We start from the raw sequence: 72,089 nt of genomic DNA, 5'->3' as shown, positions 1-72,089 counted from the left end.
ATGCCGCGACAGTGTCGACGTGAACCGTATGTGCAGTTGACGGACTTTGAGCGAGGGCGTATAGTGGGCATGCGGGAGGCCGGATGGACGTACCGCCGAATTGCTCAACACGTGGGGCGTGAGGTCTCCACAGTACATCGATGTTGTCGCCAGTGGTCGGCGGAAGGTGCACGTGCCCGTCGACCTGGGACCGGACCGCAGCGACGCACGGATGCACGCCAAGACCGTAGGATCCTACGCAGTGCCGTAGGGGACCGCACCGCCACTTCCCAGCAAATTAGGGACACTGTTGCTCATGGGGTATCGACGAGGACCATTCGCAACCGTCTCCATGAAGCTGGGTTACGGTCCCGCACACTGTTAGGCCGTCTTCCGCTCACGCCCCAACATCGTGCAGCCCGCCTCCAGTGGTGTCGCGACAGGCGTGAATGGAGGGACGAATGGAGACGTGTCGTCTTCAGCGATGAGAGTCGCTTCTGCCTTGGTGCCAATGATGGTCGTATGCGTGTTTGGCGCCGTGCAGGTGAGCGCCACGATCAGGACTGCATACGACCGAGGCACACAGGGCCAACACCCGGCATCATGGTGTGGGGAGCGATCTCCTACACTGGCCGTACACCTCTGGTGATCGTCGAGGGGACACTGAATAGTGCACGGTACATCCAAACCGTCATCGAACCCATCGTTCTACTATTCCTAGATCGGCAAGGGAACTTGCTGTTCCACCAGGACAATGCACGTCCGCATGTATCCCGTGCCACCCAACGTGCTCTAGAAGGTGTAAGTCAACTACCATGGCCAGCAAGATCTCCGGATCTGTCCCCCATTGAGCATGTTTGGGACTGGATGAAGCGTCGTCTCACGCGGTCTGCAGGTCCAGCACGAACGCTGGTCCAACTGAGGCGCCAGGTGGAAATGGCATGGCAAGCCGTTCCACAGGACTACATCCAGCATCTCTACGATCGTCTCCATGGGAGAATAGCAGCCTGCATTGCTGCGAAAGGTGGATATACACTGTACTAGTGCCGACATTGTGCATGCTCTGTTGCCTGTGTCTATGTGCCTGTGGTTCTGTCAGTGTGATCATGTGATGTATCTGACCCCAGGAATGTGTCAATAAAGTTTCCCCTTCCTGGGACAATGAATTCACGGTGTTCTTATTTCAATTTACAGGAGTGTATATATCATAGGCAATCGAGACTTGAATAGGTGTCTGGGATCATATTTTTTCATTCGTGTAATTATAAGAAAGAGTCTGCTGAAGTAGGTCAGTAACTCCTGTATTTCTTCCAATACAATTTCATTATATTTTTAGGACTCAGTCCAGTTTTTTTTCTGGATTCCTACTTTTGTACGTTAGTGTATAAGTTAACTATATCAGAGGAAACAAACTCCCCTCTACTTGGATCTGTATATCTTTTTGCTATCATAGTGAATGTTTGTTGTCTGAAAGGTAGAAAGACACAGCGAAAAACATAGTTTCCTGCAAAAGTTACAGGTACGTCGACGACACCTAAGGTTTATTTAACGATACAACAGAAGAAAATAATGAGTTGCTACTTCATCTTAACAGCTTACACCCTAACATGAATTTCTCAGCGGGATTATAAAGAACAGAATTATTAATTTCACGTATCTGAACAACACAAACATCAGGAGCTTACATAGGTTTGACATCTACCGTAAACCAACGACGATTGATGCTGTTATCCGTGACGACTCGTGCTGTTCGTATTGGCATAGTAGCGGATTTTTTGAGGTGCTGATTGGTAGGATGATAAACTTCCATCTGGATACGGAGCACGTGAGTAAGGCGTTAGACGGCTTAAGTGAGGTGGGCTGCCGAAACGTTTATGATAAGGGAATTGTTTCAATAATGCACATTAAATAACTGAACATCTCTACAGAAAGTAATGTGGATTGTATTACACTAACAACGGGGCAGCCGGAAGAAAAAGTTAAACATGCTACGGTGCCACACTATGCATCTGTTTCTACAGAAGTAACTGGGGCATCCCTTAATACGAAAGTACATATAAACTCCCGAACGCAAAATCAGTTAGGCAGCTCTTTACGCCATAACACACATCAACTAGAAGTGACGAAATAATGTCACATCTAAAAATTAATTGTGAATATCAGTATTAGTAATAAATCTTCGGTTGGCAGTCACGTAATGCCGTTACACATACTGAAAATGGTCCTCATGCGTTACAAGCAGATTAATGAAGAGCCATGAAGAGATAAAAATTTGTGGCACTTAAGATAAACACAAAGAGTGCGTATAAAATGAATAAACGCATTTGAAAAACAAAAATTTCCTTTAGAAATTTTAAAAAGGTATGATGTTAAGTTTTGTATATTTCGTGTTCCCAGGTCTTCTAAAATTCATTCTTCCTGTACGTTTTGCTCCTTGCCTTGCAATTTCACTGGCATTCGATTTTGTTTTTCGCCATCATCTCTGTCCTCGGTGTTTTTGGATTTGCATTGAACGGACCGCTAAATTTTATAGTGTCTATTATGTCATGCTAACATAATAAACTTTTATGTCATGTATTGTATGGTATAACGAGTATTCCTTCCTACGCTTGTTACTGTTGGTGCTGTGTGTTTGTTGCCATGCTTTACGTTTAACATCGATTGATAGATGACAGACATTTGACGGAATTTTTTAGACGTACTTTAACCTTTTCGTTCCCACTGTCCACACATGTGGTCTTTATTCATTGTTTCTCTCATCCTTAAATAGACGTACCTTTCCGCTTATAGAAAATGGTCGGTGAGTGTGGGCATTCTAGTTCTTACATTCAAAAGAAGGGCGCAGGATCTTGCAAGGTACGATTCGTGTGTTAGTTAATAGCAGGTCGTAAACAGAAAGTGGTTAGTCCACAAATCTGAATGGTATGTAAATAATTATTATTCCTAAATATTAGACTGAGAATCTATGGTTTTTTTATGTAACGATTCTACATGTTGAGGATTAGTTCAGATTTTTATAAATTTTGTTCGTTGCTGTAACATAACCCATTTCCTGAAGGTTCTCGTAAGTGGACCTTCGGCCATAATGCATAAATACGAATTTTAATTTGATCTTCAATAATGAAATCCTGAAATAGCTGTTATTTGTACACTCAACAGCAATGCCTGAAATATTAACTTATGAGCAATTAGAAGCTATTTTTAATGACAGCAATGCGGAATTACTTCAGTTGGAAGATGATGAAATCTCATTTTTGGATTAAGATTCTCTTAGTGAGCATGAGGAAATTGACTGGTAAAGAATATGAATTTCAAGATGTCGTGCCAGTAACTAGGAGAAGAGGACGTCCTTGTGAATTCTTGTGACAGTGAAGATGCAGATCATGTAGAAAACCGAGAAGACTTTTTTGCAGCCAATTTCAGAAGTTACGTTTTACAATGTTGAACAACTATGAAAATTGTTGAGATAACGAATTCCTCAAAATGCATGAATCCTGTCTGCTATTCAAATGTAAGAGGCATGTGCATCAAATGTTGAAAGTGTTTATGTATTGCGAAAGATAATTGTTGAGAAGCTTATCATAAAAATTACAGTAAAGATTTATTGCCATAAGGTATTGTATAATTCTCATTATCTTGCATCTACCAAGTAATTTTACAGCATCAACAAAAACATATTTTGGAAATCATATATTTCGGAAATATTGACATTAAGAATCCTATTTCCTGTGCGCATTACCGTATAAAGTTTACCATTTCTTATAATATTTGAATTGCTGGATGTAATGTTTTTATTGAAGAAAGAGTAAATAAAATGCAATGCAGAGGCTGCTACGTTTTCACGATAAGTGAGACCTGAGGTTTACATGTGTGGACTGCCATTCATGCCTTAGTGAATCATGAAAAAATATTTCATTGAGGTTTGTGTCATGCTTATTTATTAGTTAGCTCGAGAACATGAAAATAAAATTTTCCTGCATTCTTTTTTTTTTTTTTTTTTTTTTTTTTTTTTTTTTTTTTTTTTTTTGACGATAGAAGAAATTAAAGAAATTTTTATCTTTTGGTTCCTGTTTTTTTTTTTTTTTACGATTGAAGAGATTAAAGAAATTTTTATCTTTTGGTTCCTGTGGTGTCGTCCGAAGAGCGAGGTTAAGAGGTGGCAGAAGCCCCCTCTCATATTTCTATCTTACTTTGAGAAATTCGATTTTCCTCTCCAATTGCATGCGATGACTAGTTGCTATTCCTTCACACGCGGACTTCCCAAGCAGCGTCTCTCGCTCATCATCCGGGTGGTCCGGTGACAGGCGGGCTCTACTGATCTCGAAAGGGTTAAGCCAACGGGTGTGAGGGAGTCGAGTGAATGCTTTCCAGACGCCGACATTGTCATAATAGCGGCCTGAAGGAGCGGCTGGGCTAGAGATTCCGTTATTTCGCAGAAACTTAGCGAAAACACTTTCTGGTGGGCTACCAGCAAGGCGTGGGAATGACTTGTGCTGCCAGGCAGGCTTGGCGGGAAAATTCCTGCGTTTTCTGCAAAATCGTAACTGCGATTGACTTGCTCAGGGCATAGCTCCGTGACATAGCAAAATCGGCACAGAAATTGGCGCCAAGAATCTCCATTGGTGAAATGGTAGTGCTTCGGCAATAGAGTGGAATTTTCCGCCGGTTTTCGAGTTGCTGATTGGAACTTTTAACCACGGCCACTGTCGTGGGGCGGGAATGTTCTGTGTTCGGCTTGTACGGGTGCTCTTGTGTGAGTCGGCTCTCGCCTTTCGGTCGGAGTAGGTTACAAGACTGAGCTCTCGCTGCTCTAGACAGCCTGCCTTCCGTTGGCTGTCTAATATACTTTTATTTGATTGTAACTGTTTAACGAAGATGCTGAAGTTTCGACTTCGACGTAACTTTCCGAGTACAGTTGGAAATTGAGCGTTCTGCGTACAAGCGACCTATGTTGTTGGGCAGTTTAGGTTAAAGTTGACAGTAGCGGAGTTACTGTGTGACTTCGCTTGTTAAAATCAATCACTGCACCGTCAGTGATTGTGTGGCGAGCCTTCTTCGTCTCCCTCAGAGGCGCATTTGTATTGATAGGAACAACCAGACCAGGACAATTTGTTTCGGGCTATACTCGCGACATTATCATCACCAAGACGGAAAGTCGAAGCAACCAGCCATCGCTTCCGGCACGCCAGATCGTGCCCTTGCAGTTAAGAAGACAGCTTGGTAATGCATGTCCGCAGCAACGGCAGACTAGGGAATTTACACAGTGATAATCAGAGCCCAGCAGAGCGTGTCTGTTCGTCTTTTCTCACTTTGTTCTGTCTTGGGTGTTCATTGTCTGAGTTATCACTACCGTAGCAGCAATTAATGTTGAGTTGGCTGGGTGTTTCTCTTAAGATCTGAGTTCCAAGGAATTGGCTCCACGTACCACTTCGTCAAAATGACACAATCTAATTTATGGACAACTTCACCTTCACAGCATTTATTTGAGTATCCAATTTGATGTATTGTAAATGTTGCATGTGTTTTGTTTATGATTATGAGTTTATTCATAATAAATAAAATTGGTATTTTGGACAGAACTTTCATTCTGTTAATCGGTAGAGCAACCCTTTCATTTCTCACTACGTCACTGAAACTTTCCTTTATTAAATAAATGTCTATAAAATAAAATTATTGCAGGTGCCAAACTCTTTTCTACTCCACTTGCAGGGTCGATTACAGTCAGTTCACGTTTCTTCTTAATCCATGTGCAACAGCTAAAGTAGGAGTTAGAAAAGGAGGGGGCTTAGAGCATCATTTCCATATGAAGATTCTAGAAGAATTTAGTGTTAAATACGCTGCTAGCCTCGGCACCTCGCAAGGTGTCAAGAGAAAGTAGTCGCTGCAAGCCGTATCGAAGAATCACTCGCATTCGGGAGGACGACGGTTCAATCCCGTCTCCAGCCATCCTGATTTAGATTTTCCGTGATTTCCCTAAACTGTTTAAGGCAAATGCCCGGACGGTTCCTTTGAAAGGGCACGGCCGATTTCCTTCCCAATCCTTCCCTAACCCGAGCTTGCGCCCCGTCTCTAATGACCTCGTTGTCGACGGGACGTTAAACACTACCCACCTCCTCCTCGAAGAATCAGCGGCGTTCCCGCAGCGGCTCTTCCACTTACGGTGGAGAACAGGACTTGCTAACGCCCCAGTCCGCCATAAACGACTAAAACGACAGCATTGTCTTCTAGGAGGAACACTGTTTTCTCTTCTTGTATACCACAGTGTATATTACATTCATCCTAATTCCTCACTCATCTGTGTTTGTTGTGTACCGTACTCACGATCCGTTTCCAAGCCTTTTATGACTACCCTTTCTGGGGATTAAGTGCAGTTATCAGAATGACAAATAGCCACAAGAATATCCTGTTTCTGTACCATGTTACTCTATATTGTAGCCTTATATTTTGTGCTGGGGTACAGACAGAAAAAAGACTGCACAGTTACCGACTTTCCACATTGCAAGATGTTCTAGTGCAGCAACAGGGTATACTTCGAGTATTTACCGCTTCGATAACTGACTAAGTGCCTCAAGATGAAGCAGAAAAAAGCAGAGTAAACAACAAACACGGTTGACTGTAAAATAGAATTTGTTCTCTACAGGAAAGTAGTTAACAGTTGAATTCTCCAGCATCCAGTGTCGTGGAAGCTACTATCCAATCTCTTTTCGTTTTGTTCTTAACACATCCAGCGAATTTAGAGACATATCACCATTTTCACTGCTAATGAAAATGTACTAAACTGTAGTAAAATCACTAACTTTCCCGATAATAATTTGGATACTTCATGGGTAATCGCTCTTCTGATTGGTTTAATTCCAGGTGCCAGGATTTCCTCTCTTGTTGTAGCGTCTTCATCTCTTTGTAATATCTGCACCAAACAACATCAATTATTCGTTCTAAGTATCCTAACCTCCGTCTCCTCATACAATCTTTGCCCTCTATAGCTCCCTAGTTACTATTTCCCATATCATTTTCCTTGTCGATTCTGGGGAACCCTTCCATTCATTAGTTTATGAGTCCGGTTAATCAGCATCTTTCTGTGACGCAACGCTTTGGTTACTTGTTATTTTAGTTATGAGTTCTTTCTACACAGGTTGTTACAAAAAGGTACGACCAAACTTTCAGGAAACATTCCTTACACACAAAGAAAGAAAATATGTTACGTGGACATGTGTCCGGAAACGCTTACTTTTCATGTTAGAGCTCATTTTATTACTTCTCTTCAAATCACATTAATCATGGAATGCAAACACACAGCAACAGAACGTACCAGCGTGACTTCAAACACTTTGTTACAGGAAATGTTCAAAATGTCCTTGCCGGCCGCGATGGTCTCGCGCTTCTAGGCGCGCAGTCAGGGACCGTGGGACTGCTACGGTCGCAGGTTCGAATCCTGCCTCGGGCATGGATGTGTGTGATGTCCCTAGTTGGTTAGGTTTAAGTAGTTCTAAGTTCTAGGGGACTGATGACCACAGCAGTTGAGTCCCATAGTGCTCAGAGCCATTTGAACCATCAAAATGTCCTTCGTTCGCGAGGATACATGCATCCACCCTCTACCGCATGAAATCCCTGACGCAGCCCTGGAGAATGGCCTATTGTATCACAGCCGTCCACAGTAGGAGCACGAAGAATCTCTACATTTGGACAGGAGTTGCGTAGACAAGAGCTTTCAAATTCCCCCATAAATGAAAGTCAAGAGGATTGAGGTCAGGAGAGTGTGGAGGCCATGGAATTGGTCCGCCTCTACCAGTCCATCGGTCACCGAATCTGTTGTTCAGAAGCGTGCGAACACTTCGACTGAAATGTGCAGGAGCTCCATCATGCATGAACCACATGTTGTGTCGTACTTGTAAAGGCACATGTTCTAGCAGCACAGGTAGAGTATCCCGTATGAAATCATGATAACGTGCTAAATTGAGCGTAGGTGGAAGAACATGGGCCTCAATCGAGACACTACCAACAATGCCTGCCCAAACGTTCACAGAAAATCTGTGTTGATGACGTGATTGCACAATTGCGTGCGGATTCTCGTCAGCCCACACATTTTGATTGTGAAAATTTACAATTTGATCACGTTGGAATGAAGCCTCATCCGTAAAGAGAACATTTGCACTGAAATAAGGATTGACACATTGTTAGCTGAACCATTCGCAAAAGTGTACCCGTGGACGCCATTCAGCTGCTGATAGTGCCTGCACACGCTGTACATGGTACGGAAACAACTGGTTCTCCCGTAGCACTCTCCATACAGTGATGTGGTCAACGTTACCTTGTACAGCAGCAACTTCTCTGACGCCGACATTAGGGTTATCGTCAACTGCACGAAGAATTGCCTCGTCCATTGCAGGTGTCCTCGTCGTTTTAGGTCTTCCCCATTCGCGAGTCATAGGCTGGAATGTTCCGAGCTCCCTAAGACGCCAATCAACTGCTTCGAACGTCTTCCTGTCGGGACACCTTCGTTCTGGAAATCTGTCTCGATACAAACGTAACGTGCCACGGCTATTGCCCCGTGGTAATCCATACATCAAATGGGCATCTAACAACTCCGCATTTGTAAACATTGCACTGACTGCAAAACCACGTTCGTGATGAACACTAACCTGTTGATGCTACGTACTGATGTGGCTGATGATAGTACTGTAGAGCAATGAGTCGCATGTCAACACAAGCACCGAAGTCAACTTTACCTTCCTTCAATTGGGCCAACTGGAGGTGAATCGAGGAAGTACGATACATACTAGCGACACATGTCCGCATAACATCTTTTCTTTATTTGTGTGTGAGGAATGTTTCCTGAAAGTTCCTTTTTGTAACATCCTTATACCATTAATTGCGACCTTACACTGTGATGTGGAACGGGTCAGTTTTCCGACTCTAACACACGTCTTCTGTGAACATTGTGGCAACTTGTTGACCATTTACATGACTTACTATTTACACATATGTTTCTGTTTCTCCCTCCTGCCCTTCTCTCCCTCCCCCCTCTCTCTCCCTCCCTCTCTCTGTCTCTCTCTCTCTCTCTCTCTCTCTCTCTCTCTCTCTCTCTCTCTCTCTCTCTCTATCCCTCTCTTACCCCCTCTCTCTAAAATACAGGACGGTCCAAAACTCCGGAAACACACTCATAAAATTCAAATGGAGTAGCAAATAAAGAAACAGAGTCCTTACACACGAGGAACGGGAAGGGGAAACTTTATAGGTTATGTCACCAACAAGGGGGCCATCTTGAAACAGATAGAGAATTTCACCAGAAAAACAATGCCATTGTTAATTTAAACACATGGGTGTGTGTGATGTCATTAAGTTAGTTAGGTTTAAGTAGTTCTAGGTTCTAGGGGACTGATGACCTCAGAAGTTAAGTCCTGTAGTGCTCAGAGCCATATGAATCATTTGTGTACAATAAAAATGTTTTTCTAACGACATTTGCTTAAGGGATTATGATACAGCTGTAAAACTAGAAGTCCTCTATGGGTTAGAAACACTTTTTTTAAATGGACGCAGAGTGCCTTTAGAAGATCTGGAAAAGAGAGGAAGAAGAACCTTGCGAAAGATATTAGGTATAGTAATAAACAAATACAGCAATTTGGTTTTGAGACCAAATAGGAAAATGGACAGACGGACAGAGAGACTGTGTGACAAACGACCAAAAATTTCGTGTGATATAATTACAAATTAACCATATTCGGATTTTTTCCTTTGGTTGCACTGTGAAACCTTGCTTCTTACCAAATTTGATGATTATAGGTCAACGGTAAGTACCCTAGAGATTTTGATGAGTGAGTCTGCGAAGATCAAAATATGTGTTATACACTCCTGGAAATTGAAATAAGAACACCGTGAATTCATTGTCCCAGGAAGGGGAAACTTTATTGACACATTCCTGCGGTCAGATATATCACATGATCACACTGACAGAACCACAGGCACATAGACACAAGCAACAGAGCATGCACAATGTCGGCACTAGTACAGTGTATATCCACCTTTCGCAGCAATGCAGGCTGCTATTCTCCCATGGAGACGATCGTAGAGATGCTGGATGTAGTCCTGTGGAACGGCTTGCCATGCCATTTCCACCTGGCGCCTCAGTTGGACCAGCGTTCGTGCTGGACCTGCAGACCGCGTGAGACGACGCTTCATCCAGTCCCAAACATGCTCAATGGGGGACAGATCCGGAGATCTTGCTGGCCAGGGTAGTTGACTTACACCTTCTAAAGCACGTTGGGTGGCACGGGATACATGCGGACGTGCATTGTCCTGTTGGAACAGCAAGTTCCCTTGCCGGTCTAGGAATGGTAGAACGATGGGTTCGATGACGGTTTGGATGTATCGTGCACTATTCAGTGTCCCCTCGACGATCACCAGAGGTGTACGGCCAGTGTAGGAGATCGCTCCCCACACCATGATGCCAGGTGTTGGCCCTGTGTGCCTCGGTCGTATGCAGTCCTGATTGTGGCTCTCACCTGCACGGCGCCAAACACGCATACGACCATCATTGGCACCAAGGCAGAAGCGACTCTCATCGCTGAAGACGACACGTCTCCATTCGTCCCTCCATTCACGCCTGTCGCGACACCACTGGAGGCGGGCTGCACGATGTTGGGGCGTGAGCGGAAGACGGCCTAACGGTGTGCGGGACCGTAGCCGAGCTTCATGGAGACGGTTGCGAATGGTCCTCGCCGATACCCCAGGAGCAACAGTGTCCCTAATTTGCTGGGAAGTGGCGGTGCGGTCCCCTACGGCACTGCGTAGGATCCTACGGTCTTGGCGTGCATCCGTGCGTCGCTGCGGTCCGGTCCCAGGTCGATGGGCACGTGCAGCTTCGACCGACCAGTGGCGACAACATCGATGTACTGTGGAGACCTCACGCCCCACGTGTTGAGCAATTCGGCGGTACGTCCACCCGGCCTTCCGCATGCCCACTATACGCCCTCGCTCAAAGTCCGTCAACTGCACATACGGTTCACGTCCACGCTGTCGCGGCATGCTACCAGTGTTAAAGACTGCGATGGAGCTCCGTATGCCACGGCAAACTGGCTGACACTGACGGCGGCGGTGCACAAATGCTGCGCAGCTAGCGCCATTCGACGGCCAACACCGCGGTTCCTGGTGTGTCTGCTGTGCCGTGCGTGTGATCATTGCTTGTACAGCCCTCTCGCAGTGTCCGGAGCAAGTATGGTGGGTCTGACACACCGGTGTCAATGTGTTCTTTTTTCCATTTCCAGGAGTGTATATGGCGGTATCTCTTGACAATATTTACTTAGAAGCTTCACTTTTTAGACCACCAAGGGACTTAACCTTAGTATGCGAAATAAGTACCAATTTTATATGTCTGCCTGTTCCTGAGAAAAAGGGTTTTGAACAGTCGGACAGACAGAAAGACAATAGACGGAAATCGGAGTGATCCTGTATTTCCGATGTGTTAGAAGAAGAAGCGAGAATCGATGTCGAAGAGATAGGAGATCCAGTGTAAGAATCAGAATTTAAAAGAGGTTTGGAGGACTAAAGGCCAAGTAAGGCAGTAGGGAGAGATAAAATTCCATCAGAAGATCTAAAATCATTGGGGGAAGTGGCAACAAAACGACTATTCACGTTGTTCTGTAGAATTAATGAGTCTGGGGACATACCATCTGACTTTCGGAAAAATATGATCCACACAATACCGAAGACTGCAAGAATTATCGCACAGTCAGTTTAACAGCTCTTGCATCCAAATTGCTGACAAGAATAATACGCAGAAGAATGGAAAGGGAAATCGAGGATGTTTTAGTGACGATCCGTTTGGCCTTAGCAAAGGTAAAGGCACCAGAGAGGCCTTTCTGAGGTTGCGGTTGATAATGGAGGCAAGACTAAAGAGAAATCAAGACACGTTCATATCATTTGTCAAACTGGAAAAAGTGTTCGACAGTGTAAAATGGTGCATGATGTTCGAAATTCCGAACAAAATAGCTGTAGGGAGAGGCGGGTAATGTAAGTTACAGTATGCACAAAAGCTATGATGCGTCCCCTTAGAAAAATTATAAATTACTATGCTTAAATGGATACACAATATCTTTAGCGCAACGCAATCTGACATTCAATAATCCTTACAAAAACTGGCCCTGACTAACAATAACCTTTACCTTTCATGAATCACTTACCTCACAAAAATCGTCGTTACTCGAACTATTGCAATACAGCGAGCGCCACTACTGCCAGGTAAATAAAAGATTCTAACTACTGAAGGCACTAACTACTGATAGGCATGTTCATGACATCCAGTATTACAAATTTACTCTTTCTGGCGGACACACGTCCAGGCGTCCGCTCTCAAACTTCTGCCATCTCTCTCCCCACATCCACCACTACTGGCGGCTCACCTCGAACTGAGCAACGCTATGCGCTGTTGACGTCCAACTGTCCACTACTACAATAGCAAATATTTCAACAATGCCAACCAGCCACAGACTGAACACAGCGCAGTCAGTGATTTTCATACAGAGCCCTACGTGGTGTTACCAACATAAAAACCTGAACAGCCTACTTATAAAACCAAGAGGGAATAGTAAGGAGTACACGACCAAGAACGAAGTGTTGGGGCTAAAAAGGGTGTAGAGATGCAGTCTTTCGCCGCTACTGTGAGATCTGTACATCGGAGAAGCTGTGATGGAAATAAAAGAAAGGTTCAGTAGTGGGATTAAAATTCAAGGGTAAAGGATACAACGATACGATTCGCTGATGACCTCCCTATCCTGAGTGAAATTGATAAAGAATTACATGATCTGCTGATTGAAATGAACAGAGTACAGAATATGGATTGAGTGTAAATCGAAGAATGACGAAGATAATGAGAAGTAGCAGAAATGAGAACAGCGAGAAACTTAACATCAGGATTGATGGTCACTAAGTAGATGAAGTTAAGGAATTCTACTTCCTGGGCAGTAAAATAAGCAATGACGGATGGAACAAGGAGGACATCAAAAGCAAACTAGCACTGGCGAATAGGGCATTACTGGCCAAGAGAAGTCTACTAGCATCAAACATACGACTTAATTTGAGGAAGAAATTTCTGAGAACATACATTTGGAGCACAGCATTTTATGGTAGTAAAACACGGACTGTGGGAAAACCGAAACAGAAGAGAATAGAAGCATATGAAATGTGGTGCTACAGACGAATGTTGAAAATTGGGTGGACTCTTATGGTAAGGAATGAAGAGCTTCTGTGCAGAATCGTCGAGGAAAAGAATACGTGGAAAACCTACAAGGAGAAGGGAAATGATCATAGGACATGTGTTAAGGGAATGTCTTCCATGGTACTAGAGGGAGATGCAGCGGGTTCGAGCTGTAGAGAAAGACAGAGACTGGAATACATCCAACAAATAAATGAGGACGTACGTTGCAGGTGCTACTCTGAGGTGAGGAGGCTGGCAGAGGAGACGAATTCGGGCGGGCCACATCAAACCAGTCAGCAGACTGATGACTCAAAAAAAGGGAACTGTTTTTACCGACTGAAATCCAGAACCCCATAAAAGCCTTAGAGGATGATTGCAGGCTGAACAGATGACCTTACTCAACAGAGAAATAATCAGACTAGAAGTCAAGACGTTCACAGCTTTACAGAACGATAAAACAAACACAAAAAGAACTGAGTGATATGGACAGGTGAGTGGAAAAGTGTTAATTCTGGGAAAATGAAACAGTTTTGAAAAAGGATCAAGAGAACTATGTATTTGTTATCTTGACGTGGACCTTGGTTGGTCTGCGGTCTGAAAAAAAGACCTTCGTAGGATGCTTAAGAACCGAAGTGATACGGTGGCTAAGCTAAGCGCAGAGCTACGGCGCAGGATGGCCGAGAAATGAATATTCAACCGGAATGTCCCCACCTCGCCAGTCACGCACACTTCCAAATGACCCTCGAATTACGGACGGAGTTGTTTCTGGAATGTTAGACGCGCTCTGCAGGGTCATGAGTGGAAACAAATAAAGAAACAGCGCCGGGGAAAATGCGACGTCCCAGCAGAACAGTAGCAGTAATTGCGTAGCGCGATGTTAAATTTACGCTAACCTCACACCTGTTTATGGAACATCTGAGACTGCCGTATCACGGACGAAAAAACTAGAAGTGGGGAAAGGAGCCGCTGTAACTGCGAGCTATAATCGGATTAAAGGGCGACGGCAGAATGGAAACGCAATGCAGAAAGCAGGCTGCCAGGGGGAAAAAGCAACACAATTCTGCGGGTGAGGCGGTAGGCGGTGGGAGGGTACAGTCTGCTCCGCAAGGCAGATCTCCGGGAAACGGAGTCACCTCAGTTACAGAACAACGAAATAAATTTTTTTATTACCTCTAGAAACCCACTTAACGAAATTGGCGCGGTCCCAACGAATTTTACGACCTCGTCAACATATTTTAGAGCAACTTCATCTGTCTCATCCTCTCCTTCATTATCATCACCATAAAATTCTTTTCCTCTTAATCATCATCATATTTTCTTCTTCATCATATTTTATACGATGATTACTGTGCAGCGATTGTAACCACACGTAGCTCGATGTTCCATTTCTTTAAGAGACATTGCAATTGATTTTTAGTAGAACCTATGTGCTAAGCCCTTTGTTCCAGTAGTGCTAGCTGGTTGTTTCGTTCATTGTTGATGTTATGTTGCCCAGCCAATGATATACCCAGCAAAAAAACTTACTTGCCTTACGGACAATTACGACGTGCAACAGTCCAACAACAACAAATTGTACACTGTATTTCAATTGAACCTTGAAAGCCTAGTTACATCGTCTACAGATAGCTTGTGGGGTTGCTGTACGCTCCGAAACACATTTCATCATTTCGCTCATCGTTTGACAAGCGGTTGCTTGCCGATCTTCTGCATACGAAACAAACATATTTGCCAAGTCTGTGCTTGTGAGATCTACTATCGTGGCAAAGGTTGCAGTATACCTGAAGTTTGCCAAATACGTTGCTCGGGGTGCGTGACGTCAGGGAACTTCGATCCAAAATACAAAAACAGTTGAATAGATGATGTTTGCAAACCACTTATTGGAGAGGTACCTGTATGTACGGCCGCGAAACACAGCGAGCAGTCAGCCCACACGATACTTCATACAGGTAATCCACACTCAGTTACATCAGACGCCGTCATACTTTGAAATGTATCTTTACCCATTTAAATAGAAGCATAGTGAATTCACTGGAATGCGGCATGGTTTACATTTATTTTCAAAATCGCACCGCCTCATGTCACACTTCCTTTTGTGTTCTTTCAATAATGCACGCTCCGGTCTACAGAGAGGAATTACCATGAGCCTTTCTTGGTCGGGAAATTAACTCAGAAACTTTCCTCTGTGTAGAAGATGTATTAAGCACTATTCAGGTATTAGTTGCTTGCGGGTACAGTTCACGTGAACATGGACTTAATCTAAATACTGAATCACAGATATCAATGATTACGTGTAGCTTTTATTATATCTACACGACAAAATAAGTTATACAAATGGAAACGCCAACATTTTCTTTTATGCGACCTTGGCCAGCTTTCACGTGAAGATCGTTGATTTCGTATACTGTCCGCAACCGGGGGTCGCCTTCAAGCCGCCATCTACACTTCGCACTGTGGCACTCGTCCTCGACTGAGCTGGACCTATGCTGCCCCACGGGAAGCTGACTCAGTCGTTGGCACACTAAACCTGCATTTGGGACGATCAGGGTTGAAAGTACAGTCCAAGTATCCAGATTACGTCTCTCCATAACTTCCTTAGATCAGTTTACGCGAATTTCGGTTCCTCTAAAAAGAATACTGCCGAATTCCTTCGCTGCCTTTGCTCCGTCCGAGCTAGTGCAGCATTCTGTAACAACTGTAAGTAGGCTGTTTAGGTTTTCTTATTGGTAACGCCACGTAGCGCTCCGTATGAAAATCACTGGCTGTGCTGCGTGCAGTCAGTTGGTTGGCATTGTTGTAATACTCGCCATTGTAGTGTTGGGCAGGTGGACGTTAAAAGCGCGTAGCGTTGCGCAGTTGGAGGTGAGCTGCCAGCAGTGGTGGATGTGGGGAAAGACATGGCGGAGTTTTGAAATTTGTAAGAATGGATGTCATGAACTGATATACATATTATGACTATTAAGGTAAATACATTGTTTGTTCTCTATTAAAATCTTTCATTTGCTAACTATACCTATCAGTAGTTAGTGCCTTCCATAGTTTGAATCTTTTATTTAGCTGGCAGTAGTGGTGCTCGCTGTATTGCAGTAGTTCGAGTAACCAAGATTTTTGTGAGGTAAGTGATATGTGAAACGTATAGGTTAATGTTAGTCAGGGCCATTCTTTTGTAGGGATGTTTGAAAGTCAGATTGCGTTGCGCTAAAAATATTGTGTGTCAGTTTAAGCACATTCGTGTATAATTGTTCAAAGAGGATGTTTCACAACCATCCTGAAATTAGCTTCGCCTGAATTCACTAAATTGTACCTTCTACATGAAATTGTAGATACGCACTGTAATCAACTTTCTATTAACACAAATCCCAACAATTCAGCGATTTTTAAAGGATTTGATCTTCATAAACGGCTGTCCACTACGTTCTGATACTGTGAGGGCAAATTTTGTCTCCATCCTCCTCAAAGTATTGGTAATATTGTACTTGTTGAGCTATATCTGGCTGAATTGATGTGACATTCATCTGACACCCTGGGTCATCCTAAAGGCTATTTATAGGGTTCTGTTCGGACTTATGAGCAGCCAGTACAGCAAATCCGCTCGCTTTACCTAGGATACCATGAATGTTGATTTGTGGACCAGTGAATTACTATGCAGACACAAAAGTCGATTTTACCATCGTCGAAAAGAGCACTTCCAGGGCAAAGTAGAACGACAACTGTTCACCAGCGGGTTTTCTAGAAAATCACTACCAAATAATTAGTGTTAACGAGCACTCTACTGCAACAACACATACGAGTTATTTTCATTACAGGTATTAGATTGAATCTGTGTTGGCTGACCCCATGGCCAACACACAGTATATACGTAGAAGTAAACTCCGTCCGGAACTGAGCTGGTTACGAGTGTTGCTGAGCACGTGTGACTACGGCAGTGTCTGAAGACTAAAGACTCTTTATGAAGACTGTAGACAACGGATTTATAAGAAGAAAAGGTGAGACATGCACTCACTGGCTGGAGCACCGTTTAAATAGTCACACAGACTGACACTGGGAATTCGCACGACACAGTGGCTGCTACGCGATGCCATGCGTCTGCTAGTTGGCTTCTCAGGCAGAGTGTTACTAACCCCCTGTCTGACTGGTACATGTGACGGACACAAGTAAAGCTGTGCAGCTGCCGCCTTTGTCTCTGTGGAATCCTTTCAAAGTATTCGCTGCTCTGGCTTCCCCTTAGTGTGAGTCAACCTCGTGCGCCACCATGACAGAAGGGTAGACTACATGGCAGGGGTTGTGGAGTGGTATACAACATGCCTTCCCTCCCCCCCTCGACCCCTCAAGGGGGAGAGGTTGCTCCTGCGGTTGATGGACAATGTCCATGCTTGCCTCGACGCCGTCCCTACAGAGTTCTGAATCCATCAGTTCTGGTGGTGGAAGGGCGTCGGTGTTTACAGGCTGCTACAGTTTTGAGGCTGCCTCTTCTTACCTAAATGTGTTGTTTTCAGCTGAAACTCTAACAGTGCTATAATTCCTGGAAGGGTAAAAATTTTTAAATCATTATCGGAGCTTTCCCGGCGTATGTGTTGTTTCCAGAGCTCTCGGGTGTCCAGCCGGATGCGATCGTTGAAGTCCCACGATATTTCGGCTAAAAACTTTTCCGCCATCATCAGGTGGTTCTGATGGAATGGTCTGTCTGCTCATTGTCAGTGTTATTTATGTCCGTCAGTCGGGCTTCGATTCCGTACGGCACCAAATCGGCACTGGCAGAAAACTGCTTGGAAACTGGACACAACGCGAAATACGAAGAGACCAAGATTCTGCCCCCTATCAGTTTCTACTGGGACAGCATCTTGAAGCAGGCCATTGAAATTTGCGTAACGGACAATCTCATAAACCGAGACACAGGTTTTCAACTAAGCAAGGCAAGGCAAGTATTACTTACCTCCATCAAGGAGTCACGCCACAAGCGGACACAAGACCCTTCTGCGACGGCAGCAGAGGAAACTGCACGGGATTCTACATCTTCCAACACCCGGCGTGACGCCGGCGTGGGCGCGGACCCGGGTCGGCGCCCGCAAACGGATTGTCGGCGGCCGCATTCGAAGCGTCGGCGCTCGCAAACGGAGTGTCGGCGCAGGGCATCGAAGCCCGACTGACGGACGTAAATAACACTGACAATGAGCAGACAGACCATTCCATCAGAACCACCTGATGATGGCGGAAAGGTTATTCGCCGAAATATCGTGGGACGTCAACGATCGCATCCGGCTGGACACCCGAGAGCCCTGGAAACATTATTGTAGTTGATCCGCGTGTTTGCTTCGTGTAGTCCCATCTGGAGTCAGTATGCATACAACGCGTTGCCCAGCTGATAGACCACAGTTCCAGGACACAATTTGTTCTTTCCTCTTTCTTCCAAACCCACATTCAATGGCGCTTTCCCAATGATTTGCAGTGAGGGACAAAAGGCTCATCTTCCATCCGTCCATTGCAGCATCTCCATGGGAGACGTGTCCTTACGGGGAGATCATCTACAAGGAGAAAGAAACATCAGCAAGGCATCCTCTAAAGTGTAGTCAGCATTGAATTCAGCACTGAATGCCGTAATGACTGCGGAATGAAATGGCACGTTGTGAAAGTACTGAATGCCATTAGGCGTCCAGAAGACTGAAATTCTCGAGCAATTAACTGGACATCAGTATCAGTACAAATAGCTGTTGGGAGACCAACTACTACGAAGATCTGTTTCAGTGTATAGATCGTTTATGGTGCCCACATGCTGACCATCCTGATGACAGAAGGATAAATGAAAATAATCCAGCTAGTCCTATCTCGATTTTCGAAAGGTTCACCTAAGCTGTAAGCAATTGCCTGAACTGATAAACCATTCTCAAATATTCCCATCTCGAAACATTTCCTTCTCACTCTCAGTTCACTAGAATTCGGCTAAAAAGAACCGAACTCTAGACTGAGGAAGAACTAAAACAGTCAGCTCAAGCCACTAAGTTAGAGAAAAAAAAGAAACTAATCTCCAAAGGTCACTACAGCACGTGCGCACTAAGTGACTGACTTCACTGTGTTAGACTAGCAGATACACTTAGGAGTATATGCGCTAGGCTTTCATATTTTTGCCTGGGACTAATAGGTCCCATCCTAAGTTTAAGGAAGGTTTTCCTCGGTTCTAAGGCCAAGATCAGAACCAGCCATCCCCTCCCAAACAATCCCAATTGGCCATCCTTCCCTGGCTCCCCCCTCCTCCACTCTCAGCTTGCTGAGATTTGTCTGAAAACAGTAGAGCTTAACAACGAGTTCCATCTCAAGTAGGAATTTAAATGTAAAAATTTAAAAAAAAAGTCTCGAAACAGGAAGGATCGTGGATCGATAACTCACTATCATGATCTATTTTCGCTTTGTATTCACAAATTTCACAGGGAACACGGAACATTTACTTACCAATGCATCATGTCTTCTTTTATATTGCTACTTGTCGGTCTTTTGGTATAGTAAGTTAATTAGTTCCTTATCATAAGTAGTTTGAAACCAAAAAATGAAAGATTTTTGCTTTGCACCTGATACAGTAAAACGATATGTTTGTCTTAGTTTTGCTCATTGCTGCCGTTTGAGAGTGATGAGTGAACAGTTATCCTGAGTTTGGCAAATACTTGTGTGGTTCGACACGTCGACTGCCGCTGCACTCCTGTGTAGCTGAGGACGATAAATACTTTTGTATTCACGCTCCACTGGAGGTAGCCGGCTTGGTCTCTCGTGAAGAAGCAAATATTTATGGACGTGGGCTATCCATCAGGGGAGGGGAGACACCATATCGACCCGCTTTGCACTAATAGACTGGCTTAAATAACATACATTTTACACAGTGTCTCACGGACGGAGGACATGCGTCACTGTTGACAGAGTTTCGGCGGAGTGATGGAAATTTTAAACTCAGTCCCCCCTCTTCTCTCCACTCCACAGGCAGTGCCCGTATATGTCATTTGCGGATACTTATTCCAAGGTAATGTCCATTGGCGACTATACCTGGAGTTATTGTGCATGTCATGTAAATTTCAGTGTATAGGTGAAGAAAAATCCGCGTACTCGGACTTCGCAGCGCTGTTCCTCACATTCCAGCAAAACAAAAGTGTGTCTCACGAAATTTCGTTCCGCGCATGTTTCGGGGAGTAAATGTACGTTAAAGATTGGCAACCTGGCAACACTGTAATCACGTGTACAGTAACTGTCTCTGTCTCTATACAGCAACACTGCTGTGTAGTTGGTGCAGGGTATAGCCTTTTGGGTTAACATGCAGAAGGTCGAGGGTTCGATTCTGGCTTAAGACTTATTCAGTTTTATTTACTTAAAGTAGTCTGCGTGGTACGGTATCCGGCTTCTTAATCATCATACAGTGGTTATAGTGGGTATTCTACAAAACATTTGCTGTTACATACTACGAACACAGAAGTGGAAATACAATCTTTTACATTGGCCAGCTTTTAAAGAAAACTTTTGCACGTAGTGGACGCGGATTGTTTCGCACCAGTGCACCTACTAGGTTCCAAACATGTTTTGTGTGTACCCTCCTCCAGTGCTCCCATCGATTAATACCAACTATTACTCTTGCCATGTTCAGCTTCATTATATCTAGTTGAGACCTTACGTCACCAGCAGGACTAGCAACCTGCTTTGCAAATAACTTCGATGGGACCATTGGGGGTGGGTACACAACAGATTTGGAATCTAGTTGATGCAATAGCGTGAAACAATTCGCATCCTCAACGTGCAAAAGACATCTTTAAAAGATGACCAATGAGAACAATTGTACTTCCATTTCTGTGTTTGTGGTACATAACCGCAAATGTTTTGTAGAAGACCCTCTGTAATCTCTGTAAGACGATTAGGACGGAAGATACTGTACCACGCAGACTACTTTTAGCAAGTAAAAGAAAATAATTCTCGTTTCAATATAGAAACCTCGAGCTCCTGCACGCAAACCCAAAACCATTATCCACTGCACAAACCACACACCACTACTCTAGCCGCTGAGTATGGCAGTTACTGTACATGTGATTACAGTGTTGCCAGACTGCCAGTCATTAAAGTCCACGTACTGCCTGAAATATGCGCATGATAAAACTTTGCGAGACACATTTTTGTATTGCCAGTATGAGAGGAATCGCGCTGCGAAGTGCGAGTTCAAAGTGGTTCAAATGGCTCAGAGCACTATGGGACTTAACAGCTGAGGTCATCAGCCCCCTAGAAGTTAGAACTACTAAAACCTAACTAACCTAAGGACATTACACACATCCATGCCCGAGGCAGGATTCGAACCTGCGACCGTAGCGGTAGCGCGGCTTCGGGCTGAAGCGCCTAGAACCGCTCGGCCACCGTGGCCGGCGAAGTCCGAGTGCACGGATTTTTCTCCATCCAGTATAATTAGGCCTGTTAGAATTTATAACTTTGCTTTAAAGAGGAAAACTTGTTCCGAACAGGTTGTTATACATTTATTGTCCATGCTACGTAATATAGACTGGTAGTCATTTTCAAGCACTTGTCACAAACCTTAAGCTCTGTGATGTATCACCTGAAACCGCTGCTCGCTCCCATGAGCAGTACTTGTGTGGAGGGTTGGGTCCTATACCTTCCGTGACACTTACACGTCCTGCAATTACAACACGTAAATCAGAGACCGGAATCAAATCGAACTAGTGCAATTAAGCCACACAACAACAATCGCACTGCAAGGCTTAAGATTACACCTGTTTCAGACACACTTAGAAATGTGACACTGATCAGCTTCATATACACTGAAATGTAAGCTCAAAATTATGGAGATCAACAGTAAATATAGCAAGTGACACGTCTTAACCGATGTAAGACTTATTGGGCATTATCTCCATTACAATTCCGGATCGTCTTAAGGCCCCTGAACGAACAGCAAATAACAACCATCGACAGGTTAAAAAGAAAAAAAACAGTCAGAACAACACTAAAACTACGACAGACTTCATCTCTACGTGGATATCCCAGTTACTGTCCTACTTCACAACTTTAAAAACAAATGACCCTTAGATAAACCTCATTAGAAAACCCACTGAATCATAAACAGTTGTTTCAGTCTTAGTGATAAAACAATAAATATGACCACCAGGGCTTAGTGAAGTACTTGAAAAATTTGGTTAACAAACTCTAACATTCTGCGTGGTGTCTGTTGTTCTAAGTCGTGCCTCTCTACCACTTTCGCGCAACGACGCTCTGAGCGTGTTTTTTAGGGAATTGACTAGTTTGAACCTGGGACCTGTTGCTGGTAAGGAGACGCCAGACCACACATGACATGTAGAATTCAGAAGAGTTCTGTGAGACTAGCGATGATATAATCAAATACTTAATGATTTCAGCGTCAGCTCCACTGCACTCCCTGTAAAAGAATCTTAATACTAACTAAATTTAGTGGCAGGTGTTAAAGGCTTTCCTATTTTTAGTTAGCTGGTAAAATAACGTCGAAAAAGCAGTTAAGTTTCCATTGGAAATTTTATTTACTCACAAAACATTGTTTATAAATGGCACTACAGTGTTATCGTAAGATATATACCGTTCTTCTAGAGAACTCTATCTTTTAACATGGGCTGAGGGGTGGTCTTAGCGGTCGGCGGGCGATGTGGGTGTCCCTTATCGTAGGGCCTTCTACCTTATACGACTCTGCTCTCGGCTTCTGTTCTCGTTTCTCCCCTCGGAACTGCATCTGTTTCACGGAGGGAAGGTATGACATGCATTTAGGCGTTCTTGTGTTAGTAAGTGGTATACCATTTGCTCACTCGTTAATTGTATTACTTTGGTTAATTTAATGTCAGGATTCATTCGGAGATATGTGACATACTACCGGATTTGCTATCCTGACAGGGTTTTCATGCAAGGTGTTGGATTTGCCTGACACCTTACAAAACCCCATTCAATTCCGGATGTGATGTGCTGCAATGTAGCCGCGAGCCACTTCATCCTATTAGAATTTACTAACAAGCAATTTAAGGACGTACTTGCAACAAACTGAAGCAAAGCAAGCGCTGTATCATGTATAAGATACAGAGGCGAGCGAGTGCACGGGACTTACCCTAGTTCACTGCTAGTAGCGTCACGTCATCGTAACGCGCCTGCATATAGTATTGCACCACATTTAACATAAAAGTAAAAATTAAGATTTGTGTGTAAAACTTTGTTAAAGTATAGTTCTATGTAATAATGTTTCAGGTAACAAATCTTAATGTTATAAAATTAGTAGTTTACGTAAAATTCACGTTTTGAAAGAAAAATAGGAGGCGCTAAATAATGACGCTAGGAAGCCAAAATTTGGTGAGAAGGGGCAGTAAGAAGTCATTAATGAGTGGTGCTGGTTTCCAAAACCATAAAACTAAAATTGACTCCAGAATCCGCGTTTTTCGGAAAAATCAGAGGCGCGAAATAATAGAGCTACAATATTGAAAATTGGTAGGATGCTTCAGGTCACCCTAATAATAATAATGGAAATACCACAATCAGTTACCTCTTCTAGTTTTTTAGTAATTTAGTAAAAACTACTTTTGTGAGTAAAATGTACATAAGCATTATAGATTAAGTACTTTAAATTTTAATGATAAAACAAATTCTTTAAGACCAATGATCAGATAGGACAATTAACAAAGCTACACCAAGTTTTAGTCTTGTAGCATAATTAACAGCTGATACAAGTCTTGATAAAGCTATGGTTCAGAGGTAACAATCTACCGTTAGTTCCATTGTAAAAATTCTAGAGAGTAAAGTTTTAATTTTAGCGGGCTGAGATTTTCTACGTGCTTCTGTACTGCTCAGATGTATGTATACAAAAATTGAGAAGTTTGTAAAGCTATTATTAAATGTGATATTTAAGATTATGTGCCTGAGATAGCGATCATTTGGAGGCTGCAGGCATCTGCATAGGAATGGAAAGAACAGATGCTCTCTTGGCGGTACGCGCCGGAGCTATATAAAAAGAGCGGCAGAGGCAGTAGTAAGCTCACTCCGCATTAGACCAACGCCTAGTCCACGCGAGCTTAACGTCCGATCGCGCCTCGCCTCGGGTGACGTCATAGCTGGGCTGTGACATGCGCGTACTTAGCAATGTAAACGGACATTGAAAACCGCGAGGACTGTACACCGTCCTGGATCGTTTAGACTTCGGTAACAAACTGTTATTGTGCCGTCCGTGTGAAGTATAATTCCGCGTGGCAAGTGGTGACTAACTCCACTCTTAAGGCGAGCATTAATCTTTTTTTTTTTAACATTATTGCGAACTATTAATAGAGCACCGTTAGTTAGAGTAATGAACTATTCGGGAGGAACTTGCTGTAGAAGTCGCCTCTGAACTATTAAACGATTGGCTGAATTAAAAATATTTAATGTCTTTAGCATTTTCAGAAGTTTCGAGTAATTTGTGTGAGCCTTTAAGATAATAAAATCTTGTTTGGAACTTTAAATTTTATTGAAGCAGCCCTAATCCCGTGAAGGACTATGGATATTTTTCGTTTAGCTGGGCTGTACAGGAATGTGGCCGTGCAGACTGGGAACTAAGGTCAGTAAGTTTCCCTTCGCTTTCTGACTGGCCACCAAATTAGTTGCCAGGCTCGCGTGATTTAAGGTGGCAATGTTCAACTTTCATTCAACATTAAACAACGACTTCTTCGCCGTCCCACATATGTTGCATCGGCAATAGTCTGTTACGTGAAATGAACATTCAAACAACTCATTCGACGACTTCTTCGCCGCCCCACATATGGTGCATCGGCCGGGAAAACTGAATTAAAAGCAAATAAAAGTGCTCGATGTGTGAAAGCGATTGGTATAAATTAACGAACTCGGTAGGCAATAACAGGACACTGAAGTGAACTAGTGTGGGAACAGTGTTACCAGTAAAGGCGGGTGTAGTGTATAAACAATAAGTGTCTACCGCTGTACGTTGGTTAGTGACGATGGTGAGGAAGGCGACGATGCTGGATCGCGGCTGCCGACGGCGCTGAGACTAAAGGAAGACGGTGCGTCATCGCGGAGCTGCGCTGATCTGCGAGACAGCTGCCGGCTGCGCCGAGCGGTCAACGGTGCCTTGCTGCCCCCCCCCCCCCCCCCCTGGAGCTATTGCAGTAGGCGATTCCTGTGGCGGTACTCGACGCTACAGCTGCTGCTGCTGCCTTCAATACGTCGCGACGCGTCGCATCACGATTGCTGGTACACCGCGACGACATCATTCGTCGAAATCAAGCATTTAAGTTAAGTCAAAGACTTTTAAAATATTTATTAACTGCTGCTAACAAACTAAAAGATATGGAAAGTAGTGTACATTTCAGAAGGGAACCGGTCTCTGACCAAGAATCCTCAGGATCAGGAATTGAGTTTAATGAGGATGGTTCCATTAATCCCTCAAATATTGAACTAGAACGTAATTTGTCACCAGTAAATTATGACTTTAATTTAAATGAGAGTGCAGGGATGCAATCAATAAGTGAAATAGAAGTCAAAAGGGAGCCAGTAGAGTTGCTAACTTTGTCAGGTAGTGAAACTGAGCTCAATATATCTCCAGCTCAGTCAAGTCAAGAGATACAAAGTATCAAGGTAGAAGCTCCGGATTGGATGCAAATACTGTTTGCCAAACTCGAATCAAACCAAAATAAAATTGAGGCTAAAATTGAAAATAGTAATAAAAAGTTGGAGAATAAAATTTAGGTTAGTAATAAAGAACTAAAAGAAGAACTGCAATCAAAATGGAATAGTTTGAATTATAAGATAGATGCTATTCATCATGACATTCAAGTAAAAGTAGGGCAACAGTTAACTAAAATGCATAGTACTTTCAAATGTGAAATAGATCAAATTCAAAAAAATTATCAAGAGGCAGATGAACTTTTGGAAGTGAGGTTGTCCGAAAGATTGAGCAACGAGTCCAAACTTTGCTCTGACAAAGTTAAAGAGGTACAAATTAAAGTAGATACTTGTCAGAAAAACATTGAGAAAGTAAAAGAAACCTGTACCGAAATTCGTGGTGCAGTGGAACAAAGATGTTCTGCCAGGATAGAAGCAGTAGAGTCACAAGTAGAGGAATTAAATACTAACATTGCTAACCTAGAAAATAGAGTAACCTCTGTTAATTCTAGTCATTCTACTGTACAGCATGTGACTTCAGTTGACGCCGCTTTTATAGGGTGTCGACAGTTTTTGCGCTTTGATCCTGATAAGTACATTCACCCTCTTGAATTTTGGAATGACTTTGAGGATGTTCTCCCCAACACTTGGTCAGAAAGAGAAAAAATTTCATTTATAAGAAGTCATTTGTCAGGTGATGCTTTGCGATGGTCAGCGCATGTAATGATCAAATGTAAAACTTTATCTGAATTTAAGTCTGCATTTCTCAACGAATACTGGTCACATAACAAACAAAATGATGTGTTAAGGGAATTCTGGAGTGGTAAGAAGTTTTTCCCAGGGCGTGAATCAGTAAAGGATTTCGCTAGGAAGTGGGTTTCAAGACTGTCACATTTGACAGAAAAGATGAAGCCAGATATGATCATTATGGGTTTAGAAGGTAAGCTGCCGTGGTACTGGCAGAAGAGGATCATTTCCGCCCCTAGAGATAATATAGACAAATTTATTGAATATCTGGAAAGAATGGAAAGAGTAGCTGCTGCTGAGGAGCAGGTGCAGCAGAATAACAAATCTTCTAACAATCACGTACAAAATAATGGAAACGTGAACGTTAGAAATATGGAAGTTAGGCACACCAAAACAAACTATCGAAACCAAAGCCGTGGCAGAGGAAGAGGGGGTAGATACTCACCACGCTTTCGTAACAACTACTATGACGAAAGTGGAGAAGTAAATACTATGCCATTAAGACAAGAAGGGAGTCATGATGCTACTATATCTAGTGGTGTCACAGATGAACACAACAGGCCGCGTGTAGGAAACTAAATCCCGTCTATGAGGAAACTGGCGCTCACCAGGCGGTAACAGTAACACAGCCAGTAACGGAAACACAGACAATCAGCCAACATACACAGACAGACAACATGGATGACGAAATAAATACAGATAATACCAGTGATGTGTTAAGCCACTCTCACAAAATAGTGGATAGTATTTTGGATACACTAGAAAAATGGGTCAAGGAAGAACAGGAACTCAAGGTAGATAATGGGGAAGAAATAGATAATGGGTTTGAGTCTGATGGGAATAATGATGAAGTAAAAGCTTACATCTTCGATGAAAATGGCAATCTAAAAGCTGAAGTAGAAGTAGCAGAAGTAGAATCAGTACTGCAAAATTTTAGAGAGGAGGAAATGATGAATGAAGGGGGTAGAAATAGTAACGAGGTGAAAGAATCTAGTAGCTGTGTAAACGTGCCACAAATGGTTGAAGGTGACGACATTCTTATGAACAGCAATATTGCGCAGGGACGCAGTTGCTCAGAGGTAGAGGATAGTTTGGCTGATGTGCAGCAAACAAAAGTAGAAAAAGTCGTCAGATGCTTCGATTTAAAGTTAGTGGACAGATTAGAGAAAGCAGCTAAGATTATAGAGCATGATGAGCCCCAGGATGTAAATGTAAATGTAATTGCAACTGATCAGAATTACTTTAGCTGGAAGAACATAGAACGAGATTTATTAGACGAGGTGTGTGAGCAACCTGTTCAATGTAAAATAACTCACCCTGTTATCAAAGTAAACATATCAGGAGTCACTGTGCGTTGTCTGCTTGACAGTGGCAGTGAAGCAAGTGCTTTATCACAAACATTTTTTGACACCATACCCAATAAAGAGAAGTTAACAGTTATGAAAGTAAGTGGCTTAAAGATTATAGGTGCTACTGGAAAAGTCTCTAGACCAGTTCAACACGAAGCTTTGATACCCATTGGTATAAATGACGTAGTAATAGATCATCCTTGTTTGATTGTGCTAGGCTTAAGTGTTGATATGTTGATTGATACTGATTTCTTATCAAAGAACCAGGGAAAGATCAATTTTGATCAGAACAACTTAATTTTAACTTTACCTGACTCTAAAGTGATAAGAGAGTCTTTTATAGGAAGTCATATAGGCGGTAGTAATGAAACTTGGGAACTGCCTATTAGAGTAATAAAGAATAAAGGATACTTGCAGGAAAATTTGGTTTTCAGTGAGAATGAGGAAAGTGCTAAGGTTGAAGAGAGACACATCCTAAAGGAAATAGAGGAAAAGGTACAATCAACAAAGCAAATTGCTGACGAACAAAGATCAGAGTTAAAGAGTGTGTTAACTAAGCATAGTAATGTATTCTCAAACGCACCTGGTGAAGTTAAAGGTTATGAATGCCATTTGAATATCAAGCCTGGGAAGGTATTTTTTAAGAAGCCTTATCCAATACATGTTGCAAGGAAACAAGCAGTGCGAAATGAAATTAAACGTATGTTGGCATGGGGTGTCATAGAGCAAGCAATTAGTGAATACAATAGTCCTCTTGTTGTAGTGCCTAAGCGTGATGGAAGTGTTAGATTAGTATTGGATGCACGCTGGTTAAATGAAATTGTCATCAGAGAAAGTGATCGTCCTCAAAATATGGATGAGTTAATTCAAAAGTTCCGAGGGGTTAAGTACTTTACTTCCATGGACATAACATGTGGTTACTGGAATTTGCCGCTGGCTAAGGAATCACGTAAGTATACAGCATTTTTGTATGAAGGAGTATGCTACCAGTATAAAGTAGTTCCGTTCGGATTGAATATTTCAGTGTGTGCCTTTGTAAGAGTTATGGCTCATGTATTAGGACAGGAATTATTAGATCAAGTAACCATTTACGTAGACGATATTCTGTTGGCAACTCCCACATGGGAAGAACATATCAGTCTGTTGGACAGGGTACTAGAAGCTCTTGAAAATGGAGGTATGAAATTAAAGTTAGAAAAGACTGAATGTGTAAAGGACAGAATAAAATTCCTGGGCCATGAAATTAGCAGAGAGGGTATATTACCTGATCCATCCAAATTATCATGTATTGAAAAGTTTGAAGCGCCCCGAAATAAAAAGCAACTCAGGTCAATGTTCGGTTTGTTTGGATTCTACCGACGTTTTGTTAAAGATCATTTATTTAATGATCCATGTTTACTCAACCTGCTAAAAAAGAATACCCCATGGGTTTGGACTCCAGAATGCCAGTCTGCTTTTGAGGGATTAAAAGATTGTTTGATTAATAGCCCGCTCTTGCACCATCCCGATTTTACAAGACCCTTTTGCAGTGGATGCAAGTGGTTATGGGATTGCTGTAGAATTGTTTCAGCTAGAAACAGAAGGCGACCAGGAGGTTCATAAAACTATTGCTTTTGCAAGTCGTTCATTACAATCTGCTGAGCGAAATTATGCTATCTCAGAATTAGAGGCACTAGCCATAGTATTTGGTATGCAGAAGTTTGAGCACTATTTGTTAGGACAGAAGGTAATTATCTATAGTGATCACAAAGCACTTACATTTTTGAAGACTTGTAAACTAAGGCATCCAAGGTTGACAAGGTGGGCCATGTACCTTCAGCAGTTTGATCTTGAAATTAATTATATACAGGGAAAGAGCAATTTGGTAGCAGATGGGCTATCAAGAAGTGCTGAATTATGGAATGAATCAGAACTTCCTTTGGCAGAAAGGAATGAGGTAAGTATGTTGACAGTACATGAGCTCAGAGAGGAGAGTGCCTTAAAGAAAGTATTTAAGAATTTAAGACGAGAACAGAATGAGGATGATCAATTGAAGCTAGTTAAAAGCTATTTAGGGGACCCTAATTATCCAAAGGTAGCACAATATTACTGTCTACACAAAGGAATTTTGTTCCGTAGGAGGAAGGTAACTTTAGCAGAATGGAAAGTGTGTTTTCCTTCACAGCACGTAGATCTGCTAATAGATTATGTACATCTAAGGTATGGTCATTATGGTACAAAAAAGTGCATTGCTAAACTAAATGAGAAAGTCATCTTTGATAACATGCATCGTAGAGTTGCAGAAAGGTTAGCATCCTGTGTTATTTGTCAAAAGGTAAGAGCAGTAAATAAAATAGTGCAAGGGGATATGCATCACGTAGACCCAAGTGAACCCTTAGAGTTATGTGCAGTTGATCTTTTTGGACCTCTCCCGACATCTAAAGGAGGATGTACGCATGTTTTTGTAGTGATTGATGGGTTTAGTAAATATGTTAAACTGTATCCGATTAAGAGAGCTAATGCCAAAACACTTGTAGATAAATTGGAGAAAGATTATTTTGTGAAAATTGGCAAGCCAAAGAACCTATTGTCAGATAATGGTCCTCAATTTGTATCAGAAAAATTTAAGTTGTGTCTTGAAAGGAGCGGAACTCGGCATATAAGGATTTCAGCATACTTTCCGCAAGGAAATATGAGTGAAAGGGTTATGCGAGAACTGAATAGACTATGTAGAACCTACTGTGCTAGGAAGCATTCAACATGGGCTGATCATATTAAGTATTTTGAAGAGATAATTAATAATCTGAAACACGATGCCACAGGTTTTGCTCCATGTGAGCTGATGTTCAATCAGGAACCACATAATATCATTCCGAGTATGATTGACTTTCCAGTTCTAAGTCAGAGTACATTGGATGAGAAGAAAGCACAGGCCAGGGCAAATATACGCAAAAGAGCTTTAGATAGGAAAAAGAGGCATGATGCAAGGGCTTCCCCCACTAGTTTTAAAATTGGTGAGCTAGTGCTGGTCAAAACAAAAGAAAAATCAAAGAAAATTTCTGCAGAAACTAAAAAGTTTATGCATGTATATCATGGACCATTTAGAATAGTAAGTAAACCTCATGCAAATGCCTATCGTTTGGAATATCCAAAGAGTAAGAGAGAACTAGGTCTAAGAAATATTGTGGATCTAAAGGAATTTAAAATTAACAGTAATTAATTACTGTAGGGAGTCTGCCACTCTTTGGCGGATACACGGTTTGGCGTACCGTGCAGTCCCAGCTGGGTGAAACTTTATTTCCTTTTCAAGTTTCATTCCCTTCTTCTGGTCTATCATAACAGGTAAGAATCACATATGTCTTCATGTTGTATATATGCTATTAGGTTTTAAGTATTCTTAGTAAGGATCTACCTAGTGAATGGCAAAACAAAAGTCTGAGTACCAATAAGAGGCAAACATGGCTAAAATAAATAAATTAAAATATTTCATGTAATTGTAAAGGGTTAGAAACTACAACTAAGAGAGACACTTTGCAGTATACGAAGTACGGTATGAATATGAATAATCCATGAGATTATGCAGAAGGTAGTATGTTGCTAGAAATAAGGTTGTCTGAAGGAAAACAGCGTAAGAAGGTAATGCTCATAGAGGCAAGCAATGGCGTTTTAGAATTAAATAAATGGAGATGTGTGGAAGTGGTGTGAGGATCGCACCAAATATATAGAAACAGGACGTCAATAGGCTGACAAAAGGAAAAGGGAGAAAGAAGTGGAGAAATGAAGTATTTTGAATCTGGAAGAAAAGGGAGAAAATGAATGAGGTGAAGAAGTGAAGTAAGTAAATTGAAGTAAATGATGTAGGATTAAAGAATAATTCCCTCACGTCTCGTGAAATGGTGAAAAACGCTAAATCTTGCTTGAGGCAAATAAATAGTTAAACAGACAACAGGAACACACAAATATTGGAAAATGCAGAAATTTGGAATCGGTATACTGAAAATAACTAATTTCTTTAGTAATTCATACAATAAAGCAAAGTGCTGGTCAGCAAATGACTTCTTTGATGAACTAATCCATACGATAATTAAGCCAGAGTACATTAAAACTAAAAGGTTACTCAATTTTCTAAGTTGAAGCAAGATCTTAATATATTAATTTGCTAAAAGAATTTTCACTATTTAGGAACCTAAAAGATTATTTATGAAAGAAGAAAGTAGGAGCTATTGTATCAGATACGACTTAGTGCTAAATGTCTTTCTGACAACTTCACAATTAGTAAAATAGTGCCAGAATATAAACTATAAAATGTACTTTGTCCTACCTTAGATATAAGTTGAAAACAGAAACTTAGACTGTATTGTCTGTTTCTCAGGGACATGCAGGCTGCATGAATGACTGACAACAAGCGGTAGGGAGATTGGAAGTAGAGACGCAAACCACAGTGAATACAATTTCCTCCCACAATTTTGTCAATCAGTGAAATTAAATGAGTGTTACAATAGGACACCCACCACAGTGCCGAGTATTATAGTAAAAGAAAAATGTGAGTGCGTTGCAGTGATAAAAGTCGTGTGTATTTTCTTTTTCAGGAAGAGACTGATTTTAAAGAAAAAAAATAACTATTTTGTAACCATTGAAAAATTTATATTTCCATGTAAATGTATGTAAATAATTTCTGAATGTCTTCTGTACTAGGTTTTCTATGTGTATATGAGTATGGTTATTTTGTGTATGTAGTAATAAGGAATTTCCTAAGAAGAAGCAACTTAAGTTGAAAGAGGTATACTAAAGTAATCCATCGCTTGTTTGTTCTTTTAGAAATTTAATTTTGTTCAAAAATAGATTTTCACGAAAATTAAAAAGGGGGTGATGAAGCAAAGCAAGCGCTGTATCATGTATAAGATACAGAGGCGAGCGAGTGCACGGGACTTACCCTAGTTCACTGCTAGTAGCGTCACGTCATCGTAACGCGCCTGCATATAGTATTGCACCACATTTAACATAAAAGTAAAAATTAAGATTTGTGTGTAAAACTTTGTTAAAGTATAGTTCTATGTAATAATGTTTCAGGTAACAAATCTTAATGTTATAAAATTAGTAGTTTACGTAAAATTCACGTTTTGAAAGAAAAATAGGAGGCGCTAAATAATGACGCTAGGAAGCCAAAATTTGGTGAGAAGGGGCAGTAAGAAGTCATTAATGAGTGGTGCTGGTTTCCAAAACCATAAAACTAAAATTGACTCCAGAATCCGCGTTTTTCGGAAAAATCAGAGGCGCGAAATAATAGAGCTACAATATTGAAAATTGGTAGGATGCTTCAGGTCACCCTAATAATAATAATGGAAATACCACAATCAGTTACCTCTTCTAGTTTTTTAGTAATTTAGTAAAAACTACTTTTGTGAGTAAAATGTACATAAGCATTATAGATTAAGTACTTTAAATTTTAATGATAAAACAAATTCTTTAAGACCAATGATCAGATAGGACAATTAACAAAGCTACACCAAGTTTTAGTCTTGTAGCATAATTAACAGCTGATACAAGTCTTGATAAAGCTATGGTTCAGAGGTAACAATCTACCGTTAGTTCCATTGTAAAAATTCTAGAGAGTAAAGTTTTAATTTTAGCGGGCTGAGATTTTCTACGTGCTTCTGTACTGCTCAGATGTATGTATACAAAAATTGAGAAGTTTGTAAAGCTATTATTAAATGTGATATTTAAGATTATGTGCCTGAGATAGCGATCATTTGGAGGCTGCAGGCATCTGCATAGGAATGGAAAGAACAGATGCTCTCTTGGCGGTACGCGCCGGAGCTATATAAAAAGAGCGGCAGAGGCAGTAGTAAGCTCACTCCGCATTAGACCAACGCCTAGTCCACGCGAGCTTAACGTCCGATCGCGCCTCGCCTCGGGTGACGTCATAGCTGGGCTGTGACATGCGCGTACTTAGCAATGTAAACGGACATTGAAAACCGCGAGGACTGTACACCGTCCTGGATCGTTTAGACTTCGGTAACAAACTGTTATTGTGCCGTCCGTGTGAAGTATAATTCCGCGTGGCAAGTGGTGACTAACTCCACTTTTAAGGCGAGCATTAATCTTTTTTTTTAACATTATTGCGAACTATTAATAGAGCACCGTTAGTTAGAGTAATGAACTATTCGGGAGGAACTTGCTGTAGAAGTCGCCTCTGAACTATTAAACGATTGGCTGAATTAACAATATTTAATGTCTTTAGCATTTTCAGAAGTTTCGAGTAATTTGTGTGAGCCTTTAAGATAATAAAATCTTGTTTGGAACTTTAAATTTTATTGAAGCAGCCCTAATCCCGTGAAGGACTATGGATATTTTTCGTTTAGCTGGGCTGTACAGGAATGTGGCCGTGCAGACTGGGAACTAAGGTCAGTAAGTTTCCCTTCGCTTTCTGACTGGCCACCAAATTAGTTGCCAGGCTCGCGTGATTTAAGGTGGCAATGTTCAACTTTCATTCAACATTAAACAACGACTTCTTCGCCGTCCCACATATGTTGCATCGGCAATAGTCTGTTACGTGAAATGAACATTCAAACAACTCATTCGACGACTTCTTCGCCGCCCCTCAAAACGGCAAGCCCCTTCAACGGATTTGCTTGTACGGGACTCGCAACCGTTCCTTATGAACATTACTGACAGTCTTGTACACGGTAAGAAGTATGTTGTTGTTGAAACTTCCTGGCAGATTAAAACTGTGTGCCCGACCGAGACTCGAACTCGGGACCTTTGCCTATCGCGGGCAAGTTTCATATCAGCGCACACTCCGCTGCAGAGTGAGAATCTCATTCTGGAAACATCCCCCAGGCTGTGGCTAAGCCATGTCTCCGCAGTATCTTTCTTTCAGGATTGCTAGTTCTGCAAGGTGCGCAGGTGAGCTTCTGTAAAATTTGGAAGGTAGGAGACGAGGTGCTGGCAGAAGTAAAGCTGTGAGGACGGGGCATGAGTCGTGCTTGGGTAGCTCAGATGTTAGAGCACTTGCCCGCGAAAGGCAAAGGTCCCGAGTTCGAGTCTCGGCCCGGCACACAGTTTTAATCCGCCAGGAAGTTTCAGAAGTGTTGTTGTTATAAACTGTGAAAGTTGCTTGTGTGGCCCGGCCCTCCCGCTCAACAGCAATTGCCTGTTTAGGGTGGATTGACCAGCATAGAAGGATTCGCAATTGTAACGATGACACTAGGTGTATTGGAGAGCACACGCTGAAAAGTCGAAACTGGTGGCAATTATGACAAAATTTAACAAATAGTGACACAGATGGTCGCTGCGGCATAATGGACGGCGGCAGCAGATATTAGTGGCGAGAAACGAACTCGATGGTTCAGAACGTTTATTACTATATCTGTCAGCACAGAGAGTAGCCACCGTACCGTGCGGAGATGTGAGGTGATGGAATCCACAATTACTGAGGAGCATAACGGACGTAACAGCGTTAGAAACACTACATGACGGAGAGTCATCGACAGATGTCGAAGTAATATCCAGGGAAGAGTGACTGACACCCTTATCGTTCATGTTGTACATCAATGACTGGCAGGCGATGTCAAAGGCAACTACACATCTTTTGGAGGTCATACAGTTATCTGTAATGAAATACTCTGAAAATACTCAAGTATTCAGTCAGACCTGGATGAGATTTGAAAGTGATAACTTTGACAACTAGCTTTAAATGCTCAGAATTGGAAAATGGTGCACTTAACTGAACACAGAAAAACATTATGCTCTTCTACAATATTTTTGCGTTACAACTGGAGTCAGTACCTACTCCTATATTTTGTATGTATGTAAAACGTAACGATCGCATAGGCTTAATCATATGAAAATCAGAAACACTGTTTCACTTACAGCGTGCTGGGAACACGCAAGCAGCATATAACAATGAGACTGATTGCAAGACCCTCCTTTGACCCTTCTTACAATATTGCGCAAGTGCGTCGGGCCCATTCCACATGGGAGTAACCGGCTGGAGTTACATGGAGATGCTGAAAGAATTGAACTCTCAGACGCTTGAAGAGAGACGCACCGATTCTGTTTAAACGATGAATACTACTCACTTAAGAACCTAGTAACAATTTACAATACCCTACATGATTAAGCAGAATGCCGTGCATACAGACGCATTTAAGCATCCATTTTTCCTTCGCTCCACAACATGAGTTAAGCGTATTCTACATCTACATCCATACTCCGCAAGCCACCTGACGGTGTGTGGCGGAGGTTACCTTGAGTACCTCTATCGGTTCTCCCTTCTATTCCAGTCTCGTATTGTTCGTGGAAAGAAGGATTGTCGGTATGCCTCTGTGTGGGCTCTGATCTCTCTGATTTTATCCTCATGGTCTCTTCGTGAGATATACGTAGGAGGGAGCATTATACTGCTTGACTCTTCGGTGAAGGTATGTTCTCGAAACTTCAACAAAAGCCTGTACTCCTGCAGAGTCTTCCACTGGAGTTTATCTATCATCTCCGTAACGCTTTCGCGATTACTAAATGATATTGTAACGAAGCGCGCTGTTCTCCGTTGGATCTTCTCTATCTCTTCTATCAACCCTATCTGGTACGGATCCCACACTGCTGAGCAGTACTCAAGCAGTGGGCGACCAAGCGTACTATAACCTACTTCCTTTGTTTTCGGATTACATTTCTTTAGGATTCTTCCAACGAACCTCAGTCTGGCATCTGCTTTACCGGCGATCAATTTTATATGATCATTCCATTTTAAATCACTCCTAATGGGTACTCCCAGATAATTTATGGAATTAACTGCTTCCAGTTGCTGACCTACTATATTGTAGCTAAATGATAAGGGATCTTTCTCCCTATGTATTCGCAGCACATTACACTTGTCCACACTGAGATTCAATTGCCATTTCCTGCACCATGCGTCAATTCGCTGCAGATCCCACCGCATTTCAGTACAATTTTCCATTGTTACAACCTCTCTATATACAACAGCATCATCCGCAAAAAGCCTCAGTGAACTTACTATGTCATCCACAATGTCGTTTATGTATATTGTGAATAGCAACGGTCATACGACACTCCCCTGCGGCACACCTGAAATCACTCTTACTACGCAAGACTTCTCTCCATTGAGAATGACATGCTGCGTTCTGTTATATAGGAACTCTTCAATCCAATCACACACTTGGTCTGATAGTCCATTGTGCTCTTACTTTGTTCATTAAATGACTGTGGGGAACTGTATCGAACATCTTGCGGAAGTCAAGAAACACGGCTTCTACCTGGGAACCCGTGTCTATGGCCCTCTCAGTCTCGTGGACGAATATCGCGAGCTGGGTTTCACACGATAGTCTATTTCGAAACCCATGCTGATTCCTAAAGAGTAGATTTCTAGTCTCCAGAAAGTCATTATACTAGAGCACAATACGTGTTCCAAAATTCTACAAATGATAGACGTACCGGCTGCCGTGCACTTGACAGTTGTTAGTAGTGTGTAGTTGTAGAGATACATGTAGGAATAGATCCCTGAGTTACGATTATAATTTCCGCAGGAGTACACAGTGTTCCGGCAGATTAGCCGAATTAGCTGGACAGCGAGCTAATTCGCTGTACCAGGGAAAGTAGTCGGCCGGTCCAGCAGTCAGACGATACGGTGGGAGACCAGAGACTAGAGAGAAGTCGAAGCGAACTGTAGCTGCGGCGCCATTAGACGCCTCATTACGCCTCGCGCAACGCCGCGTCCCTAATTTCCTCGGGGACCGCGGAGCGGCGCTGAGCTCGCCTCCTTGCAGGCGGCATGCTTTATTCACGGCCGGCGCCTGTCTCCAATTGGTTTTTAATGTTGCACACGGGGGCGCCGCGACCCTTATCTAATAAAGCGGCGCGCCGTTTGCAAAAGGGCGCGCAATGACATCTCGGCGGCCTCCCTCAAAGACAGCAGCCTGCGCCGGTCTGAAATATTTAAATTTAATCGCGCCGCTCCTGCCGTCTTAATTACGTTACGCGGCCGCTGCTGCGACGCCTTGGCCGCCGGCTCTAACGTCAGTCACAGAGGATGGGGCACTGAGCAGTTGGCTAACGAGGTCGCACGCCCAGCGTCGACGTTAGGAAGGCCGCAACTGCAACATGTTTTCCTACGTAAAAAGTTACTCATCACCTGCTTCGACTGAATTCGCAGCATTCTACACGTTGTTATTTATCCACATCATTGAGGGCTTTTAGCACACGTGTTTAGCACAAGGCCTAAATACAAAACGTCTTTTTCCAAAGCTGTTTCACAGAGGAAGACTGCACTGCAGTTCCTTCTCTAGATTGTCGCACAGATGACAAAATGGTAGATATCGAAATTGACGACAGAGGGATAGAGACACAATTAAATTCGCTCAAAAGAGGAAAGGCCGCTGGATCTGATGGGATACCAGTTCGATTTTACACCGAGTACGCGAAGGAACTTGCTCCCCTTCTTGCAGCGGTGTACCGCAGGTGTCTGGAAGAGTGCAGCGTTCCAAAGGATTGGAAAAGGGCACAGGTCATCCCCGTTTTCAAGAAGGGACGTCGAACAGATGTGCAGAAATATAGACCTATATCCCTAACGTCGATCAGATGTAGAATTTGGAACACGTATTATGCTCGAGTATAATGACTTTTCTGGAGACTAGAAATCTACTCTGTAGGAATCAGCATGGGTTTCGAAAAACACGATCGTGTGAAACCCAGCTCGCGCTATTCATAGACGGGTTCCCAGGTAGATGCCGTGTTTCTTGACTTCCGCAAGGCGTTCGATACAGTTCCCCACAGTCGTTTAATGCACAAAGTAAGAGCATATGGACTATCAGACCAATTGTGTGATTGGATTGAAGAATTCCTATATAACAGAACTCAGCATGTCATTCTCAATGGAGAGAAGTCTTCCGAAGTAAGAGTGATTTCAGGTGTGCCACGGGGATATGATGACAGGAATCCTTCTATTGGCGTAACCAAATGCCTCGTCACGTACATGACTGTTTCATAAGCACTTGGTTTGCCGTAATCTCTCGCAATAATTTTTTAAATTTTTCTTTCAGACTAATTCAGTAATTCTAGCTATATGTACAACGGTACTTCATAAACTTTGTCATATACATGGTACATGTTTTGAGGCGTATATGGTTACATCTGAAGTGTAGGTTGGCGCAGTTATTACGTTCATTTGTCTAATGATCCCGATAAAGACAGGCGATTGTGGCAGGGTTATGACCAAGTTTTTTCAATTTCGGCTGGCGATTTTGGCTATACGTAAGATCCTGACATTGTGGAAGTGAAGTCATGAAGAATATCTGTATTTACGTAACAGTATTGTAGCCACATGCTTAGCGTAGGTACTATGAATTTTTAATGTCCGAATTTGTGTGAGGCTCCTGTTTACATTCATTGGTATCAACTTGAAACTATTAGTTTTTTATCTTACTTAAAAAAAAAACAACTGTACGGCGCTTCGTACAGCGCAAAGCATCGATGACGGCATCGGCATTTCCCAGACACTGTGTATGTAAGGAGAAATCCACATCTCGACCCTGTGAGTTCGTTCAAGATGTTAGCCATTTCTTACGTATCTGTCTGTCGTGTTTCGAGGCTAAGCATACAGCATTAACTGTGTTTGTGTTCTGTCCACTCATCTAATATAGGATGCCCAGGACACCTGCTTTCTCGGATCGCTACACAACAATTCAAGCAAATTGTATTAATAGATTTTTTATTACAGTAAGATAAATGTCAATTCTTTGTGTATGTACCAAGGTGTGTTGCAAGCAAATGGTGACATGCAAATAATCAATGTCCTTCGGTATATACAATTCCAATTCAAGCAAGCAAGGATGATACGCGTAAAGCTGAAATACTAAACATCTTTTTCCAAAGCTGTTTCACAGAGGAAGACCGCACTGCAGCTCCTTGTCTAAATCCTCGCACAAACGAAAAAATGACTGACATCAAAATAAGTGTCCAAGGAATAGAAAAGCAACTGGAATCATTCAACAGAAGACAGTCCACTGAACCTGATGGGATACCCATTCGATTCTACACAGAGTACGCGATAGAACTTGCCCCCCTTCTAACAGCCGTGTACCACAAGTCTCTAGAGGAACGGAAGGTTCCAAATGATTGGAAAAGAGCACAGGCAGTACCAGTTTTCAAGAAGGGTCGTCGAGCAGATGCACAAAACCATAGACCTATATCTCTGACGTCGGTCTGTTGTAGAATTTTAGAACATGTTTTTTGCTCGCGTATCATGTCGTTTCTGGAAACCCAGAATCTACTGTGTAAGAATCAACATAGATTCCGGAAATAGCGATCGTGTGAGACCCAACTCGCTTTATTTGTTCATGAGACCCAGAAAATATTAGATACAGGCTCCCAGGTAGATGCTATTTTCCTTGACTTCCGGAAGGCGTTCGATACAGTTCCGCACTGTCGCCTGATAAAGTAAGAGCCTACGGAATATCAGACCAGCTGTGTGGCTGGATTGAAGAGTTTTTAGCAAACAGAACACAGCATGTTGTTCTCAATGGATAAACGTCTACAGAAGTTAAGGTAATTTCTGGCGTGCCACAATATGTATAAATGACCTAGTAGGTAGTGTCGAAAGTTCCATGCGGCTTTTTGAGGACGATGCTGTGGTATACAGAGAAGTTGCAGCATTAGAAAACTGCAGCGAAATGCAGGAAGATCTGCAGCGGATAGGCACTTGGTGCAGGGACTGGCAACTGACCCTTAACGTAGACAAATGTAATGGATTGCTAATACATAGAAAGAAGGATCCTTTATTGTATGATTATATGATAGCAGAACAAACACTGGTCGCAGTTACTTCTGTAAAATAAATGGGAGTATGCGTGCGGAATGATTTGATGTAGAATGATCATATACAATTAATAGTTGGTAAGGCGATTACCATGTTTAGATTCATTGGGAGAGTCCTTAGAAAATGTAGTTCATCAACAAAGGAGGTGGCTTATAAAACAGTCGTTCGACCTATACTTGAATATTGCTCATCAGTGTGGGATCCGTACCAGGTCGGGTTGACAGGAAATAGAGAAGATCCAAACAAGAGCGGCGCGTTTCATCACAGGGTTATTTGGTAACCGTGATAGCGTTACGCAGATGTTTAGCAAACTCAAGTGGCAGACTCTGCAAGAAAGGCGCTCTGCATCGCGATGTAGCTTGCTGTCCAGGTTTCGAGAGGGTGCGTTTCTGGGTGAGGTATCGAATATATTGCTTCCGCCTACTTACACCTCCCGAGGAGATCATGAATGTAAAATTAGAGAGATTCGAGCGCGCACGGAGGCTTTCCGGCAGTCGTTCTTCCGGCGAACCATACGCGACTGGAATAGGAAAGGGAGGTAATGACAGTGGCACGTAAAGTGCTCTCCGCCACACACCGTTGGGTGGCTTGTGTAGTATAAATGTAGATGTTGATGTAGATGAAAACAATACAGTTCATAAGGCACTGCTGTAGCGTTCGTAGGACCCGGCGCTTTTATTCTGTCCTGTCTCGGTATCGTCCTAGAGAGGGGCTCAGCCAATCGTTGTGACAGAGCGGTTCTAGGAGCTTCAGTCCGGAACCGCGCTGCTGCTACGATGGCAGGTTCGAATCCTGCCTCGGGAATGGATGTGTGTGATGTCCTTAGGTTACTTAGGTTTAAGTAGTTCTAAGTTCTAGGGGACTGATGACCTCAGATGTTAATTCCCATAGTGCTCAGAGCCACTTGAACCATTTTGGAGAGGGGTCCGTAAGTATACTATTGGCTGACGTTGTCTCGCAGGCCTCTGCTGTAACGTTCCAAGATGACGTGTCGGCGCTTGAAGTTAAGCCCGAACACGTCTACATCTACATCCATACTCCGCGAGCCACCTGACGGTGTGTATCGGAGGGTACCTTGAGTACCTCTATCGGTTCTCCTTTCTGTTCCAGTCTCGTATTGTTCGTGGAAAGAAGGATTGTCGGTATGCCTCTGTGTGGGCTCTGATCTCTCTGATTTTATCCTCATGGTCTCTTCGCGAGATATACGTAGGAGGGAGCAATATACTGCTTGACTCCTCGGTGAAGGTATGTTCTCGAAACTTCAACAAGAGCCCGTACCGAGCTACTGCGCGTCTCTCTTGCACAGTCTTCCACTATATCTATCATCTCCGTAACGCTTTCGCGATTACTAAATGATACTGTAACGAAGCGCGCTGCTGTCCGTTGGATCTTCTCTATCTCTTCTATCAACCCTATCTGGTACGGATCCCAGACTGCTGAGCAGTATTCAAGCAGAGGGGGAACAAGCGTACTGTAACCTACTTCCATTGTTTCCGGATTGCATTTCCTTAGGGTTCTTCCAATGAATCTCAGTCTGGCATATGCTTTACCGACGATCAACTTCATATGATCATTCTATTTTAAATCACTCCTAATGCGTACTCCCAGATAATTTATGGAATTAACTGCTTCCAGTTGCTGACCTGCTATATTGTAGCTAAATGATAAGGGATCGTTCTCCCTATGTATTCGCAGCACATTACACTTGTCTACATTGAGATTCAATTGCCATTTCCTGCACCATGCGTCATTTCGCTGCAGATCCTACCGCATTTCAGTACAATTTTCCATTGTTACAACCTCTCGATGTACAACAGCATCATCCGCAAAAAGCCTCAGTGAACTTCCGATGTGCCCGCATCTCGTGGTCGTGCGGTAGCGTTCTCGCTTCCCACGCCCGGGTTCCCGGGTTCGATTCCCGGCGGGGTCAGGGATTTTCTCTGCCTCGTGATGGCTGGGTGTTGTGTGGTGTCCTTAGGTTAGTTAGGTTTAAGTAGTTCTAAGTTCTAGGGGACTGATGACCATAGATGTTAAATCCCATAGTGCTCAGAGCCACTTGAACCATTTGAACTTCCGATGTCATCCACAAGGTCATTTATGTATATTGTGAACAGCAACGGTCCTCGTACCTCTACAGACCTACCAAGAAACTGCATGATTCCTGATACGCAGTATCAGTGATGTATTTCGCTCCATAGGCGGACAATTTATTTATTTATTTATCGTATGGCAATACATACACATAAGAAACAAACAGACAATATAACAAACGTTAATAATTGCAAACCAACATTACTAATATAACAAAGTTTACGGATTACAAACAAACATCAAGTCTATTAATATAATCTATCGACTCTGGCGTTGCGAACAGAAAGTCGTCGGGGCTCCCATTATAGGTTCTTCTGGAACGCTCTTCAACAATGTGGCTGATGGTCTGACTTTCTCCGCAGCCACACTGAGGGGATGGTATTTTACCCCATTTATACAGGGAGTAAGCACATCTGTCATGACGAGTTCTAATCCTATTCAGAGTGGACCACGTTTTGCGTGGTAGGTCAAATACAGGTGGCTCTTGTGTGATGCAAGGCATTTTATGATTTTGCCGTGCATTCCATTTTTCAGAGCATGCACTTGTGATACTGAAACCTTCTTGTACACAGTTCCTTGCTGTTCTTTTGGCGGGTTCCTAGATCGAAGCGTATTAGTGTTTGCAGCCTCAATGTCTTGGTGGGTTGGAAGGCTTCAATTTCCCATGATTGTTTTGTATTCTTTGTAAATGTTGTAGATAAAACAAAAGGAAAGAAAACTGTAAAAAGATGAAAAACGAAAATTTTAAGATGTACGACCTGTTTTAAACATCAGGTAACAGGTCTATAATTTGGCAATAAATAAATAAATAAATATTCACGTACAAGGGCGTCAGTACGTCGCAGGTGTGGCGGCGGGATGTGGCTTAATATTGAGAGCCATTGCGCTGGAGTGGGTTTAATTACTCCAGAAAGCTAGTTCGCGTCCATAGTGTAACACTACATGTGCACTCTGAGTAACGCTAAATGAACTAGCACATACTGGCAGTCAGATAATATGAGGATCTCCTGACTATAAGACACTTTCAGTAAGGCGGACAAATAAGCTGTTAACAAAAGGTGGTCATGATGTTCTGGCTCATGAGTGAAGTTTTCACATAGCGAACGAGAGAATACGAAAATTTCGCACATGGTTTTTGAAAGTATTGTGGGTTGCATAAAACAGATGAGTAGAGCAAGCTGAATCACCCCGTATAACAGCGAGGCCACGGCGACACGAAAGTCATTTACCACCACCACCTGACAATAGCCAAGGGGAGTTCTTTTCAAAGCTTTTGGGAGCTTGTGGGATTTTAACCACTTGATGGTGCTGGAATCCCGAGAAGATTTTTATTAATTTATTACGCCGCGAGAGCAAACATTCGTAAAGACAACTTTCAAATTCACAAACTATAGTAGTAGTAGTAATAGGAGTAGAAGCTGTAGTAGTGTAAGGTGGCAATGGCCTTGCACCTTACATGAGTGCATTTAACGTGACACTTTAGGTTTTGTTGGAGTAATACTCTGAATTACGGTGTAGGAAATCTACGTGGAAACGCATCGGCACGCGAGAATTCCGCGATTTTGTAATTATAAGATGAAACGTCCCCTTAGAAAAATTTATACAAGACTGGTCTATGTGAAACGTCCTCTTTGAACAATTATACACGACTGTGCTTAAACTGACACATATTATTTTTATAGCACAACGCAATCTGACTTCCAAAAGTCCCTACGAAAGAATGGCCCTGACTAGCAATAAGCTATACGTTTCACAAATCACTTACCTCACAAAAATCTTCGTTACTCAAGCTACTGCAATACAGCGAGCGCCACTACTGCCAGCTAAATAAAAGATTCAAACTACTGAAGGCACTAACTACTGATGGGCATAGTTAGCAAATGAAAGATTTTAATAGAGAACAAACAATGTATTTACCTCACTAGTCATAATATATATAGCAGTTCATGACACCAATTCTTACAAATTTCAAAACTCCGCCATCTCTCTCCCCACGTCCACCACTGCTGGCGGCTCACCTCCAACTGCCAACGCTACGCGCTGTTAGCATCCAGCTGCCGCTGCCCAACACTACAATGGCGAGTATTACAACAATGCCAACCAGCCACAGACTGCACGCGGCACAGCCAGTGATTTTCATACAGAGCGCTATGTGGCGGCGGCGTTACCAATAAAAAAACCTAAACAGCCTACTTACAAAGATTTTGCGGAAAGACAGTACCTGAGACAGAGCTCGGCTACCTCCCCGCCTAGCCGCCGAAGGCCACAACCAAACGCTATGATTGGTGAACTGGGGGATTTCTGTAATCCGTTTAGAGAGGCCACAGCAGTCGCCAACCTCTGAGGGACGTGCGGCTGCAGGTGTTCAAGTGTTTACCAAAACAGAGCAGTGGATAGCTGGACAGGCTTTCCTGTGCGTGCTCTCGCCTATGTCCCACTAATTTTATGCCTTTGAGTAACTCAAGTGGGGCAGGCCATGAGTTCCGAATAACAAACTTTCAATGCAAGAATCTGTGTTCGCTACGATGGGGAAACTTGCCGGGAAAATCACGAGTGGTCTCTTGGGAGGAAACGTCCAGTAAACGTGTTGTGGTTCTTCCCAGCCGACGAGGGCGGAGTTTACTTGTGAAATTTTGTAGAAATAAAAGAATGGTGGAAAAGAGTTCTGTTCCCAGGTCGTACATTGGTCGGCGCTGGCAAACTGGGTACTTTGAGGGCTTCTAGTGATGTGATTCGCTCGGTAAAAGTTGAGGGGAGAAAACAAAGGTGAAGAGCGATCTTGTGTACTCTCGGTAGAGGTCTTCCGTTCTGGGCTATCGTACTGAGAGGACGTTACCCAAGTCGTCTCCCGTCTTGGTTTATTCGTTCTGAGTGGACGTTAGCCGCGCCAGCTCTTTGCTGCCGGGAAGACCGTTGCAAATAGAGAAGTTTATGGACAGCGGTCTGTCGTCCGGGTAGCGTAGGAGTGTACTTTGTGAGACGCCACACGCCAACCGCACAGCCGCGCCGTCGTCGTCGGAGACCGCCGCTGTAACAGGAACATTACGGTGAGATAGCTCCCGCTTCGGCCTGTGTTAGGAGTAACGTTAAATAGTTGGATCACGTGCAATTACTGTTCCCACATAGGTTTCACGGTACTTTGGGGTGTAGTGCTTCTTCGTATTTTACGTTTTGTGTCGATGTCAGTCGGTCAGCCAAGTTATAAGAGGTCGCGTTTAGGACCGATTTTAACACAGTTCACTGCCAATGCCAGTCAGGAGGATAATTTGTAAACTGTTCATTGTGTTTCATTCAGCATTGATCTGAAGGTTATAATAAAATTATTGTGATTCAGTAGTGACTTTACTTTCAGTAGTTGATCCTGAAGTCACCCTTTTGCGTTATTTTGTTTTTGTGTATGTGTTTGATGTCATTGAACACTCTAAGCGTTCGTTATCGTTCATGTTTGGAAGTAAGAACACGTGTGATTCATCGTCAACGCTACCACCGCAGATGAATTAGGGGTGACAGGGCCACATTTAAATCTAGCGTTATCCATTTTTGCATACAGTTCTGTGGTGTGCGTACTGTAAGACCTTCGGTACACACACCATCAGATTATTTGACTCGTCGCTCTAACGAAGTAGGCGAGTGTCAGCAATATGTCTCGTGGTCTTAACGTGGCGTGTTTATCTTCTGCCGTTAGGTCAGACGATAGAAATGCCACTTGCACGCTTAGAGTAGCAGGTTGACGGTGACCAACTTTAAACAGAACTTGATTAATTTTCACACTCATTTGTTGTTGTGGTCTTCAATTCTGAGACTGGTTTGATGCAGCTCCCCCTGCTACTGTATCCTGTGCAAGCTTCTTCATCTCCCAGTACCTACTGCAACCTACATCCTTCTGAATCTGCTTGGTGTAAACATCTCTTGGTCTCCCTCTACGATTTTTACCCTCCACGCCGCCCTCCAATATTAAATTGGTGATCCCTTGATGCCTCACAACATGTCCTACCAAGCGATCCCTTCTTCTAGTCAAGTTGTGCCACAAACTTCTCTTCTCTCCAATCCTATTCAACACCTCCTCATTAGTTAAGTGAGCTACCCATCTAATCTTCAGCATTCTTCTGTGCCACCACATTTCAAAAGCTTCTATTCTCTTCTTGTCCAAACTATTTATCGTCCATGTTTCACTTCCATACATGGCTACACTCCATACAAATACTTTCAGAAACGACTTCCTGACACTTAAATCTATAATCGATGTTAACAAATTTCTCTTCTTCAGAAACGCTTTCCTTCATTTTATTAAACATTTTATTCAAATAATAACAAGCTAAAACCTTACTTAACTTGATTCTGGATGCTATTTACAATTGACAATCTGAAGTTCCTTTGGTCTTCGTACATTAATCTTAATCTCACATATATCTCTGATACCTGACAAAAGTGTCTATACATTTATCTTCATGGCTATGTACAGAAATATGATAATCTAATTAGGCGCAGACTGAAACCTGACTATAGGCTGGTACAGACTGGTGCAGACAAATACAGACTAATGCAGACTGACTAATCGGAGGTCTGTACACACGTTATAATACCTCGCGCGTTCAGGTATCACTGCGCGAGTGTGATCTGCGAGGAGAAAAGGTTCTACGTTAGCAGCAATCTCATTGGCTGCGAGACATATTAATACTCGGATCGGCGGAAGCAGAATTTGGTCTACATCTACATCTACATCTACATCCATACTCCGCAAGCCACCTGACGGTGTGTGGCGGAGGGTACCCTGAGTACCTCTATCGGTTCTCCCTTCTATTCCAGTCTCGTATTGTACGTGGAAAGAAGGATTGTCGGTATGCTTCTGTGTGGGCTCTAATCTCTCTGATTTTATCCTCATGGTCTATTCGCGAGATATACGTAGGAGGGAGCAATATACTGCTTGACTCTTCGGTGAAGGTATGTTCTCGAAACTTTAACAAAAGCCCGTACCGAGCTACTGAGCGTCTCTCCTGCAGAGTCTTCCACTGGAGTTTAGCTATCATCTCCGTAACGCTTTCGCAGTTACTAAATGATGCTACAACGAAGCGCGCTGCTCTCCGTTGGATCTTCTCTATCTCTTCTATCAACCCTATCTGGTGCGGATCCCACACTGCTGAGCAGTATTCAAGCATTGGGCGAAGAAGCGTACTGTAACCTACTTCCTTTGTTGTCGGATTGCATTTCCTTAGGATTCTTCCAATGAATCTCAGTCTGGCATCTGCTTTACCGACGATCAACTTTATATGATCATTCCATTTTAAATCACTCCTAATGCGTACTCCCAGATAATTTATGGAATTAACTGCTTCCAGTTGCTGACCTGCTATTTTGTAGCTAAATGATAAGGGACCTATCTTTCTATGTATTCGCATCACATTACACTTGTCTACATTAAGATTCAATTGCCGTTCCGTGCACCATGCGTCAATTCGCTGCAGATCCTCCTGCATTTCAGTACAATTTTCCATTGTTGCAACCTCTCGATACACCACAGCATCATCTGCAAAAAGCCTCAGTGAACTTCCGATGTCATCCACCAGGTCATTTATGTATATTGTGAACAGCAACGGTCCTATGACACTCCCCTGCGGCACACCTGAAATCACTCTTACTTCGGAAGATTTCTCTCCATTGAGAATGACATGCTGCGTTCTGTTATCTAGGAACTACTCAATCCAATCACACAATTGATCTGATAGTCCGTATGCTCTTACTTTGTTCATTAAACGACTGTGGGGAACTGTGTCAAACGCCTTGCGGAAGTCAAGAAACACGGCATCTACCTGTGAACCCGTCTCTAAGGCCCTCTGAGTCTCGTGGACGAATAGCGCGAGCTGGGTTACACACGATCGTTTTTTTCGAAACCCATGCTGATTCCTACAGAGTAGATTTCTAGTCTCCGTCTCTAAGGCAGCGCCACCTCGCAGCGCGGAGACGGACGAGCGCAGCTCCCGCGCAGTTGTGCTTACCGGGGCGCGCTCTAGTAGGAAAGTTGTGTACGCGCTGACTATGCGGAACTATGTACACATCAAGTTCAACTCCCAATTTCTGTGTAAGTTGCTTGTCAGGGGCGAACACACGCAGAGCAACGGGTGTGGTGTTACAGTAGTAGCGGGGGGGGGGGGGGGGGGGGGGGTGACGGCAGCCTAGGTATGAGGTCGTGGGACTACGGGACGGCGGCGTCCGCGCCGCCATTGTCCGGTCTAGGCGCGCTACGAACAATACAGGCGTAACAACAGTTGTGCTGCTATCCGGGCGGACTGCCGGGATAGCATCTCCGAAGCGCTTTTCCCCGTCACGGCGGCTCGCGGCACACAATGCGGCCGGCGGCCAATCTTGGCGGAATATCTAATTCGTCCGCGGAGCGGCGCGTCTCCGCACTCGGACGCCGACGCCGACGCCGACGCCGCCTGACAAATGGCCAGTTGGCGGTCGCGCCAGGGACACGGCCGCGCAGCCCGCCGCCCTAATTGCGTTATCTCGGCCCACCCGCTTCCTGCTCCCCTGCGGGACGGGCTCTCGTTCCTCTTTCTTAATTTTTTTCTTTTTTTTTTCCACCGCTCCTGACGCCGCTCTCGTTCCCGACAGCGGCCGCTGGCGCGTCTCACTGCCGGAGAAACGCCAGCGCGCAGACTTGTCAGCGTCGTCGCAGATCCGATCTGGGAGCCCCGAGCGGCGGGCCGTAATGCCGCGTCGTTAAGATAGGACACTCACACGCGCAACCGCACCGGTTCCACCCCAACGGCCCTCATCTGCCTTGTGCGCGCCGTTTCTGAAATTAGGCTGGCTCGCGATCGTTAAGCCGGTATCACACTATCAAATTTCTTTGTCAAAGATTTCATCAAAGAAGTGATCAAATATTCCGTCAAATATATTTGACAAAGATCTTTGACGTAGCGCAGAAGGGTTATTACACTGTCATCAAATTTTTCGTCAAAGATCAAGATGTCTGACAACAACTTGTTATTAACCTCAGCAGTTGCACGTGCCGCAATTGCATTGTGTGCACATGCGGAAAAGAAGTGGGGGAAAAAAGGAACCATACATACGACGTTGACAGTCTTAAATTCCTAGGATTACAGCTTGATAATAAATTCAGTTGGGAGGAGCACACCACAGAAATGAAGAAACGCCTTAACAAATCTGTATTTGCAATTCGAGTGTTAGCAGACATAGGTGACATAAAAGTGCAAAAGCTTACATACTTTGCCTGCTTTCATTCCATAATGTCATATGCTATAATATTTTGGGGTAACTCTTCAAGTCAAACAAAAGTTTTCAGAGTCCAAAAGCGTGTAATATGTGTGGAGTAAATTCACGGACGTCCTGCAGAAACCTCTTCAGAGAGCTGGGTATACTAACTACTGCCTCTCAGTATATTTACTCCTTAATGAAATTTGTCCTACATAATATATCTCTTTTTCCAACAAACAACTCAGTTCATACATACAATACCAGGAACAAAAATGATCTGCACAAGGACTTAAAAGCACTTACTTTAGTTTAAAAAGGGGTCCACTACTCAGGAACACTCATCTGCAATAATTTGCCAGCAAACATAAAAAAATTAGTTGTAAATAAAGATCAGTTTAAAAGAAGCCTGAAAGACTTACTAGTGGCCAACTCCTACTCCATTGACGAAATTTTTAAAATTGTCATGTTCCACATCCAGGAGGATCTCCTCACCACGGATCTATGGAACGAAAAACTAATCTAATGTGGGTGAAGCCGTGGGTTTTATGACGGCACGATAAAAGAATTCAACAAAACTTGTTACTTGAGCTTACAGTGGAAGAAATCAATTCATACATCAATTACTTAAGAATGGATGAGCATACATTTCTGTATGTGCTCAGTGAAGTGTATCCTCATATCACAAAGCACAATATTCACTTAAGAACTGCTACACCTTCAGAAGACAGGCTCACTGTGACACTCCGATTCCTTGCTACAGGAGAGGGTTATGTTAGGTTAAGTCAGGTCAGGTCTCAAATCTTCTTAATCTATTTTTGTATTCAGTGTGCCTCACATTGTAAAGCACCCCATCAGCTTCATACATCTCTATTAATTTTGTAGTTGTTGGCACACACCAATTGTATTTATCGCCAATGTTTATGTAAACACTACAGACGACAGAACGCTGCAGCGATGCTAGCGCTCCATGTGGTAACATGTAACATTGCACTTTGCAGTGAACAGAAGACAAGCGATTTCTTTGATCAGATCTACAGCGGGGCCCTAAATCTGATCAAATATTGGACGACATTTGACAAAGTTCCCATTACACCATCAAATATCTTTAAAAAATATTTTTGACAAAGATATTTGACAAAGAAATTTGATAGTGTAATACAGGCCTTAGGGACGACGGATGTCGAGCGCTCTGCACGAGCCTTTCTGGTTGTGCTCTTCCAATGCGTTCAGTGAACTGATACCAGACGTGCATATCATTTAACTCGTCATCATGTAATACTTCTGGCTCAGTCAGCCATCATATTAGACTCAAAGAAGTTGTTCCCACAGCAGGAGAGATGCAAGAAGTATGTAGCTGTCGAAATGTGGTGTGAGGTACCTGTGACAGATGTTAGATTCGGTACCATTCCCGTGAGAAAGACCGCCTGCATACTGTTATTGCTCTGTGATTGGCTGCTGTGTTCGGAGCAAGAGCGCCAAAACGTTAAAGTATAAGGTTTTTAACATGGCTGTCAATCAGCGACTGTTGAATAATACAAAATTTTGGAAAACATAGCCCTCAGTCACGAACACAATTAATTTGTGACCTAGTTTTCGGTGTCACAAAGGACACCTTCTTCGGACAAAAATAAAACTAAATGTTACAGCATAACGTACCAAAAAATACGAAAGCTGCGGTCGTACCTTACAGCGTCAGATAGTCAAAACTTTAGTGTTGACTGTAATAGAGGACACATGGCATCCCTTAGTGGCTTACACCTCTGTTGCATTTTATTTTAATTTTGACTATCTGACGCTGTCAGGTATGACCGCAGCTTTCGTATTTTTTGGTACGTTATGCTGTAACATTTAGTTTTAATTTTGTCCGAAGAAGGTGTCCTTTGTGACACCGAAACCTAGGTCACAAATTAATTGTGTTAGCGATTGAAAGCTGTGTATTTCAAAATTTTCCGTTAAAGTATAGTTATTGTTATCAGTTAAACTACTCACTGGAATGACTTCACTTTTTAATATAAATATCTCTCAACAGCTGACTATGAATCAGTCATTTTAGAATTATTAAAGACAATTTAAATCAAAAACAAAAGACTGACGAAATTGCAGACGCAGCACTTCGGAAGCTTTCGGGCCACGCCTTTTCTGGTATGGCGCGCGAAGTGTTCCGCGCTGTTCGTCACTCTGGATGAGTCAGTCGAGAAGAAGAGACATGTTGTCTGTCGTAGGATGTGTTTCCAATTTTTATTTAACTTCCTGTTCGTCACTCTGGATTAGACAGTCGAGATGTACAGTCATGTTGTCTGTAGCAGGACGTGTTTGCCAGTAATCAATATTAAAAGATTCACTCCGGTAGTCATGAGGCACAGACACGTGCCACAAATAGTGTAAAGATACATTTTGGTAAACATTGTGTTTCAAAATGGTTCAAATGGCTCTGAGCACTACGGGGCTTAACTGCTGAGGCCATCAGTCCCCTATAACTTAGAACTACTTAAACCTAACTAACCTAAGGACAACATACACATCCATGCCGGAGGCAGGGTTCGAACCTGCAACCGTAGCGGTCGCGCCTCCAGACTGTAGCGCCTAGAACCGCTCGGCCACTCCGGCCGGCAAAAACATTGTGTTTGATCATGTACTTTGCTCTATCAGAAGGTGTTGCATTAAGATAATGTAGTCTTCTCGTGTGGCTGTATTAAAATGCGCGAGTGGCATCCCAAAGAAGTGATACATTATTTCAGAACATAACCTCACTAAAAGTCAGTTTCAGCCGCAAGATACAGAACCTACGACCTGCGTGCTGTTTTCTGTGCTGGGGACATCAACTTGAAGACAGCAGGTTAGTGAACTATAACAGAACCTTCGTATTCCACACAGTGCAGTGAAAACAACTAGGCGTCTCATGTGTAGTGCATGCACAGAACAAATGTGCTTAGTGACACGTCATCTGCAGTAATGCAGAGGAGGTAAAGGGGGATGATCGTTATTAACACCAACAATCAATTCATTCTTCCTTTCTTGCCGTAATCTGCAGGCGAATTTATGTTGCTGTGTATCGCGGAGAACGTACAACCAACACTGATGGAGAGAACAAACCCTACACAGAATCGAGGCATACTGAACGTAAACTTGACGGGCAAGAGTGAAATAAGAATTAGTGTTGTCAGGGTACGGCAAGTTGAAAAAGAGATGGAGAGAGGGTCATATACACGATTGTGTGATAAATCCCTTCTCTCGAAAAGTTCTCTCCTTCATACACTGAGGCGCCAAGGAAACTGATATAGGCATGTGTATTCAAATACAGAGATATGTAAACAGGCAGAATACGGCGCTGCGGTCGGCAACGCCTATATAAGACAACAAGTGTCTGGCGCCGTTGTTAGATCTGTTACTGCTGCTACAACGATAGATTATCAATATTTAAGTCAGTTTGAACGTGGTGTTATAGTCGGGGCACTTGCTATGGGACACAGCATCTCCGAGGAAGCGATCAAGTGGGTATTATCCCCTATGACCATTTCACGAGTTTACCATGAATATCAGGAATCCTGTAAAACATCGCTGCGGCCGGAAAAAGATCCTGGAAGAATGCGACCAACGACGACTGAAGAGAATCGTTGACAGAAGTGAAACCCTTCCGCAAATTGCTGCAGAGTTCAGTGATGGGCCATCCACAAGTTCCAGCGTCCGAACCAATCAACGAAACATCATCGATATGAACTTTCGGAGCTGAAGACCCACTCGTGTACTCTTGAAGACTGCACCACACAAAGCTTTACATCTCGCCTAGGCCCGTCAACACCGACATTGGACTGTTGATGAGTCTGCCTGGTCGGTAGAGTCATTTCAAATTGTATCGAGCTGATGGACGTGTACGGGTATGTACCTCAAGAATCTATGGACCCTGAATGTCAGCAAGGTATTGTGGAAGCTCTGTAACAGTGTGGAGTGTGTGCATTTGGAGTGATATGGGAGTCCTGATACATCTTGGTACGACTCTGACAGGTGAAACGTACGTAAGCATTCTGTCTTATCACCTGCAACCATTCATGCCCACTGCCCATTCCGACGGACTTGGGCAATTCGAGCAGGACAATGCGACACCCCACACGTCCAGAATCGCTACAGAGTGGCTCCATGAACATTCTTCTCAGCTTCAACACTTCCGCTGGCCCCCAAACTCCCCAGACATGAACATTATTGAGCAAATCTGGGTTGCCTTGCAATGAGCTGTTCAGAAGAGATCTCCGCTCCCTCGTATGGGCAGCCCTGCAGGATTCATAGTGTAAGTTCCCTCCATCACTACTTCAGACATAAGTTGAGGCCATGCCACGTCACTCCTGCGTGCCCCCGGGAACCGTACACGATATTAGGCCAGTTTCTTTAGCTCTTCAGTGTACATCATCTGTGTTACCATGGATTACGTGTCACTGATCTCATTTGTACTAAAATCGCACTATACACGATGTGCCTATTTGCTTCCACCACCCTGAGTGGAGTGCATAAGTTCTAACTAATGTTCATCAACCTGCAATCTTCTATTGTTGTTCCCTGCGCAGTTAACAGCATGTAGGTCGTGAATCCATTCTTGAGGCCGTAATGAACTCTTAGAGAGGAAAAATGGCTCTAAGCACTATGGGACTCAACATCTGAGGTCATTAGTCCCCTAGAACTTAGAACTACTTAAACCTAACTAACTTAAGGACACACATCCATGCCCGAAGCAGGATTCGAACCTGCGACCGTAGCAACAGCGCGGTTCCGGACTGAAACGCCTAGAACAGCTCGGCCACCGCGGCCGGCTCTTCGCGAGGAACAAATATATTAGAGATAATTAAATTTCCAATCACCTTGTATATATGTGAAACCTTCCCGTCTCCCCCATACCTCTTTTGTTAATGATACCCTTCCCTTTTACTATAAACTACGTAACCTTCCCTTAGGATTTCTATCTCTTACTTAATAATAACAAATGAAATCTTCCCTTTGAAATTTTTTCTCTTTCTCAGTCTTTGCATACAAATTTAATTGCTGCTTTTTAAAAGTGATTTTCTGATTATTTCGACGAAACATAGAATGTGTCGTTGTCGTGTGGCCCTCAGTCGTTATCTGCAATAACCCAAAACTGTTCCTTTCCTTTTCTACTGTTACTGGATCGCCGTCCGACTGGTACATCGAATTGTGACATGAATATACTTACTCTGTTTTACTATACTCTATTAGCTGCTGGTGGGTTTTCATAATAAGTGACTGTATTTATTACTAAAGCTGACCTTATTCTTTAATAACAATGCTGATGTTTTTCTTTAATTTATTTGGCTGTAGTTACGTAATTCATAGTTAAACTTTTTCTTGACAACAATAAAATTTTGCAAAGTTTTACGTTGATGGTTTTTGGGATGGATTATAATCAGTAATGCAACATTGCTGGCAGAAGTTAATTATATTCTGAATGAAATGATTTTACAAACGTTCAAATGGGACTTACTTTTTACAATAATATTACAACTAGCAATGCGCGAACATACCTTCAGTAGTCTTGCGTTTCTCAAAAAATTAATTCAATAATATTAGTTCCTCTTATTATAATATTTAGCTGATGTCTCTGTACATCCGTTTACAATCTCTTGTAAATCATAGCTGGTGGCTGGCAGGCACATCGCTCCTCTCAACCTCTCGCTTCAGACGTGCTACCAACTCGCTTCACTTCTCGCTTACTACTGACTTCCTACGAACGCTCAAGTGCCGTTTCTCCTGCCAACAATGTTTTCTGGTACAGACAATCCCTGCTACCATTATAAAATGTATCAATGCGCGGTCTTTCTCGCTCTTTTCTTAAAATGTATCCATACCCGGTTTCTCCCGCCCTTTCAAAAATTACATCAACAATACTTTGGTGCAGATATTCCCTGCTACCACAATTATTTCCAACATGACAAATATTAATTATTCCTACTTAATCTTATTAATAAAATATAAACGTCTTTCATAAATTGTGATTTGACAATAGACAATAGAAATATACACGTTTTACATATGTGATGCCACTCCGTTTTATTTGCAGAATGCGAGAAACTGCACAATTACATTCAACTATGTCACAAATAAGTTCCATTTTTCAACGAAATAATGAACTGCTTATCTCCGTAATTACTATCACACCGTTCTCAGTTGAATGTCTCAATAACCATTAATTGCTAATAAATTCGAAACTGACACCGACCGCGGCAGACAACATATCTGTCCTGCCCCACTGCCGAACCAGCTCAAATCTGACAGCCGAAGCACTTCACCCGCCATCCACGTTAGGCGCGATCCGAAGATTACCAAACTGCTTTGTCTGCCTTTTCGATTAGTAGTTGTCTGTTATTCTGCTGGTTATTAATACTTGTAAAATAATAGACATAATAGCACGGTATTGAGAGATGCTTTTATGTGAAATGCAAGTAAATGCACTATTTAGTTTTTCCAATATTAACAGACTATTATATTTTGGCAGTCAGCTACCAAATGCAGCAGCCAATCACAGAGAAGGACCATAATTTAGGCTGTTCTCACAATACCCATACCGAACAAACCATCTATCGGTACCTCACACCACGTCATCTTCCAACTGCTGCCTTCTCAACTACTCTAAGAAGAGTTTTTGGTACAAGAATATGATGGCTGTAAAGCCAGAAATATTATAAGGTACCTTATAATAGAATACTTAGCAAAAATATCTCTCAATGGCCTACGAAATTTTTCCGGTCACGTACTCGTTCACCCAGCATGGTATATCACAATTTGAAAGTTGCATAGAGTTGTTATTCATTTGGTAACGCCTAAACATAACACAACACACATGTTATGTCAGTCACTCAGCTTTCGGTGGTACACAGAAAGAGATTGTGGCTGAAAGTGCTAAGAACTGGGGCAGTATGGTGAGTTCCATACAACGTAACACAAGGCCAGAAACACAATCGAATATGACAATCATCACCTTTGTATTTTGCACTTTCGACACTTCGAAAGAAAATGCAGAGGAAATACTTGCTTTAAGGAAGACTCAGTTCATTTATAGGATGTCAAATCAAACATCTTTCGGTGTATTTTGCAGTTGTTCTTCATTTCGACGCTTCGAAAGAAAATGAAGAGGAAATATTTGCTTTAAGGAAGACGCAGTTCATTTACAGGATGTCAAATCAAACACCTTTCTGCCGTCTAGTTTCCAAACTTATTTTATTTAGCTGCTAGTTTCGGCGATTAACTACGCCATCATCATGCCTGACACGTCGGTCAGGGGCCTGAAAATGGCGTAGTAAATCGCCGAATCTGATAGCCAAATAAAATAAGTTTGGAAACTAGACGGCAGAAAGGTGTTTGATTTGACATCCTGTATCGAACAGCCAAGTCGCGCAATCATCTCTGAAAATATGGACGTACAGAGACAATTCTTTTATTTTCCCTTTATCCACATTAGTGTATTTGCTTCCTACAGTAGGTATTTGTTTACTGTTCCGCCTCACATAGCGGTGTCAGTTATTTTGTGCTGATAGTGTCAAGAGTAACGTAATTTACACTTCCTGTCATGCTTTCCGATCTTGCGGAGTGCTCAGAAATGAAGCTACACTCCAATCACGTGTAAAAGGTAAACCGCCACAGCGTAAGAATGTGGGGAGCCCAGTAGACACACACCGCGGTAGAGACTCTCAAAAGCTCAAAGCGTTTTGGGCTGTTTACCTAGAAAAGATTTATACCATATTTAAAAAAAAAAAAGAAAACGCTTACGGTTATCATGTACGTGGATACGTTGGGGATATGCATTTGTCCATAGTTTTATGTCGAAAATTTAGTTTTTGGAGCAGGTGAAACACCACCGCGCTACTACCTGCGTATAACAGCACTTCTTTGACAATGAGAGGCCCGAATGATGATCTGCCAGCTGGGGTTGATAGAAGAGATAGGGAAGATCCAACGGAGAGCAGCGCGCTTTGTTACAGGATCATTTAGTAGTCGCGAAAGCGTTACGGAGATGATAGATAAACTCCAGTGGAAGCCTCTGCTGGAGAGACGCTCAGTAGCTCGATACGGGCTTTTGTTGAAGTTCCGAGAACATATCTTCACCGAGGAGTCAAGCAGTATATTGCTCCCTCCAACGTATATCTAGCGAAGAGACCATGAGGATAAAATCAGAGAGATTAGTGCCCACACAGAAGCATACCGACAATCCTTCTTTCCACGAGACTGGAATAGAAGGGAGAACTGATAGAGGTACTCAAGGTACTCTCCGCTACACACCGACAAGTGGCTTGCGGAGTATGGATGTAGATGTAGATGCCATAAGAGGGCCTACTATCTCGCATTGCACCATTGGCACCCAGCGCTATCTGACTATACGGTACGTATTTCTAGGGTAGGGGGCCAGGGAGTGTGTATATTTGAGAACGACTCAGTCTATAATTGTCCCAGCAACTTCGGGTGCACTGAAGTAACTCCCAAACATACTCGCGAAAGTTTGGGTATCGCCTGGTTGTCTGTCGTGCGCCCGCTGGATGACACAATGATCATTTGTGGGGAGTAAATAGAAACTTTGATCCTAAACGTAATTATAAAAAACACCCCGAAGGTTCTTTATTTATGTGTGTAAATGACATACTCTTGTACAATCGGATGATTCTTCCCAAAATAAAATAAAAAGTAGTATTATGCGTAAGTTAAAATTTGCCCCACTGCTTCATTCCTGTAGCAGATGCAGTCGTGTGACATTTGATGAATCTTTTTTGAAGTATCTTAAAGTTCTAAACAATTCTGGACGATCATGTCATTAGGTGTCAGGGTGAATGGGATTGCAGTTATTAAACCCACTCCCGTCTGTAAATGGCGACTTCACTGAAACAGAACATCCGTTTCATCTCATTTCAGCTTCGCAGATGTTCTTGCATAGCTGACTACACTTCTCACAAAGATATCGCCGGAAATCGAAACCGCATCCTCAATACACGTCGTATTTAAAGCGCAGCATACAGTCCTTTATTTTCGTCTAGCAAAATAAGTCCCACGAATTCACATTTGTATACCCCCAGGTCCACATGTTCTGTCGATATTCGTATCTTTTTGACTTCAACGTTTCGTCGAGAACGGCAGGGTCACAGCTTCGTTTTATGTCTGACGCTACGCTGAAAGTTATCCGTTAACTTGGTGCTATATCTTTGCTTTATCTTTGCTCCCTCACGGCAGCATCCTTGCCTGTTACGTTAGTAATGAGTAAGAAACAACTAAATTACGGCCCAATTGAGACAGTAATCTAATTTTGTGTGACGGAATAACTGGCGTCGGAAAATGACTCGACGATAACGAATATAAATTAGTTCCGTCGTGATTTAACACCGAAGGGACTTACTATTCACATACTCTTGCTGTTTCCCATTATACAGGTTCTGGTGTGCGAAAGTCTCGGGAATTCTCGGTATCTTTACGCACGAAAAAAGATATCCTTCCGTAATTTACAGTGGCAATCGTTTATTTCTAAGTACTAGATCAAATGGTTAAGCATGCATTAAGAATCGCGGTTGTAACATTTACATCATAAACGAGTGGTACCCTAACACGCAAAAGCTTAAGATTCAATAAAAGTGTCAAAGGTCCACTCATCGTGGCGTGACTGAACTAACGGTCTGTGATAAAGGACAACTAGTTTTTGCTTTCTCGCATTCATCGCAGATACGCATAGAAAATATGCCTTTCTATGTATTAATTACTGTTCACTACCGTCACACAATTGTGAGAGAATGGGAAAGTAGCACTGCTTAATGTCCAACGGAAATCCCACAAAACTGTTATTAAATCCCAAATCACTTAATAATGGACGGCCGCTGTGACCGAGCGGTTTCAGGCGCTTCAGTCCGGAACCGCGCTGCCGCTGCGGTCGCAGGTTCGAATCCTGCCTCGGGCATGGATGTGTGTGATGTCCTTGGGTTATAGTTATGTTTAAGTAGTTCTAAGTCTAGGGGACTGATGACCTCAGATGTTACGTCCTATAGTGCTTAGAGCCATTTGAACCACTGCGAAATGAATTTACAATACAAAACGAATCCTTAACTTAATAAAAGACAATAAATCAGGAAACTAACTCCGCCTGATACCGTTCCCGCAAGATCAGACAGAATTTTTCTGATATACACTTCTGCCGACCAGTGTGGCCGAGCGGTTCTAGGCGCTACGGTCGCAGGTTCGCAGGTCGCAGGTTCAAAATCCTGCCTCGGGCATGGATGTGTGTGATGTCCTTAGGTTAGTTAGGTTTAAGTAGTTCTAAGTTCTAGGAGACTGATGACCTCAGATGTTAAGTCCCATAGTGCTCAGAGCCATTTGAACCATTTTATTCCCCTTCCCGTAGTGTCTAAAACGACGCTGAGATGTGTTGCTGTGTTTAAAAAAAGTAGGTTGTCGGGCAGATACACTGAAGCTGAAACTGAACTAACTCTCTCGCTGCGTTCTTGTCACAGCCAGTTAGTTACTCAGTCTCCACGCTACGTTAACTTTCAGCCAGCCAGATAATCATCCAATGACAATCACATATGGAATACAGGATTATGAAATTAAAATGGCATCCATAGGAGTAAACCGCTTTCTTCGTCTTTTCCCCAAATGTGCTGTCTTGCCAAGGCAAAATTTTGGGTGGCAGACCCGATAATAGCGCAACAAACATGGCATAAAAGTGGCTAATCAAGTCACCTTACATGCAACGAACTAACGGGCGCGTTTCAATATTACTGTTGCGTTGCTACCTATAGCGTAAGAAACTTCATGAAACCGGTTGGAACTGAATGGTGCGGACACCTTTTCAAGTCTCAGACATCTATGATGTATATATGCAGACTGGTGCGACGAATGGAAATCTTTACCAAGGCTGGCATTCGAACCCAGGCCTGCTGCTCACTAGGCAGATGCGCCTACCACTACGCCACCCTGGCGCAGTGACTTCGCACACCTGCACGAACTGCTCCAGGACGCCTCCCTCCTCAACCCAAATTCCCAGTCAAGCCTCAGTCCACTTTATATTCCAACTAAACTCGAACAGTATTCGAAATATTCTCCAATTGTACTGAAATAACACCGCAGCATCGATCGAAACGGGGGATCCTGCCTGAAACCCAGGCATAAGTGCTTTAATCAAATGAAATAATGCCTTTCCAGAGACCTTTTCAGATCTCAAACATCTATGAAATATACGTGCAGACTGAAGCTACAAATGAAAATTTATACCAAGGCCAGGATTCGAACCCATCCCCTCCTGCTTACTAGGCAGATGCACTAACAACTTTTTTTTTACAATTACCACTTTTTTCACTATTTTGAAAACAAATACTCCAATTGTACTCGTTTCTCCTTATATATATATATATATATATATATATATATATATATATATATATATATATATATATATATATCCGTCGTGCGTCTTGCAGTTAAGACCAGTTCTTACAGGAGCGCCTGAAGTATCTCCGCCTACAGCAGGCCAGCTCGTCCAAACGTATCTTCTCATCGCGCAGGCGTGGGTTCTGGGTAGCAGATCTATTCAGTTCGGATCGGTTAATACAATTCTCAGATTCTCAGAGCTTGGACGAGGTGGGTCATCGAAAGTTGTAAGAAATTGGAAAAATATTGCTGATAGCGTGGGTTGCGTATGAGGACGCAGTGCCGTTCGTTGAGATAAGTCCAATATCCTAGCGTAGACTTGTCGCCAGAAGGAAAAAGATAGCGGATCGTGTGGCCACAGATCCAATTGACAGAGTGAGTTTTGGCGGAGGGGTAGAAAGTCTTATCGGGGTACAAAAGCATGTGGACGTCGATTTGAGATGGTGTCTGTCGAGTAAGAAACGCCAAAATTCGCCGCGCAATAGTCCAGACGTCGAACGCTGTGCCACAGTGGAACCGGTGGACATCCGTGTCATCCACTCCACAGTGGGTGCAGAGGGATGAATCGGCGAGATGGATGCGGTGCAGACGATCTCTGTTAACTTGTTTGCCATTCACGGTGATGTACCACGCTGATTGAACGTCTGATTCGAGAAAACGCGCATGGATCGCCTTCCATATTTGTCGCCACACGTACTGTGGATACTTACGTTCGATGGGGTTGACGGGCGGCACTGTTGTAACAATTCAGAGACTGTTTTCCATGAGGTCCAAACGTGTAAGTGGTAAGGACCGGTAGACATAACTGTACTCCAGCAAAAATAGTTGGATGTAATTAAAGGGGGTTGGAATGGTCGATACCAGTACTGGGGCGGACAAGGAGGCCGGCGCAAAGTTGTGAAGCAGGAGGCTAGTAAGGCTCTGCGGGCAACGGTGCCAAAGTTTTAGTTGGGAGCTGACGTAAAGTGCCTTGACACGAGTCGGCACGAGGATGAGTCCCACCCCGCCACGATTTCGTGGCAGTGGAAGGAATTCATATAGCACCTTGAATACCACCCCGAGCTGACGAAGGAGCCGAAAGCCATCAACAGTCGTCGGGCCAGGAGATTTGGGACTGGTAGTACTGGATAACGTCGAGAGCTCGTAGCCGGTGATCTGCGAGATTTGCTCTGATTGTGTGTAGCAAGCGTCTATCATTGATAGTCGCTGGGCGGCGCTGATCTGCTGCGAAATGTACTCCACCAATCAAGTAGTTTCATTTGATTGAAGCACTTCCACATGGATCTCAGGCAGCCCCCTCTCAGATCCCCCCCCCCCTTTCATTCGATGCTGAGATGGTGCTCGATTCCACTGGTCTGGGCTCACGAACATGATAACTGAACCTTGGAAAAGAGGCGGTAAACACAATGATCCTACAAATGCCTTCTTCAGTTGTATCGAGCTGATGGGACTGTATAATTGTGCTGTATTTCCTACGAAGCTATTGATCCTGCACGTTTATAGTGTTGTGTCCAGGAAGAGGTGGTTTCGTGACACTACGGCCAGTGTTGACATAGACAAAATGAGGCCCCGTTGACCAGCTTCATGGACCAAAGACAGTCTTGCAGATCATCTGTATCCCTATCTGGCATTAGGGGTGCGTTGATGGAGATGCCATGTTTACTAACCGACAGTGTTTGGGATTCACCTCCAAGCCTGAGTGTCGATGTGGAGTGCAGGTCAGAGTTACTTGGGCAACACACTGCGCCCGCAGTTTGCTCCTCCTTGAAGGGCCGCCGCAGCAAGCATGTATCTTTGAGCCGTCTACTGAAGCGAGACTGCGTGTAAATACCGCTGCCCGACACTTGCCACATTCTCTCACTAGTTCACTGAAGCATTAAACACCCGCCATTGATCAGTAGAGCTTTGACTTCGCCCTGTTTCACGGTTTTTGATTGGGACTGCTCCCGTCTACTGTTGGCACAGAGGTCCACAGAGAGGGGTAACACAGGTACAGACTTTTTATTCATTACAGAAATTTCTCGAATTCCTAGCATCCATGGTCTGTTGTTCCACTAACTCGCAGTTTTAACTCTGCCGCCCAAGTCTAAACACACTACAGCTTTAGCAGTCACCATGGACGGGGTGGTCAGAAGCAATCTGGAAAGCTCGCAAGGGTGCTGCAGGGTAGGTTGTGCTGACACCCAAACTTCCAGCCGTCAAATACTCACGTCGGTACCAAACGTTGTATGTCGATAGTGTAGCAACCAAAACTCCAATTTAGTTCGAACTATGTGCTGTCATCCAGCAGAACGGGCGTAAACGTCAATTAAAAGCAACACCAGAACTGCGGAGCACATCAAAAGCATAACTGTGAGTAATCATTAAGTATAGCTCCCGTGGGGGAGTTGGTAGAACGTTATATCGTCGTGCCAAGGGTCGTGGGTTCGTATCACACTGATGACAATTTTTCTTTTATTGTATTATGCGCCCCAAAGTGTTCTATGGGACTACTAATACTTCTGCATGTGTGATGCAATTGTTTCTTTATCTTACTGTTCCGATAGTTTATGTTTATTCAGTGAAACTGCAAATGCATTAGCTCCTTCATCACAAGTGGTGTCTGTTCTGCCCGACGGACGACACTAGACCTGTCTATAGAAAAGTACTCTATAGATTTGTTATTTTCAACTAAGAAAGCGAAAGCAGGCTGCCAAAAGAACAAACTTTGAAAATTCCTTTTATATGTCAGGTAAATGTTCTCCCATGAAATAGTTTCACGCTTAAAAAAATTGTCGTCAGTGGGATTTGAACGTAGATCCTTTGATACGGCGAGTTCATACATTACAAACCCAGCCACGCGATAGTAAACTGTTATTCACAGATACGCTTTACCGGTAGCCATAGTTCTGGCGTTACTTTTGATTACCGTTTACGCATGTTCTACTGGATGACAGTACGTACACAAACTAAATAGGTGTTTTAGTTCACACCGTATCGACGTACAACGTTTGGTACCGACCTAAATGTCTCACATTTAAGGGCTGGGGGGAGGGGTGAAGGGGCACATAACTGTCAGGAAAAATGTTCAATACATTGCGCCGTTTTATTGGTAATTACCATTGAAGTCAGCCAATCAGGCAGTTGCCCTCGTAAATCCAAGCCGCTCGCCGGAGACGGTGTCGCCAAACGTGTTCTTCGTTTGGTTTCCTAAAAGCCGGCCAGTGTTGCGGGCGGTTCTAGGGGCAGGTTCGAATCCTGCCTCGGGCATGGGTGTGTGTGATATCCTTAGTTTAGTTAGGTTTAAGAACTTCTAAGTTCTAGGGGACTGATGTCCTCAGATGTTAAGTCCCATAGCGCTCAGAGCCATTTGAACCATTTTGTTTCCTAAGACCGAAAAAGGAGTGAGACAAAAATTTGACGTGGTACGGTGGCAAGGATGGAACACGAGACCAATTCTGAGCAGTCTCGCGCGCCATCATCTACGCTATGAGAACAACTGACACTAACTGCACACGCGACGGCATGATTGGCTAATATGAATGCTAATTAAGTCGGAAATGGCGCAACGTATCTCATTTTTTTCCTTAAAAATTATGTTTCAGCACAAAGTACCCTGCAACACAATTACAAGTTTTTCAAATAGTTTCTGCCCAACCTGTATAGCTTTTGTTTTATTACTTCTCTGCGTTCAGGCGAAATTATGCCGACTACATGCAGCGTCGGCGGTTTCGACGTTGGTCCGCTGTCAAAAGGATTACGAATCTTTACAGAACGGTGACAAAATAATATATTCAAACATTGTTCTGTCGCTTCCTCATTTAGCCCCTACCGACCTACAGAAAGGAGTTGGTGTCTCACACTGGTGCGACTCCCAGCACATAAACGTGCGCCAGCGTACGCGTCAGTGATCTGCCCCGATTCCCATAAGGAGGTCCCTTACCCATGATACACAGTGGGGAAGAATGACAGCTGTTTACTACTTGTCTGTGGAAAAAGAAAACACACAATGGTTTGCTGGTTCTGCATTCGGTTTTACACGAGAGAGCTATTGTAGTACACCCCAAACAACATAGTTACGCTATTTTTGCACCACAAGAGAGAGAGAGAAAAAGAGTGGAATTTGAAAGTCGGAAAAAATGTTCTCTCGAAGACTGGTACCTTGTCAAAGTCTGTAGTTGCAGCACAGCGCCCCACGCAGTCAAAGAGCTACGAATTCTGCATTCCAGTTGACATGCTGCAAAGCAAGGTGACGGCGATGAAGATTACCTTGCTACAGTCTTAGGCTGCTGGAAAGGTTGTTCTACGGGCCAGTCTTAGGGGCGTTTTGGGAGGTTTCCCACATTCATCTCGTTATACTCTGGTCGCAGGCTACACTTTACCAAACCGACCACAATAATGTAACTTTTTAAAAACATTTTGTTCAACCTCAATTGTTCCAGCCTACATTAAAAAATAAAAATCATGAAAGTTATGCAGAAAATTTATTAATGTGAACAAATGTGTAGTTTTATAGGAAAATAAAGTGTTATAGAGGACAAAAAAATTGAATAAGTATATTTAAAAGCGTACAACTTTGAACATGGCTAACGTTTGCAACAATCGTATACACAAATTTGAAAAATATGTAAAAATCAGCAAACCAGTTGCATAAGTTTTCTATATACCTTGACCAGGATTATTTTCTGCTTCTCCCCTTCGAATGGTATCAACGTGAGCGCTTCTTGATATACAGTACGATTTTCTCAGTTGTTTTGTGTTTTCCTGTTTCACATTTTTAATTTTAAGTTTCAGCCTAACATTGTGGGAATATGGGATATAATCATATGAGGGACTAATTTCAGGTTGCTGAATGAAAATGTATCATCCATATTCAAATCAGTGACACAAAAACATGTACGTTGCATATAGTTATAGTTGCATTTACGGAGGTGATAGATAAACTCCAGTGGAAGACTCTGCAGGAGAGACGCTCATTAGCTCGGACGGGCTTTTATTGAAGTTTCGAGAACATACCTTCACCGAGGATTCAAGCAGTATATTGCTCCCTCCTACGTATATCTCTCGAAGAGACCATTAGCATAAAATCAGAGAGATTAGAGCCCACAAAGAGTCATACTGACAACCCTTCTTTCCACTAACAATACGAGACTGGAATAGAAGGGAGAACGGATAGAGGTACTCAATGTACCCTCCGCCACACACCGTCAGGTGGCTTGCGGAGTATGGATTTAGATGTAGTATTCAAATATGCGTACCGTTTTGGTACCAAGGTAATCTGAAGATTGGCCTGAAGATAAATATTAATAAGTATGAATACTTGCACGTTCCAATGGAAAAAGTAAATAATTTGAAGATAGGTGGAGAAATAATTGTAGGTGTAAAAAAAGCAAAATATCTTGAGATATTGTTTAATAAACAGGCCACAAGCAACGATGTTGTACGGAACAAAAATATGAGAGGATCAACGAAGAAGAGATTCTATAAAAATATAGTCACTAGTGTAATCTTGTGTGGAGCAGACGCCTGCGAGGTTAGCAAATGAATAAATAATTAGTACTTGCCACTGAGATCGATTATTTAAGACGAAGCTCAAGCTGTAATAGAACGTACAAGATAAGAAATGAAGTAATCCGACAAAGGATGAAAAGGAAAAGGATATCTATGACGGTATGCAACAAAAACAGCTGATGCTGTTTGGCCATGTGAATATGATACCCAACAGAATGCTGCGTTGGATATCATCCCAATGGATTAAAGGAACTGGCAAAATGATCTGGAGGAGCCAATGCAAGCAAGGAATAAGAATGTTGAGCAAAGTAAAGGCACAAGTAGATGGCGAGCAGGACGGAGAAGCGGCGTTAGTCGTTGACTATCGGCAATAAGAATAAGTAGTAATTTACCTTAAAAGCACTAATTAGGTAAATCTCAGTCGTTTGAGCCACAATACGTTTTCGGTACTTCTAGTCAAGTTTTGTTCTTGGGGTACGAGAAATTTTCAAACCAATCTAGCCAGTTACATCAAAAGTGACAACTTTTAAATCCAGCCCCTCTTGGAAAAATTCCTGCGGATGCTCCTGACTGTTGCTACGTGCTTAAGACGACCTTTCGACACTCTGGACTTGTTTTTGGTTGGCCGTTCATTTCTTGAACTCTGCCGATGGCGACATAAGGAATTCCCAGTTTGTTCCACCAGTCTCTGAGTTACTGCCACTTCGAGTTCTCATGAACTGTGTTGTATCTACGCAGAGTTGGATAGAAAATCATAATTCAATAGGACAACGCTACATGTCACCGCTCTGTGGCTTCATAAACGCTCCAGTGAATTTACGACCATGACTTTCGTTCAGATCTGAACTCAGCTGAGCACTCATGTTGTAAGTAGGCTGTTTAGGTTTTTTATGTTGGTAACGCCATGTAGCGCTCCATATGATAATCACTGATTGTAATTATGTAAATTTTTTTTCAAATATGTATTGGCCACTGGCCAAAACAATTTGTAAATTTTTTTCCGTGAAGAGCATGGGGGCTATGTAAGTAGGCTGTTTAGCTTTTTATATTGGTAACGCGACGTAGCGATCTGTATGAAAATCACTGGATGTGCTATGTGCAGTCTGTGGCTGGTTGGCATTGTTGTAATATTGGCTAATGTAGTGTTGGGCAGTTGGCTGTTAACAGCGCGTAGCGTTGCGCAGTTGGAGGTGAGACGCCAGCAGTGGTGGATGTGGGGAGACAGATGGCGGAGTTTTGAGAGCGGATGATCTTGACGTGTGTCCATCAGAGACAGTAAATTTGTAAGACTGGATGTCATGGACTGATATATATATTATGACACTATTAAGGTAAATACATCGTTTGTTCTTTATCAAAATCTTTCACTTGCTAACTATGCCTATCAGTAGTTAGTCCTCTCAGTAGTTGGAATCTTTTATTTAGCTGGCAGTGGTGGCGCTCGCTGTATTGCAGTTGTTCGAGTAACGAAGATTTTTGTGAGGTAAGCGACTCATGAAAGGTATAGGTTATTGATAGTCAGGGCCATTCTTTTGTAGGGATTTTTGAAAGATTGCGTTGCGCTAAAAATATTGTGTGTCAGTTTAGTGTTGATCAGAAAAAGTAAAGAGCGAAATGAAACTTCCTGGCAGATTAAAACTGTGTGCCCGACCGAGACTCGAACTCGGGACCTCTGCTTTTAGCGGGCAAGTGCTCTACCATCTGAGCTACCGAAGCACGACTCAGGCCCGGTACTCACAGCTTTACTTCTGCGAGTACCTCGTCTCCTACTCCGCTGCAGAGTGAAAATCTCATTCTGGAAACATCCCCAGGCTGCGGCTAAGCCATGTCTCCGCTATATCCTTTCTTTCAGGAGTGCTAGTTCTGCAAGGTTCGCAGGAGAGCTTCTGTAAAGTTTGGAAGGTAGGAGACGAGGTACTGGCAGAAGCAAAGCTGTGAGTACCGGGCGTGAGTCGTGCTTCGGTTGCTCAGATGGTAGAGCACTTTCCCGCGAAAGGCAAAGGTCCCTAACTCGAGTCTCGGTCGGGCACACAGTTTTCATCTGCCAGGAAGTTTCATATCAGCGCACACTCCGCTGCAGAGTGAAAATCTCATTCTAAAGAGCGAAATGTTTGAGTACGTTCAGTTCTGCTCAGCTGTTTGAAACTCAATTAACGTAACGGGTTTAATTCAACAAAGTGATGCCGTCGGTACCGGCGTACGCTGGATGAAGTGAGCACCAACTCCACAACAAATGCCGACAGCACTGTAACGTTCGTCGATAAGCATATTTCCAGAACGATTCTAATACGTCGTTGGCAGGAGTGACTGACGTCATTATCACATCCGGTGCCTTTCCTCGACTTTTGGCCACCCATTGTATAACAGCAATAAGTGAGACGACTGAAGTCAATCACGAGCGCTCAGCCGAATGTTAGCGTCTGACGGCGCAATATCTCGGCGAAACGCCGTCGTCGTCACCATCAAGTTACTTCAGTCAGTATCATCGCAGAAAAAAAGGAAAAAAAAAACACGAGAAGCTGCAAATACGTGAGATTCAACACATGTAAAGGACAGAATGAACGAGCGGTATGTCTGCTTTGATCTGCGGACTTGCCTTTAATTAAAAGTTTGTCTACAAGTGCGGGAGGCATCCGGAAGGGTGGCCACGCGAGCGCGTGCCGCCCTGTCTGTATGCTCACTGGGATGGAAACCGATGTTTGTTCAGATCAGAGGAAATGGAGCGTCGAGGAGGAGGGCCCGCTCTCTGTGATTATCTGCGCGTGTCGTTGCTGGACACACTCCGCCCCCCCCCCCCCCCCGCCCCCCCGTCCCCCAAACAGCCCACCGGAAGGATGCCTAGGGGAGGACAGGCAGCGCGGCCTCCCTCGTCCACCCGCACACTTACATTGCCGCCGCTGGATCGACATGGCCTTATGTCAGGTCCAAAGAGACAGAAAATGTTAGTGCAAGGAAAACGTCACCAGCCTTTGCAACTTCACGTTCTCTTGGGGTCGACTGTATAAACATCGCAGACTGGAGATCAGTTCTATTGTATAACGCTAAACTTGAGTCCACCGAAGCAGGTTCTGATTTGATCCTAAGTAGTACGTAACAAGATTGGCAACACGGCTAAAATCGGCTATCTACATGATTACTGCGCTTCGATCGCAGATTAATCGTGCATCGTAGATACGCAGTATTTATTATCGAAGTCCCATTAAAATGAAATTGCTAAGGCCTTCAGCCGATTACTTTGAAGATTTAGAAAATTTTCTTGGGTTGAAACCTCTAGAAGAACCTTGTATTTCAATTTTGAATATGGCCTTCAGCCGATCTAAAGTTAATCAAAGGTGGTCGATTAAAGTTTTGAATGTTTTGCATCTATGTTGTAATATTGTGTGCTGATAAATAAAGTTTGTATGTTGAGTGCAACTGACAGGATCTCATTTTGGTCGCTTTCCACAACCTAATCCGCTCTGTCCTGCTAGCCCAATCATTTCACTGGCTTGTCTTACCAGTCCTAAGAATCATTTCCTTTTATATTACAAAGTTATCCTGCATGCTCTCTTTTAGCTGATATGAACTTCAACTTACTTTGCACACCTCTCTGCCGCGATGAGGAGGTGGCTCCCGTGTGCAGCATGTGGGCTGCTGTGCCTCATCCAGGTACATGGCTGCCTTCCCCACGGCTGCTGCCGCTGTCTCTTTTCTTCTTCCCCGTGATGTCTTATCCATGATCATCATTACGATTCAATCGCGAAACGTTCGTAGTCCTTGGACGCAATTTAAATATTCCACAATGCGAACTTAGTACGTTTCATGACGCACTTTTTGCACTTTGAGGCGCGTACAATTTTAACTACTAGGCGTGGTGGTGCAGCGGTTAGCACACTGGACTCGCATTTGGGAGGTCGACGGTTCAAATCCGCGTTCGACCATCCTGATCTATGTTTTCCATGATTTCCTTAAATCGCTTCAGGCAAATGTCAGGATGAATCCTTTGAAAGGACATGGCCGACTTCCTTCCTCATCCTTTCCTACTCCCATGGGACCGATAACCTCGCTGTTTGGTCCACCCCTCCAGTCATCCAACAATTTTTAAGTCACTGTGGCCAACAACGTAAACTCATGGAGAGGAAAAGTTACTGTTGCCTTTAATTCTCCCGTAAGGCCGATGCCTCACGGACCAAGCTTTAAACAGGTCTCCAACCACTATTTGAAACAAATTAGAATTATTACCTTCAGCTGCTGACAGGCGTTGATATATATAGACGGGAATAGGTGAAAATGTGTGCCCCGGCCGGGACTCGAACCTGGGATCTCCTGCTTACATCGCACATTTTCACCTGTCCCCGTTGATATATATCAACGCCTGTCAACAGCTAAAGGTATTAATATAATTCTAATTTCGTTCTAGACGGCTTCACGTCATCAATGATGTCTGTTCTCCAGGACAAGTCCGAAAGAACAGACACCATATCCATATAACTGTTTGAAAGGTTCGCCGCGCGGAATTTCCGCACCATGCCACCCCGCCGGAGATTCGAGTCCTTCTTCGGGCATGGGTGTTTGTGTTGTTCTTAGAAAAAGTTAATTTAAGTAGTGTGTAAGTCTAGGGACCGATGACCTCAGCAGTTTGGTCCCTTAGTAATTCACACACATTTGAAAATTTTGAAGGTTCCTGTAACGTACACTCTTAACGTTAACAGCAACCTGCTAAACAGGACTCTCCTCCAAACCAAACCTCAGCTCAAACGACGCGCTGTTTATCTCCAAGAGGGGCTCTCCCTTTCAAGCAACAAGCGAAGAGCTCGTTGCATCTCGTCATCGTCGTCCACTGAGGAGACATCTGAATTCTCAGATATTTGTAATGTAAAAGAAAGGAAACACTGTAATTCAAATCGCGTAGGGTTATTGCACACAGAATTTTGCCCAACAGTGGTCCAGAACGCTCGGAAAACGGAGTGTATGGTATGGTTTCAGTGGTATGGAATGGCGTGGTAATGCTGTTATCATTATCTTTACGACCAATAATGTAGATAAAGTAGTAGCAAACGGAAAAAAATTAATGGAATTGACATCGGTTCCAACAAACTATCTCCTCCACTGTCGTCAACAACGCATCCTCTTTTTTTTTTTTTTCTTTTCTCTTTTTTTCTCTCTCTATACAGGGCGGTCCATTGATAGTGAACGGGCCAAATATCTCACGAAGTAAGCA

The sequence above is a fragment of the Schistocerca gregaria genome, chromosome 7, assembly GCF_023897955.1.
Source record: "Schistocerca gregaria isolate iqSchGreg1 chromosome 7, iqSchGreg1.2, whole genome shotgun sequence".
NCBI classification, from domain to species: domain Eukaryota; kingdom Metazoa; phylum Arthropoda; class Insecta; order Orthoptera; family Acrididae; genus Schistocerca; species Schistocerca gregaria.
The sequence above is the reverse complement of the archived record's forward strand: the minus strand, read 5'-3'. Positions refer to the sequence as shown.